Consider the following 70,742-nt stretch of genomic DNA (forward strand, 5'->3'; position numbering starts at 1 on the left):
ATAAAACATAAAAATAGGCAACAGTCCAAATGTGCATTAATAGAGTACTGGCTAAATCAATCAGGGGCTACTTCATCCATTCAATGATATAGTATGTACCTATTAAATAGAATGAAAGTTTCTAAATACTTATGTGCAAAATGTATAAGATTTAAACTTTTTTTTCTTATTTGTTTCAACTTTGTTTTTCTTTTTTTCTCTTTTCTTTTTTTTTTGTCAGTCGGGGGCTTGAATTCTTGTGTGTGTGTGTGTGTGTGTGTGTGTGTGTGTGTGTGTGTGTTGGTTGGTTGTGGGGCCTGGGCACTGTCCCTGAGCTCTTTTGCTGTACGCTAGTGCTCTACCACTGGAGCCACAGTACCAGTTCTGGTTTTCTGGTGATTAATTGGAGACAAGGATCTCATGGACTTTCTTGCCCAGGCTGTCTATGAACTGTAATCCTCAGATCTTTAGCCTTCTGAGTAGCTAGGATTACAGGCGTGACCACCAGTGTCCAGCTTCAGCTTTGGTTTTCTTTCCAGTATCTTTTTTGTTTTTTGGCCGGTTGTGGGGCTTGAACTCTGGGCCTGGGTGTTGTCCATCAGCATTTCAGCTCAAGGCTAGCACTCTGCTACTTGCAGTGCCACTTCTGGTTTTCTGGTGGTTTGCTAGAGATAAGAGTCTCACGGACTTTCCTGCCTGGGCTGGCTTTGAACCACAATCCTCAGATCTCAGCCTCCTGAGTAGCTAGGATTATAGGCATGAACCCCCAGCTCCCAGCTTACAGTATCTTAAAGTGGTAGGTTAGGTTATTGATTGAAATATGTATTCTTTTTAAAATAGTTATATAGTTTTGAAATAGGGTCTCATTATGTTTCCCAAGCTGACCTCTGCCTCAGTCTCCCAAATGTTGCAATTACAGGCATGAGCCATGTGTATTTGTTTGAGGTGAGGGCCTGTTCTTGCACAACAGATGCTCTACCACTTGAGCCATACTCCCAGCATTTTTCACTTTTGAGATAGAGTCTCATGTTTTCATCCGAACTGTCATAGACTATGATACTCCTGGTCTCTACTTCCCAAGTAGCTGTGATTATAGGTATAATCTACCATGGTTGACATTTATTTAAAGTATTGCTCTTTCTTTTTTTCTGGCACCAGGGCCTAAATTAGGGCCTCGAGCTCTGGCTTGGCTCACAGCCAATGTTCTACCACTTGAGTCATTCCTCCAGCTCCAATATTTCTAAATTCTGATATGATTTCTCCTTTAAGTCAGCTAATTTGATATATGCTTTTTAGTTCTCACATTTTTGTGTTTTTTTTATTATTTTTTTCCTGTCATTTGTTTCTACTTTATTCCATTTGGTCAAAGAACACCTACTTGTTATGATTTCAATCCTTTTGAATGTATTGAAACTTGTTTTGTGCTTGGAGAATGTTCCATGTGACTTGAAAAGACTATATACTCTGCTATCAGTGAGTGGAAAAAAAATCCTCTCTTGTCTACAGTTACTGAGGAGCATTGCACCCTCCCAATTTGAAATCCCTTCCTTCTGTGTCTAGTCCAGAAGACATTGCTTTTTTTCCCCTCTTCCTTGTGTGTGTGTGTGTGCGCACACACGCACAGGTGCACGTACACGCACATGAGTGTGTGTACTACTATCCAAACTTGAAGTTAGGGTCTGGGCTTTGTCCATTAGCTTTTGTGTGTGTGTTGATCCTGGGGCTTGAACTCAGGTCCTGGATACTGTCCCTGATCTTCTTTTGTTCAAGCCTAGCACTCTACCACTTGATCCACAGCTCCATGTTCAACATTTTTGGGAGTTTATTGGAAATAAGTGTTGCATAGACTTTCCTGCCTGGTCTGGCTTTGAACCAGGATTCTCAGATCTCAGCCACCTGGTAGCTAAGATTATAGGTATGAGCCTCCAGTACCTGGCTGTCGGTTAGTATTTTTGCTCAAGGGTGGTGCTCTACCATTTGAGCCACACATCCACTTACTCTTTGCTTCCTCTTAACTGGTTATTTAGGTAAACTTAGCTTCTAGCATAGTACCTTCTCCTCTTCCTTCTCTTTTTTCCTCCTTTACCTGCTCTTCATTCTCTATTCCACCCATCTCTCAGATGCTCCCAGAACAACCTAAAACCCAAGAGCTAACACAAAGGGATTCACCCCTTCCCTATGCCTTTGTAGCTCAGGTTCTTCTACTCCTTTTCAGGAATCTGAATTACAAAAAGTAGTCCAGGAACCAGCTGATAGAGAAAACTCTATGTGCTCAGAACACTAAGATTAAAATGCTATGGAGAAGTCAACACCTTCCCTTCTAGTCTCACCTGCCATGGAACATGGGTCCAAGGAGAGATTTCAGTGAACAAAGTGTGTGTGTGTGTGTGTGTGTGTGTGTGTGTGTGTGTGTGCGCACCAGTAGTCGGACTTGAACTCAGGGCCCAGGCTCTGTCTACCTTTTTGCTCAAAGCTGATGCTCTACCACTTGAGCCACACCTCTACTTCCAGTTCTTTTGGTGATTAGTTGGAAGTAAAAATCTTATGGACTTTCCTTCCTAGATTAACTTCAAATCATAATCCTCAGGTATTAATCTCCTGAGTACCTGGGATTACAGGCATGAGCCACCAGCAACCTAGCTGTGGCTGCTGCTCTTTCTTCTCCTCCTTCTTTTTCTTTCTTCTCTTTCTTTCTTCCTTCTCCTCCTCTTCCTCCTCCTCCTTCTCCCCCTTCTCTTCTTTTGGCATACTTTAGTTGTACAAGGAATGTTCCAGTTGTAACATTTCCCACATGCATGCAGTGTATGCAGGGGCTCATATCTATAATCCTAGCTACCTAGAAGGCTGAGATCTGAGATCATAGTTCAAAGTCAGCCTGAGCAGGAAAGTCTGTGAGACTCTTATCTCCAATTAAGCACATACACACATGCGTGCACACGCGCGTGTGTGCGCACACACACACGCACACACACACAGTAAAGGATAGGAGAGTGGAAATGGTGAATGAAGGATGGACTGGTGAGCAGATTGTCTTGTAAACTCCAGGGCCTCACTCCCATTAGTGGTTCTTTTGGAGACTCGTGTAGCCCACACCTCCAGACATCCCACAAGTCCACCCTGTGTTGTCTACTGAGAAGTCATCATAACTTTTCTTTCTTTAATCAGTGATGTTGCTCCAGGAGTTAGATCCCCCTCCCCTCAGCTTCTAGTCTGTTTGGCATGACAGGTGAGCTGGCAGCCCTGGCACTGGGAAGCTCAGGCAGAGTGACTCAGGCACTTGAGGTAGCAAGCCATCTCCCTCGGCCCCTGTCCACCTGCAGCTGCAGGTGACTCCGAGCTGAGCTACAGGCATGGAAATGCCTTGTCTAAGTCCATCTGGGACAGGAATATGAGTGAAGAAAGGGGCAGGACCCCTGCACAACTCCCCCTCCTCAGGTACAGTCCAGAGCCCTGGCAAGACCCACTGTTACCTACCCCACCATGGTGTGGAGACAGAAGTCCCACAGGGGCTTTGGGGTGTAGGTGTGGGGCATCCTACAGTGTTTCCCGGCTCCCCGAGCAGAGTGGCATGAGCTGTACCTGGCCAAAGAGAAAAGCAACAGAGCTTAGCTCTGCACACAGACCCAGGTGATCAAAGCCCGAGAAGCATTTTTAGTTTTGCACCAAGTGAACTCCCCAAGCCACCTTTGTTCTCAGCCAAGGAATCAATCTTGGGAGAATCAATCTTCAGCCTCCATTTCCCATCTCAGCTTCCATCTTCCTCCTCAGCCCTTAGCACTGTCTGACCCACTGTAGATTTAACCAATCATCCGTCTCCTCGGGAAGCAGGGAGGACATACATACAGACCTCTCTTCTCCACTGTATTCCCAATTCCCAGAACCATATTTTTTGTTTTCTTTGTACATAGTAGGAGCTCATTACCTATGTATAGGCTGAATGGACTTAAGACCAAAGGAGCAGGCCACTCCTCCAGAGTGCCTCTGATTGGCTGGCACACAGTAGGAATTCAGGTGCTCTAGTGGGAGCAAGAGGAACAAACAGGAGTATCCCCCAGTCCCTCACTTTCAGAAAAGCCAGAGCAGTGGTCCCCCCCAGGGGGGAGACTTCAAGCTGGCTTGGCAGATCCCTGGAGGGGAGGCAAGGATGGAAATAGCTGGCTCCTGGCATCTGCGTCTTATGTACAACTTGTCTGAATCCGGAGGGAATAGACGATCCTGCTCCTGGGGGTGGGGAAAGGATTTCTCCTGCAAACAAGGTTCAAATCTGAACTCCTGGGATGTTCTTGTTTTGATCTGGTTCTAGCCTGACACCATGGGGTTGTGCAAACGCCCTGGAACAGTGAGGGCATTAGGACCAGGAGCGAGGCGCACACTTGGCTCGGCCTGTGTCTGGCACAGGGCTCTGGGCTGAGCAGAGCTATGTGTGAAAGGAAATCAGGCTCTGCGTGCGACTTCACATCTGTTGATCTGACCTGACTTGAAGCCATCCAAAGAAGGACGGCTGTCAGCGCTGCTTGACTGAAGCTCCACCAGCTGGCCCCCGACATCTCATTACAGCCCAGCCACTTGTGCAAAGGGAGAGAAACACGTGGAACTAAACACCTGAGAGGAATGGATTCCTTACTTTTTTTCTCAAGGAGAAAACCAGGGAGACAGGGAGCAAACAATTCAGTCTGAAGTCCGTGGGAATGGGCTTGCAGAAGGCAATTAAAGAAATCCACTTAGAGAGGACCCAGGGTGATACTCAGGTCCTGTGGCTTTCTCATCATGAGTGGAAGCAGGTCTTAACACAGGTGGTTGGCAAATGTCAGAAGGACGAAAAGGAGCTGGTTAAGCGACTAGCAAGACAAATCTCAGGTGAGCTGAGCAAGCCAGATTGTGCCCCGAGGCACCCAGAGCGGTGTGAGCAAGCAAACCTGAACACAACCTGTTGCATCTGGCAATTGTAGCAGCATGCTCCTAAGGAAGCGCCAGCGACAGGGACCATGCAGACTTCCGTTCCGGCTGCTCCTTGTGATGCTGGGATGTCTCCTGATGATGGTGGTCATGCTGTACCCGCCCCCACCCACCCTGCCCCAGGATGCCACGGCCCGCACCAGCAAGCGCAGCTCTGATGCTGGGTACCGCTTGGATTTTGGAGACTCCCAAGAATGGATCCTGGAGACTGAGGATGAGGGGGAGGATTATAGCTTCATAGACGATCTACCGCCCTTCATTTCACTGCGGGAAGATCAGCTGCTGATGGCTGTGGCTTCACCCCGAGCCAGGAGGAACCAGAGCCAGAGCAGAAGAGGAGGCTATCGGTTCATCAGACAGGCAAGCAGGAGGCAGGAAGAGGAAGCCTCAGAGGAGGAGGATGGGGAGGTAGCAGAAGAAGAGGCACTCACTCTGCACAGCCTGGACCAACAGGGCCTCAAAGAAGGGCACAGAGCCCGCATCCCCCTGCGGAGGACCCTGCCTGAGGCCCGGCATCCACTGTAAGTAAAGCCCCCTTGCTTCTTCCCCTTTGCTGGTCTGCCTCCTCCCCCTCCCCAACGCCAGTCAGGTGGCTGCAAAGTGAAGGTGCAAACTGTGCTAGATCTCCTCCCTCATCCCGTCCCTGTCCAGGACTCCAGTTCTGGCCTGGAGGGCCAGGCAGGAACAGCTGTGTGTATGTAACCGGCTAGGAACTCAGCAGGAATTCCTCAAGACACCTTTTCACACCCACTCCAAGCCAGTGTGGGTATTCTGCTCCCTTCTTAGTGTTTTGTGTGGTTTTGTTTTGTTTTTAATCAACACAGCGATTGCAGTGCACATTTAGGCAGCTCATGCCACGCACCTGGTTTTAATCTGAGCTTTCCATATACAACTCATAAAGTCCTGTGAAGTCTTTGCAACTCTGGAGGATGGGTGTAACTATTAGCTTCATTCTCGTTTTGTAGGAATGAAAAATAAGGCTCAGAGAGGCCAAGTGGCTCACCCCAGTCACACACAGCTAGCCAGTGCCAAAGCAGGAATTTAGATTCAGGCATTTAAGTGCCAGTCTGCCTGAATCACGGCTCTTGAACACCCTCTTTAGCCTGATAGACTAGTTTCAGTGCGTGACTGCTGGAATACTGTCTTCACTAAAGCTTAGCCTGGCAAGATGACCCCAACCGGAGGAGCTTGGCTGGGAAGTATACACAAATGCAGGTCTGTGCCCAGGGAGATGATGGGCTCTCCCTCTTTATCCCCACCCTCCTTTACCATGGTTGGCCATGGGACAGGACCTGAGGCTGCTTACCCACCTCCAGAAGCAGAGGGACTGGCTAGTTTGGATGATCTCAGACCCATCCTCCGAAGTTCTGGTTCCTCAAAGCCCAGCTGTTTCCTGGAAAGCAAATAAATCTTTTATCCCTCCAGGCAAGGGATGTGTAAGAGCTCCTAAAATGCCTGATTTGGGCCCTCCCAGCACCATGCTGGGCCTGGAGTCCTTACCTCTCCACTGACTTCAAAGCCTTGCCTTAGAAAGCTCTTCACAGGAAGCTTCCAGCCCAGGCTAGCTTTGTGCTTTCTCTAGACTCCAGGCACTTATTATAACTAAAGCTAAAAAGGCACTTGATGCATTGACTTGCTCTGTGTTGCTTCTCCTTCTTGCTGAGCCCACAGGTCAGGACTGCATGTGCACTGTGCAGCCAGTGCCCAGCACCTGGTAAAGCAATGCTTGCGGATGCAAGAATACTTTCAGATTCCTTTGATATGATTTTCCCTTGCCCCAGAGCAAGATTGATCGTCATCATTTTGTGACTAAGAAGAATGACTGGAAACAAATCTTTGGATCCCAAAAGGGATGTGTGTGTGTGTGTGTGTCTGTGTGTGTGTGTCCTCAATTTTGTGCCTGTATGTTGTGTGTATTATACATTGTACCATGCATTGCATGATATAAATTGTATATTGCACATTGCACTGTGTATCACACATGCATGTATGATTGAACAAGTGTTGGGGATATGTGTGGTGTACTGTGTAGTGTGTGGCAAGTGGGTGTGTTGTATATGTGGTGTGATGTGTGCAAATATGAGCTATGGGGGGTTGGCATGGTTGCACGTGTGTTCAAGTTGTGGGTGTATCTGTGTGCATGGTACACACATGTATTATATATGTTATGGATTGGGGTGTTATGTATATTCATTGTGCATATTGGTGCACATGTGTCATGATGTTGTATATGTCTTGTATGTATTTATGTGGTTCAAATGTGCCATGTGTGTTGTGATAATGTTGCTTGGGTCTGGTGCGCTTGTTCATTATTGTGCCTGTGTGTATTGGATGTATATTGTGTATAAATTTGTGCATATACAAATGTGTTATGAAGTTCATGATAGCTCACGTGTGTGTGGTACAAAGTGAGTGAATTTTGTAACACGTTTGTTGTACCCATGTATGCATTACTGGGTGAGATGTACATGAGTACAATATGCACGTATATTGTGTATGTTGTACATTTGGTGTGTGTACACATGTATGGTGCGATGCACACATGCACATGTGTGGTGCATAAAGTACATGTATTTGTTGTGGCTGTGTTACATGTGTATTATGGATCATGTAAGTGGGAGTGTGCATGGGTTCAAGCATGTTGCATTTGTTGTGTGTGGTGTACATATATGCAAGTGTGTGGTGCAAGCAGGTAGATTTTGTGCCAGGTGTGTTTAATGTAAAAAATGTGTGCATGCGTATGTGTACCATTCTGCGGCTTTTCTTCCAGCCAGCTTAACCAGCTTGTCTCAGTTTTCCTGGAACTTTACCTATTTTAGCACTAAAAACTCCTGGTACCCAGGAAACCCTTAACCCCAGGCAAAGCCATGCAGTTGGACTCTGTGCTCCAGCTTTCCAGACTTCTCATGGCTGCCAGCTCTATGCAGAGGTGGGAAGCGCCCTCTGCTGGACTCCACCAGTGAGTGCAACCTGTGACCTTGGGCCCCAGACTGTCACCTGTAGGTCAGGCTCTGAACACTGGATATGCGAGAGTTCTGCTGAAGTGTGGCATAACTCCACCCTCCTTCCAAGAGACAGTGCTTTTCTCTTCTTCCTTAAAACTAGGTTGAAGTACAAGACATGAAAGAAACAGCCATGTGTTAAGGACCTACTATATGTGGGCTTGCATTACAGTTTTCCTGCCAAACCTGGAACAACAAGACTTCCAGGGCCATGTACCCCACACTTCCTCCTGCCCCCAAGCTTCCTGAAAGCCCACCCTTAACCTGTAGCTTAGACAAGTCCCAGCCACAAATTCTTCCACCAATCCCATCTCCCCCAGTAGCCCTGGCCTTTGTTTGCTCCTCTTTTTCAGACCCTAGGTCTTATTTGAGCACTATTATTTCCATTTGTTTAATTTACATAACAAAACTAGTAAGTGGGTTTCATTTTTATGGTTGTGAAGCCAAGGTCGAGAAAAGTAGATGGACTTGTGCCATGTCATCTGTCCACATGTCCAACACCCAAATCACCCTGGGGTTTAAATTCAGGGCCTCCTGCTTGCCTGGCAGGTGATCTACCACCTGTGTTACCTCCAGCCACCTTTAATGTTGGTTATTTTCATGATCTCACTTTTTTCCAGGTGGGCCTGGGCTGAGATTTTCCTTCTTATAATTCCCCTGTAACCAAGAAAGCAGGTATGTGCCACTGTGCCTACCCATTGGTTGTGATGGAGTCTTTCTTACAAACTTTTTTACTCAGTTTGGTCTTGAACTGCAATTCCCTAATCTCTGCTTCCAGATGACTTGAGACATCATGCCAACTTAAAGCCATGCTCTTAACCAGACTTTCTAAGTCTGCCACTTCCTAGACCGGACAATGGGCAAGTCACATGGGTTTAGTACATTTCTGGCTTTCCTTTGAGGGGAGGATGGTAGAGTGGGGTATAGTTCATATCCCCAGTCCTTTTTGCTTTAGTAAGTTTCAGGTAGAGTCTTGTAGAATTTTGTTGTTGTTTTGTTTTGTGGTACTGGGATTTGAACTCATAGTCCCATGTGTGCTAGTCAGGTATTCTACTACCTGAGCCACAGGCCCAGATCCCAGACTTTGCACTGATAAGTCAGGTGCAAAAGTCTCAGGGTCTTTACCCCAGGCTGGCTTCAGACATAGATCCTCCTACCTATACCTCCGGTGTGGCTAGGAATGCAGACATAAGCCACCACACCCAGCCTGGTTTTTCCTTCTTAATCAGGAAGCTGACGCTGGTCCGTAGAGAGAGACAATAGAAGATGCTCATCACGGCATCCTCAGGGGTACTTGGAGTGGAGGCCACCTGGTGTCACATCCCAGGCACAGAAGAGCTGGGTGTGTCCCATGAAATACTCAGTGGGAGCTAGGAGCCCAAGACTCAGCATCAGCTCAACAAGGAAGCGAGACCTTGACACTCCTCTGTTGAGACTAAGAAGTGAGATGAGAACCTAAGGCTAGTTCCTTCCTGGCTATGGAATCCAGACCCTCCACCAGTCTTTTCCTCACCAGACAGTTCAAAGGCATTGAGATGGTGGTGCAATGAGCCAGAGAACAGTTCCTGGTCCTGGAAGAGCCAGGAACCAACACATAGGACTAACTCAGCTCTGCAAAGCTGCTGTCGGAAGGAAGGAAGGTGGAGAAAGTCTTTCCCATCCTCCTATCTTTGCACAAACCACTCCCACTCCAGCACTAACAGCCTCAAAGCTTGGCCAGACCCACTCTCCTTGATCTTCCAGGCATGGAGTATAAGGCAGTGCTTCCCTAGCACCTAAGAGGCTCCTGTGAGCTAGTGCTTTGGTTCTCCAGGAGCCTGTATTTCGGAGTGGCATCAGAGCCCCCGGGTGGCTGGTTAAAACAGAATCCTGAACCAGGTGCTGGTGACTCATGCCTATAATCCTAGTTATTCAGGAGGCTGGGATCTGAGGATCCCAGTTTAAAGCTAACCTGGGCAGGAAAATCCATGAGATTCTTATCTCCAATTAACCACCAAAAAACTGGAAGTGAATTGAGGGCTCAAGTGGTAGAGTGTCAACCTTGAACAAAAAAAGCTAAGGGGCAGCACCCAGGCCCTGAATTCAAGCCCCAGTACTGGCTCCAAAGAAAACAGATTCCTGCCTTCTTGCTGCCCTTCTCGGCCTCATCCCACCCCACAGCTTCCCACTCAGCAGGTTCAGTATGGGTCTTCAGCATTTGTAGCTACAATCTGCCAGCCACTGCTACACTGCAGAGACTGGAGGACCCTGCTGAGTCCCGTTGCTGTCTGTGCGCCAGCCAGACTGGCCAGAACAGGGAGCCTCAGACGTAGATATGTGTGCCACCATAGAGGTTAACCTCAAAGCCTTTCAGAAGATCCACGGTGCAGCCCAAGATGCTAAGTCCCCTGTAGACTAGTACTGCTTTTAAGCAGTAAAGGGCTACCCCGCAGGTTCACCAAAGTTTGTGCACATGTAATTCCTTATTGTTTCACACACACACACACACACACACACACACACACACACACACACACACACACACACACACACTACCACACTACAACTGGAGACTCCATACCAAATCAGAGCTCAATCACCTACATTTCAAAAAACAAGAGTAAGGGAGGGAGAAGTAGGAGAACTCAGATTCTTCTTGAAAGGTAATGGAACCAGGTTTTTAGACCCCAGGCTCAAAATCCACAAGTCCCAAGTTCAGTCCAGGCACTCAGTCCCATATGTCAAATACAGAGACATGGTGAAGGCAGAGAAAGGAGTTTTATTACATGGCAGCCATGGGAAGACAGCCCACTCGGGACATCCTCAGCCATCCTCAGAGGTTCCCACATGGCACTGGGGGAGAGGGAGGGAGAAAGGTAGCAGAGTAAGCAGTCCTAGCTCACAGTGGAAGCCTGGGTAACCATTAGCTCAGTCTTTTTCTTGGAGGAGTTCCAGAGAAGTTATTTTACTACAGGAACAAGATGCTGTCCTGTTTGGGGCTGTTTGCTTTAAGGTACTAAGGAGATGTTGCTTGTGGGAGGGGCAGCTTGCCTTTCACACAAGAGGGCTATCTTAATCCCTGCAAACTTCTTAGGAAGAGAGGCAACAGAAAATAGCTCAGATCAAAGGGCACAGATAAAAAGATAGGGGGCTTTTAGTTGATTCATAGAACCCAGCAAGAATATCATTTAAGTTGCTTCTGACATCAGTCCTAGAACTGAGAGATAAAGAAAAGAAGTAGAGCCCACAGTCTCCCTATAACCTGAAGGGCTCATCCTTGAATCTGTGTCAGGTCAGCTCCAAGTAAATAAGCCCTGTTCTTTCCTGACTTAGGTATGCATGAGTGTGACTAATTCATCTGCTCACAGAACTGTAGACATGGAGTCAAATCCAGGCAACACCTCTCACTGTGTGACCTTGGGCAAGCTGCTCAAGGTCTCTGAGCCTTAGTGTCCTCAACTGTAAATTGGGGTGATAGTAACATCTTTATATGGGGCAACAGAAAAAGTAAGTTAAAGCGTGTGATGCTTTCCCCCAGGATTAAAGTCCAAAGAGAAGTTGACATTGTATTCTTCAGCAAAGAGCCTAAAGTGAATCAGACAGGAGGAAAGATGGAGGGAAGATGGAGCTTCCCTGCTCTGATCCCCCAGAGGAGGGGAGAAGGGGAGGGGAGGGGGGCGTCCAAGGGGAGACGGGGCATGGAGAGTTATATGCACCTATATGTGGTTCTAGAACAGGCCCCTAAGCCAGGGCTACAGCAGCCCCCCCCCCCCCCCCCCCCCCCCCCCCGCCCACAGCTAGTGGGGAAGCAGCGCAAGGATCTCTTCTGCTTTTTTTCCTCCCTTCTGCCCTGGGACTACCTAGGGCATGGTGGGGAACATGGTGTGGCAGGGGCAGGGCAGGGTGTGTTATTGGGCTACAGTTGTGTTGTCCAGCAGAACGTGGTATTACAAGCACAGGGTCCGTGCCATTCTTTGCCATCTCTGTCTCGCCAGGCAGTGAGTCACCGGGATGACTCCTGACCCCGCTGCTGCAGGCTCTGACTGCCTGACCTGAGAGAGGGGGTGGACAGGGCTGACTGATGAATGGGGCGGCAGCTCATCTGAGAGGCTTGGCTGGCAGTGTGAGGAGGTGGGGCTCATCTCAGTACCCCCATCCATTCCACTCCACCCCGTCCACCAATGAAAAGTCAGCAGGGTTATTGCAAGTGGTGCTACTGGACCTTACTGGCCATGTCCTGAAGGCAACTCACAAACATCACACTTTCAGCCTCTGAGGATGAAGAGCCCCTGCCCCCCATGGGGCTGTGGCAGGAATGAGAATGAGTATGAGGCACTGACACTAGTTGACTCTGGGCTTCCTGGGTACAACCAGCTGAGCTTGGCCATCAGATTAGAGGTGGCAACGCTGCACTTTGCCTTTTTCTTTCTCTTTTTCTCTCTTCCTCTTTTTTTTTTAATGCTGGTACTAGGACTGGAACTCAGGGCCCTATGCTCTCCTTTGGGTTTTTCACTTAAAGCTGGTGCTCTACCACTCAGATCTCAACCTCTTGACTAGCTAGGATTATAGACGTGAGCCACCATCGCTTGGCTGTAAGTTGTCTTGTCTTTTACAGTCACCACCCCCCCCCCCCCGCCACACACACACACACACTCCAACGGAGGGAAAGGATGTTGGTAGATACTGCTACTCACAGGGAGAGGCAAACTCTTCAGAGGGAGGATTTAGAAGTTTCATCTGGCCACTCTGAAGGGGAGGCTGGCTCTGGCACTATTGCTCCAGGGCACTCTATAGGCCTCTGGTCAGTGTTCACACCTGCAACTCCCAGACAGTGTCCATACCTTGTCGAGGGTTAAAGGACCAGGATAAGAGCAAGCCAGGGATATCCTAGAATCCCTCAGAAGGGAACTGTGGGGCTATCACAAACAGAGGGAGACTGTACACACCTTTTGTTCCCTTTGTCACCTAATAGAGAATGACAGGTTGGCAGAATCAGCCTCCACTGAAGACTCTGATCTTCTCATGCTCTGTCTCATATAGAAGCGAGCACCCTTACTCATTCCTTGAAGGTTTTCTTTTCCCCCAGCTGTGCTCCAACCTCAGGATCCCCATACTAGCAAACATCATTGTCAAGCTGTACTTAACAGTTAAATATCCTCAGGCAAATTCTTTGGCTTACACCTGTAATCCTAGCTATTTGAGAGGTGAAGATTGGGTGGTGCACACACAATTTGAAGCCAGCTAAGCAAAAAGTTAGTGAAAATCCCATCTCAACAAACATGCTAGGCATGGTGGTACACCTGTAATCTCAGCTACCTATGAGGCATAGGTAGGAAGAAGCCAGCCCAGGCAAAACTGAGAGTCTATTCAAAAAAATAACTAAAGCAAAACGGGCTGGTGGTGCGGCTGAAGTGACAAAATGCCTGTCCACTGTGGTCAGGCAAGAGGGCTGGCAGAAGCTTTGGTTCATGTGTGACAGCCAGGCAATCTGGTGCAACACCATGACTCATTCTCTTTGAAATCATCATCCAAATGCATTTTCCAAATTCCTAGGGGATCCTGGGGCAGCAGGCAAGAGGGATGGGTGGGAGAGCAGAGAGGGTGAGCACATGTTTGATTGCTTTTATCCCTTCTGATCCTGGCTGCAACCCTGAGTGAGGGAAGGTAGCCAGTTGTCTAGTTAGGAATGTATATAACAGCCAGAATTCCAGTCTAGGTTCCCTCAGTCCCAAAGCTGTTGGTCTCTCCTTCGTGATCCTCTGCTTGAGCACCTGGTCACTTTGGCTTACAAAATCCCAAAGACTTTGCTATGCACTGCTTCACTGATTTGCTGGACTCTGCTATGACAGGGGCCCAGGATGGTTGACAACCCAGTCAACAAGGAGAATCAGAGGCAGGTGCTCAGAGGTATAATCGCTTGCACAAGGCCCCCTTGCTTGGTCTGCCTACCTGTTGCTTATTTCACTGAAGGATTTAAAGAAAAGTTAGAAAATTGCTATTTGCATTTTTAGACAAGATAAGGGGGAATATATATTTTTAATTAACATTATTTTGAGCTAGTCCTGGGGCTTGAACTCAGGGCCTAAGTGCTATCCCTGAGCTTTCCCCCCACCGTCCCCACAAGGCTAGTGTTCCACCACTTGAGTCATAGCTCCACTTCAAGCTTTTTGATGATTCTTTGGAGATAAGAGTCTCATGGACTTTCCTGCCTGGGCTAGCTTGGAGCCTCGATCTTCAGATCATAGCTAGGTTTACAGGCATGACCCACGGGCACCGGGCTGAAAATGTATTTCAGAATGTCTTTCTGATGTATGAGATATAAGTATGGTGAGTTCTTGTTCTCCAGCAGCATAGATATAAATGTCAGGAGCAAGGACAATTAAGAGTTTATTCAGTAAAGAGAAAGTAACGGCCACTCAGAAGAATGAGCAGTGTGAATGGAAGCTGATTGTCCCTCCATGGTCCTGAGCTGTTGCTTTTACCTTGCCTCTATCTTTTCCCCCCACCTACTTTTCTCCTCCCTTCAGGCAATTTTCCAGATGATGATTGGTATGTTTGAAGTAGGCCAGACCTTTCCCAGGGCAGTGACCACAGGATGGCAAACTGGCCTGGTTCCTGATTGGATTGTTTGAAACAGGCCAGACACTCTCCTGGATCTGGTGGGTTTGGCCTGAGACATGGCAAAACCCAAGGCCCTCCTGTGGGTGGAGGTTTGTAGACGGCTGGCCAGGTTATGGCCAGACCCAAGACCCTCCCTGCACTGGTAGGAGAAGAGGCAACATGTTTGCTGATGTCCTTCATTTCCTTCAGTTCCTGGCACATGGGGAGCCCATTTCCCTCTCTGAGCCTTCACAGAGGCCTGGATATCTGCAGGAAGGACATGGCCTATATATATGCTCTCCTGACTGTCCTGTCTGGCATTCTGGTACTGGTTTTGATGTCACACCCCACATCCTGAATGTCTCACTGTTGAGTAGTGATAACTACCTGTATGATGGGGTGTAAGCTTCATTATGCCACATGCATGTGTTATATCCAAGTCTCACATTCTGTGGATTGATAGAAAGGGACCAGCCCCATGGACACACATGGTGGTATTATGCCCTGAGAACAGAGTGACAGACCTCTGTCCCCATGAATCTGCCCCCACAGGACTCCTAAATCCAGTCTCTGCACCCCCAGTCTCCTTTCCTAGTTTAGGAAACAGTCAGACTCCCAGAAATATGCTTAAGTTGCAGCCAAGGGCTTCTCATATTTCCTCTTACCACCACCACCAAGAATCAGAGGCAGGTGTGAACTGTGGCTCAAATGGAAGGATGCTAGCCTTGGACAGCTATAGCTAAAGGAGAGCATGAGTTCCTGCCTCAGTATTGGCACAACACACACACATACACACACAACACACACACACACACACACACACACACATACCCTAATGCTACCAATAAATGAGCTGACACTTCTCAGGGGCTAGGTGCTATGCTAGGATGCAGGAATACAGCTAGAAAGAAACAGGTGTGCAGCCCTTGAGTGGACGGCACTGTGTTCACAAAATGCTCAAGGAGGGGCGTCAACACACTTTAGCTCACAGCAGTTCCCGGACCTTGGTAACACTGTCATTTGCTTCCATTGTTCCAGATGCTGGCAGTCAGCTGTTGAGAACTGTCCCAGTCCCTGCTGACTGCAATGATGGGGTGTGGACTGACAGAGCAAAGGGGCTCTTGGGATCAGAGCGGGAGCTAATAGAGACACGCCTGTCTCTTTCTATATGGTAGTTTTCAGCAGAGCTGGACAGCACAATGGAGTTGGGAAGGGCATAGAACCAGAGGCCCAGCCAGGCCTCCAGGGACTTAGAGCATGGGTCAAGTGCTTTCTGCAGCTCCAGGCTCTCTTCCCCCCAGGTGTCTGCAGCAGCACCCCGAGGGCAGCCTGCCCACAGCCAGCGTGATCCTGTGTTTCCATAATGAGGCCTGGGCCACCCTCCTGAGAACTGTGCACAGTGTCCTGGACACGGCACCCAGGGCCTTGCTGACAGAGATCATCCTGGTGGACGACTTCAGCCAGCAAGGTAGCTGGGGTTAGCCTTGGGCCCCAGAGGGGAAGGGAACTCCTATGGAAAAGATGGGGGTAGAATCTACTGTAAGCGAAGTTCCCCAGAGGTAGGGCTCTACCTGAAGACTCACCTGTAATTGGAGCATGAAAGAAGGGCCCAGGGGAGACCAGTGGGAGAAGGGAGACAGAAGAGGAAGAAGCCAAGCAAATGGGGACCCCAGTGTCTGATTCCCTGGGCTCTCCACCACGACTCTGCAATCACAGAGGGCAGCCATTAGGGCACACTGTCTGCTAGACCCTGGGCAAAGCCCTTTGCATCTATCACTGTCCCAAAGAGGAAACTGAGGCCAGAGAAGAGAACTTGCCAGAACTGAGTCAGACCAAGAGGGGCAAAATGGGGGCCAGATAGCCCAGCCTATAGAGTCTCCTGAAATGCTTCCTCTGACAAAAAAAAACAACTCAGCTCAGAGAACAGCCTAAAAAGAAGATGGAGAAAGAACCACCCAGCCTGACTTCCTAGTCTGCAGCAATCAAACCTTAGGTGAATGTGAAATGTGGTGGGTTTCATTAAATACCACAGAGGTGGGGGAGCCCAGAGGGGCTCAGGAATTTCCATCTCTAACAAGCTGACAGGTGGTGCTGGGGAACATCCTGACTCAAGTCCTCTGTTTCTGACTTAAATCAGAAATTAAGCCAAAGTCCACTCTGGCTTCATGAGAAGATGAAGCTACATGAAGAAAGCCAAGCAAGGTGGTATGTTACTTAGAGACACAGCAGGCAATGTGACAGAGGAATCAGACATGTTGTCAGCTGTCTAAGGTCCTCTTGTTGGAAGTCTTTCCAACCTGGCCATGGCAGAAACTTGGCCAGATTGGGCTGGATTGGCTAATAAAAATGCCCAGAGATTCTTCAGACCATCAGCTGAGGCAGGGCTTCCTGAGATCATGCCTTGTGGTCCCTGTCAGCCAATGATAAATGTCCTATTGGTGTCCCTAGGGAGTGTGGGAACTGAAGAGTTAATCCTCCCTGGTTTGTCTTAGATACACAGATACACGTGCCCTCGTGTACATGTGGATTGCCTGTGAACACACACACAACACACATACGAGTCAAACTTTTTCTAGCTTAAGCACGAAACTGAAGAAGCCTCTCTCATTCTTCTCCTCAAGGGTCTTTGTCTCCCTTCCATGTAGAACCAGCCTTTCAAAGGCATCGTGCAGGCCCCTAGTGCTCCAAAGAGAGTTGCCAGCAGTGACCTTAATGAGGCCCACTTAGTTCCATTGGCTATGGCGTCTGTGACCCCGTTGACCCCTGTCATTCTAGAACAACTCAAGTCTGCTCTCAGTGAATATGTCACCAGACTGGAAGGCGTGAAGCTGATTAGGAGCAACAAGAGGCTGGGTACCATCAAGGCCCAGATGCTGGGGGCCAACCGGGCCACAGGAGATGTGCTAGTGTTCATGAATGCCCGCTGTGAATGCCACTCCGGCTGGCTGGAACCTCTCCTCAGCAGAATAGCAGGTGACAGGTAACTCACTCCGGCCTCCGGGTTTGCCCAGCAGAACACCTATCCATCCCTCAGAAAGTACTGGGTCTCCACAACTACAGAGAACTCAGTACCTTTGGGGATTCCCAGGTGGTCAAGCTTTGAAGGAAGTTAGAGTTGGAGGTGTGGATCAAGTGGTAGAGCCCTAGCCTTGAGCAAAAAAGCTTAGAGACAGCACCCAGCATCCAGTGCAAGCCCCCAAGACCAGCAAAAAAGAAGGTGTGCATGGGGCGGGGGGGGGGACACGTAGGTATGTACTTTTCATAAAATAGGCCCCAATTCCTTACGGAAAAGCATATTTTCTAGAACAACGCTATTAAATAGAAATATATCATGAGATGCAAATATTTTTTTAATTCAGTACTCATATTCCAAAATAAAAAAGATGAAATTAATTTTTAGCAATATAGATGATTAAACTCAATATATCCAAAATGTCATTCCATCAATTTTTAAATGATCAAAACTTTTTTTTTTTACATCTTCTTTTCCTGGGCATCTTCTAAATCTGTGCATATTTGATAATGACACCACATCTTATTTGGGAAAATCTCATTTGGAATACCGACAGGCACCGTGGCTGGCTCCCTGGCAGCGTGTGTATAGATCTGGTTTCCATTCCCAGAGGGTGAACCGTCTGTCTCCCCCCATCCCATCTCCCCACGCCCCGCCTGCCCCCTCTGATCCCCCAGGAGCCGTGTGGTGTCCCCACTCATAGACGTGATCGACTGGAAGACTTTCCAGTATTACCCAGCCCAGGAGCTGCAGCGCGGGGTGTTGGACTGGAAGTTGGAATTGCACTGGGAACCCTTGTCAGAGCCTGAGAAGAAGGCTCGACCATCCCCCATCAGCCCAGTCAGGTGAGGCCTGTGACCCAGAGATGAAGTCAGCCTAGCTGGGCCCAGCATATTTTCAGGGATGCTCTGAGGTGGGTATGGGAGAAGCTGAGACATCTACCCAGCTCTCTCACATGGGAACTTTGGAGGTTCCTAGGCCTCAAGTCCTGCCAAGCACAAAGGATGGGGTCAGGCAGGTGAATAGGACCACATTCTCCGTGCGCAATTAGTCCTAAAGCCCATCGTCTCTCCCATCTGTGGAGTGGATGATCTAGGGTTCCCCCACTGTGTAACAAGCTGCCTCATAGTAGTGCAAACCAGCCATGTCCCTAAGCTCCTGGTTCTCAGGGTGGGGTTCTGACAGGGCACAATAAGGGATATGCTCTCTGTTCTCACCTTGCCTGGACACACACACAAGAAATAATTTGCCCAACATCATCAAGCTACTGGAAAGCAGGTCCAGAGTTAGGACAGGGCCAGGCACCGGACTGAGACCATCTACTTTGCCTCTGGCTGTGTTGTGCGGCAAATCCAAGTCCACAGTTGCTTGTTTATAATGGTGAAAGCCAAAGACTTCTAAACCCAAGCCTTTATTCATGATGCATTGGGCACAAGAGGCTGCCATGGTTTGATGCAGGTGTCTGCGTAGGCCTGATTTCTGCCACTTACACTGAAGATTCACCTTTCACTGTATTTGACTTAAGAGTGCTGGCCCAGACATACATTCAAGTGCCCATTAAGTCCATGCCACTTGTGAATTTAAAAACACGCTGGCACTGAGGCCCTGGTGGCTCATGCCTGTAATCCTAGCTATTCAGGAGGCTGAGACCTGAAGGACCATGGTTTGAAGCCAACCCTGGCAAGACTACATTTACAATTAACCAGCAGGGTTGGAGACATGGTTCAAATGATACAGCACCAGCCAAACAAGCAAGCAGAGCAAGAATGTGAGCCCCAGATCCCAGAACTGGGATTTAAAAAAAGACAAAAATAAATAAATTACACACATATATTACATGAGTTATTTTTAATCCCCATTAAACACAGTTAGAAAAAATTATTCCAATTTGGAGGTAGGAAAACTAAGCTCAGAAAGCTTACATATCTATAGATCTGGAAATTGTGCCAAGAAATCTCACAATCTTGGTGTCTTAGTATTTTGGCATAACAATATTTTTAATAATCTGAAGCTGGTGGCTTTGTTAATGCAATACTGTCTCCTCTGCAATTAAAAACTCTGAAGTTTTATTTATATCTTGTGACATATCCAGAGTTTGGCTGCACTCAAATTTGTTTCTGAATGAAGGGAGCTCTGTAAGAAGGCTTCTGGCTACATCTTTTGGGGGGAAGCCCAGAGGATATTATTTTCACCTGAATTCCCTTCCTCCAGGTTTCTATGTTGCTGTGTTTATAAGTCATGTGTAATTCTCCCAGAGCACATGGAACTGGCTTTAAACTGCAATCCTTTGATCTCAGCCTCCTGAGCATCTAGGATTACAGGTGTGAGCCACCAGCACCAGGCTCTGGGAGGCATCTTATTTTTAGCCAAGGCTTTGGTCCCAAGCATCTTTCCAGAGTGACTATAGCCAGCAGATCTGGGAGCCTGGAGCTCAGTCCCTGGGGCTCCGATGTAGGAACAGACCTGCAGACAGAACAACTTTAGTCCTATATAAAATACTTGGATTTTTGACATTGTTGCTTTGATCCAATCTTGCCACTAAAACTGTTGATTTCCAGAGCGTGCTTTCTCAGTCCCTGGAGCTCCCTTGGGGAAGCCCTCAGTCCTGCTTTGCCTGTGGAGCTCCGGGCTCTGAACTGCAGTCTCTTACTGCCCATCTTCTCTGCTCAGGAGTCCTGTAGTACTCGGAGAGGTAGTGGCTGTGGATAGATATTACTTCCAAAACACTGGAGCATATGACCCACTCATGGCACTGCAGGGTGGAGAAAACCTCGAACTCTCCCTTAAGGTAAGTCCTATGCCAGTGTAGGACACAGGTGGGATTTCTGGCATGGTAATGGTAGTGGTAACGGTTATAGCTTGGCAGAAGTCATCGAAAATGCCAGGAGTTGAAGATGAGTCTGGGGAAAAAGTATACATTTATTGTGACTAGGTCTGTTAAATCTCCTCCCATTCCTCCCCCATTCCCATCTGTCTTGTGCCCCATCTTGATTTTACTTGGCCTCCCACGTGAACTTGACCTTCAAAACTTGAAACTAGCAATCACTCACACTTTAATGTGAACCTGAAATTCTCTGCTCACGGTACCCTTAGCATCTCAGGGATCTTTATGCACACCACCCACAGGCCCCACAGATACCAAACCAGTCTGTGCATTGAGTAGCTCAGTCTAAATAATATGTAAATTTTTGTCCTAAGAATTCAGCCCACTGCTCAGCTTCTCAAACCTTAGGATCCCGTGCTTCACATTGACTTTAGCCTGATACTTTTAGCATGATGCAAAGATAGGCATCCTTCCACGTGCAGAGAGCTAATATCTAAGTTATCAATAACCTTAGACTTGTAGTTTGCATCATGTACAACAGATGTCGCTGTTTCTGACAAAAATTTAAAATAGCCCCTAGATCCCTTGGAAGCCCCAGGGCACTTGGTTTGGGAACCCCTCTTGGTATATTTAGTCCATGGGTTGGTTACCTATCCCAGAACTGTTGCATTGTAACTTCTATTCTTCCAGGATGGCACTGTCAGATGAACTTCAGACACTTGGGGGAATGGGAGGGTGCAGGAGAACCTTCTGGAAGAAGTGAAGAGTGGGAGGAGGGTTTTCTTTCATCTCTATCACTCAAGGCTCTGGTGCCTGTAAAGGAGACCTCACAAGCTTCTAGAAATTCCCGGGCCACTGGGGGCATCTTTCCCTTTGGAATGTGTTGGCTGGAGAGAGGAGGTACAGCCTCTGGGCTGCATTTATCTCCAAGGGTTGAGTCTGCGCATTGCAGATGGGCAGATGTGCCCTCCACCATCTGGAAACTGCACCAAAGTGCTCTCATCCTCTTGGCCACTTCGTGCTCACAACCTCCTGTGTGGTTTTTGCCAGTCCCTCAGAGACCCCCGTTCCTGGAAGGGGAGGGGGAGAGTTGCTTACCTTCTCCCTTCGTGGCAGGCCTGGCTCTGTGGTGGCTCCGTGGAGGTCATCCCTTGCTCTCGGGTTGGGCACCTGTACCCAAATCAGGATACCCGCACCTCCCTGGACAAGAAGGCCGTCCTGATGAATAAGGTCCGCCTTGCTGAGATCTGGCTGGGCTCCTTCAAAGAAACTTTCTACAGACACAGCCCAGATGCCTTTACTCTGAGCAAGGTGAGGAGAGGGCGGGGTTCTGTGCCCCCATCCCAGCTGGGGGCTGGGACAGGGGGGTCCATCCCTCCTCCCTGGAGGGAGGTGAGGTGGAGGAACGGAAGCCTTCTGAGGCATGGAAGACACTCATGCCCCTGGAGAGCAGGCTGAGTGGAGGAGCTCCAGGCCTCCACTTAGGTCTTTCTCCTGCCCACCCTTGCCCCACTTCCTTTTCCCCTATGGCAGAACAGCCTCTGAGACTGAGGAATTGGGATGCCTTGAACTTCAAGGTTGCTTGAGGTGAAGATCTCACCAACTGTTTGCTGAAGCTGGCCTGGAACCACATGAAATATCAGTCTCATCCCAATGTCTAGGCAGGCTGAACTCTCTCTGGTCCTCAGGAGTTGCCACTATTGTTGCCCAGAGGGGCACAAGATTCATCCCACATCAGCTTCCATAGTTACAAGGGAAAGAGACATTGACCCAAGGCTTCCACTCCACTCAGCTTTCTTCTTTGTTCTTTGGCCTCCTCTTCCCTCTGAAAGAGGCATCCACCTTTGGATAGCATTGTGCAAGTCTACTGGTTAAGCCCATTGGTGGTGAGAAAGACTGGGTGTCAGTGTGGGATTTTCAGTGGTGTGATCCTGAAAGTTCCTTGTGCAGTCAGTATTCCTGCTTCCTCTCTTGTTACACCTTCCTGATGTCTCTGGATGATTTAATAAGCTCATAGATCCAAAAGCACTCAGAAGAGTAGGTGGCATGAGATGAGCCCTGTCTGGGTGTTGGTGGTCATCACTGGGGGAGAGGAGAGCTTGGTGAGTCCGGCAGGTGGTACTAAACTATGCCCAAGGCTGGGAGGTTCCTGGTGAGAGCAAGATCTCCTTAAAGGAGGGACAATGTACACAAAAATGAGCTATCATACCCTAGAGAGGCCCAGAGTGGCTCTTCAGGAGAGGTTGTCGTTGAACTGTGGCTGAGTGGATTCAGTTTTGACATCCAGAAGAAGTGCTTGGTGAATATTCTAGCACCTGAGGGGTGGGATAGAGTTTAGACTCACTACGTGCTGAAGGCTCATGCCTGTAACCCTAGCTACTCAGGAAATTGAAATCTGGGAATCCAGATTCGAAGTCAACCTGGGCAGGGAAGTCCATGAAGCTCTTATCTCCTATCAGCCAGCAAAAAGCTGGAGATATGGCTCAAGTGGTAGAGCACCAGCCTTGAGTAAAAAAGCTAAGGGATAATGAGCAGGCCCTGAGTTTAAGTCCAGTACTGGTACAAAGAAGAAAATAAGAAAATAAAGGGAGTTTAGACTTTACTCCATGAGCAATGGGAGTAGGTGGTTTTCTACAGAGTTCTTTTTTTTTTTTTTTTGCAATAGAAAACAACTTCACTTTCTTTATGTCTTTTTTTCTGTGCCTGCCTCCCAGCTTCCCTCTTACATATACATGTATATGCCATATGCAGGGTCAAGAACATAGTCATCTAAAAACCATGCAACAAACTAAGAAAAGGTCCTTTGTATTTTGACATATCTTGTTGCATTTTGAATTTAACATATGCATATCAGGGAGACCTTATGCCATTTGTCTCTCTCTAATCTTGGTTTATTTCACTCACCATGATTTGTTCTAGTTCCATCCATTTCTCTGAGAATGCCATTATTTTGTCCTTTGTAATGGCTGTATAATATTCCATTGTATATAGGAACCACAATTTTTGGATCCATTCATCTGTAGTGGGGCATCTGGGTTGTTTCCATATCTTGGCTATTGTGAACAGTGCAGCAATGAACATTGGGGTGCGTGTGTCCTTGAATCCTGGTTCCTGTTGCTCAGGGTAGATGCCTAAGGAGTAGTATGGCTGGGTTGTAGGGAATCTGTTTTCTGAGGAACCTCCAGATTGCTCTCAAGAGTGGTTGTGTTAGTTTACATACCCACCAGCAGTGCAGTAGGGTTCCTCTTTCTCCACATCCCTGACAGCATTTGTTGTATAGAACTCTACAGAGTTTTATAGAGGTTCTGTAGAGTTGCAGCTGGCTTTTAATCTTTTGCTTTATTTTGGGGAGAGCATTTGTCTTTCTTGCCTGGGAGGCCAGTTGGTCTTTTCTAGTGCCCAGCTACAAAGTACCCTTAAGGAAATGGCAACATTTTGGATGCACTGGTCTAACCTTCTGCCATAGAGACCCACCAGAGCATGGTCTATTGGCCATTGCCAGACTAATGCAATGGCATGCAAATTACTTACTGACCTTCAGTTTTCTCAACACAATTTTTGGTTCAATTAGAAGTGCTTGTGTTATGCCAGGCACTGGTGGCTCATGGCAATAATCCTAGCTACTCTGGAGGGTGAGATCTGAGGATTGTGGTTCAAAGATAGTCTGGGCAGCAAAGTCCATGAGACTTATCTCCAGTTAGCCAGAAAAATGCTGAACATGGAGTGGTGGATGAAGTTGTATAGTGCTTGAACACTCAGGTTGTGATGATTCAAGCCCCAAGTTCAAGTCTGAGGACTTGGCACTTAGACCCAGGCAATCACAGAAATTGGGACCTGGCATGATGGGAATTCCCTCTGCAGTCTGACAGCTCTGCTTTTGAGGAAAATAAAGGTTATCTAGTTGGTGATTGGGGAGTTTTGAAGTCCTTAATGTATTCATCCAGCCAAACCCTTCATTTTATAAAACAGAAAGCTGAGGTCTCATAGAAGAAGAAAGAAGTTAAATGCTAAAGAAAAGCAAGGAGAGAGGCAGGAGTAGAGGGAGAAGTCTAATGGATATAGAAGTAGACTAGCCCCGCCTCATAATAGTTGGTCTTCTGTCTCCCAGCTCCCTCAAGTATAGTTACACTAAACCTCACATATGGATACCACTCCTCTGGGACTAGCTGGAGTCCTATAAAGTATCTCCTCTGGATCGCACTGAATTTGTGGGGAAGTGGGTGGAATTCATTCTCACTGTTGGGACCTCCAGCCTATAAGCACCATCAGTGTGCCACAAATCTTCATTGATGGAATAAATGGATCATACAGAGATTGTTAAACTGAAGCTAAAGTCTGACTCTGGCCTTTTAGCAGCTAATGAACCTGGGAAAGTCTTTTAACACCAACAATAACTGTGACCGTACAATAGAAAGAAATATGAAGCCAGGTACCAGTGCTCATATATGTAATCCTAGATATCAAGGAGGCTGACATCTGAGGATTGTGGTTCAAAGCCAGCCCAGTCAGATAGTCTGTGAGACTGTTTTTTTTTACTTGTCTAGAAATTTAATCATGAAACAACTGGAAACAAAGAAAGCATTTTAACAACAATACTTGGATATTTTACATAAATTAATCTTCTAAATGTAACAGACTGTGAGACTCTTATAGCTACTAAACCTACCAAAAAAAAAAAAAAACAGAAAGAGAGCTGTTGCTCAGGTGGTAGGGTGCTAGCCTTGAGCAAAAAGAAGCTCAAGAACAGCTTCCAGGTCCTGGGTTTAAGTCTCAGACTGGCACCAAAAACAAAAATTAAAATTAAAAACAGAAAGAAAGACATATAAAAAAGTGATTCGGAGAATTCCAAATACCAACTTAGTCCACAGGCAATCATTCTTCTCTTCTTTTATCTACTCCTGTCTCTGAGGAACACCAATGAAGGACATACATATCCCTCTGTTCATCTGATGACTTTTGCAAAGAGAATGGCACTCTTACTGGTCAGTCAGAAGATACTGAGCAGAGGATTCCTATTTATCTATCTACCTACCTACCCATCTATCCTTCATCTATCTATCTATCTATCTATCTATCTATCTATCTATCTATCTATCTATCTATCTATCTATTTATCTATCTATCATCTATCCATCCATTCATCCTCCATCTTCTATCTTTTGTCCATCCTTCATCATCTATCATCCATCCATCTACCCATCATCATCTATTATCTATCAAAATTGATCTTGTATACACATGTATACACACAGTCCCATTAATGCATGTTTTAGAACTGTCCTATCACTCAGTTGATTTCAGTGATGTCCCTGAAAGTATTTAATAGCATGCACTTATTTTACATGTAAAAAGCTTTTGTTCTGAAGATTTCTGGTCCTTTTAAGCCCTCACATGGATTTTGAGATACAGAAAGATCTCACCACCAGGGGATTCCACATTGCCTTGTTTCTTCCTTTCTTAGGTGGTGTTGTGCAGAAGGGGAAGTTCAAAGTCCACATGCCCCTTTGTTTGAGGTCACACAAAGGTTGAATAGATTTGTCAGTTTGTGTTATCACTATCTTAGTGATAGAATACCACTAAAGAAATGTCTCTGCTTTGGTAACAAAATCTACCCTGGGGAGAGATTGGGGAGATCTCAAATAAAGATTACTGATGTAAATAAACCATCAAAAATTATACCAATTTCCTTAGAGGAAAAGCAATAGATTTCCTTGGTTTAATGGTGTGTAAAGCTGTGCAATAAGCAAGAAATTCCTGAGTTAGGAAAGTTAATTTCATTGGGCATGGTGGGGTTCTTCTCCCCAAAGCCCCAAACTTTAATTTATATCAACATTAAAATTTTGTCTTGCTATCCATCCAGATACAATTATATAATGAAGGAGAACCACAAGAAGGAAGGATTGTTTCACCTAATTGATTAACTCATTAACAAAAAGACTTGGCAGCCTCACCTGGTCCCTTACCCTACAGTTTCCCAACTGACGCCCCTCTCAGCTGCTTCTACGCCTGTTCCTGTCTAAGCACACAGCCCTCTATAGGTGGCCACCAATGCCCACCAGTAAGTCTCAAAGCCTGAACACCAAGGTCTTATTCCATGGTCTTTGTAAAGATTTGGTAGGTGACTGGAGTGGGTGCTGTCATTTCCAGTCTTGTTGCTTCCATGTCCTAGGGGAGATCCACTCTGTGCCATCCCTTCCAAACTCTCTTCTGCCAGCACAAGATTTTCTCCACTGACCACAGTGCTGGGAGCTGGGACCTTGGGCCCCTCTCTGCCCAAGCCCTTCAACTTCTTCCAGCCACCCTATCTCCTCCCCTCCTAAGTCACCTCTGGCATAACACAAACTCTCCTCATGTGGATGCTGGTGTTTTTCTTCTTCCCCAGGCTGTGAGCCTAGACTTCAGGGAGCGAATAAAGCTGCAAAGGACGCTGGGTTGTCGGACCTTCCACTGGTTTCTGGCCAACATCTACCCTGAGTTGTATCCAACAGAGCGCAGACCCAGATTCACTGGAAAGGCAAGGCATGGCCCAAGGGTGATGGGTCGGGAGGAAAGGAGAGGGTAGTTTCCCTCCCAGGACAAGAGCTACTATTCGAATGTTCTTCCATTGTCTTGGTCAACCAATGGTGAGCTCAGCAAGGCCTCGGGGGTCTTCATTCCAACCCCTGCTCATATGCCAGCCTGAGGAAAGTGGCTAGCTTGCCATTTCCTCTACCCCTAGACCTCCTGGCCTGCCTCCTTCCAGAGTATGTCCATCAGGATCAGTGATTTCCACTTGACCCCATTCCTTATGAGTGAAGTTGAGGAATGGAGCCTGGCTGAGTGTGTATCATGGAAGTTGGGGTTTACTTGTCTGTGGGTGTCCACTTGCAGCTCCGCAACAAGGGTCTTGGATTCTGCGCAGACTGCCAGGCAGAAGGAGATACCTTGGGCTGTCCTGTGGTGCTTGCTTCTTGTAGTAACAGGCGACAACAGCAGGTAGGTGGTCAGCCTTCTCAGGACAGGGAGCAGCTCGCAGAAGTTTTATGCTTCACTTCCTTTTCTATAATCCCCTATCCCCTGATGGCCCCTTTCCCTGATGTGACAATTTGTCATAGTGCTGCCCGCTTCAATCCCAGTTTATGGGTGGAGCTGAATCAAAGAATGGAGCAGTTGAGACAGAGGGCAATGGAGAGGCTGTTTATCCAACCCTCCTCAGTCAGATGAAAAACTAAAGCCATAGAATCACAGCCCTGGGGATTGCAGGCACTGGTGTTGGCAGGTTGAAGCAAGGTCATAGTGTCAGGAGAAAAGATGGCAATCAAGTCAGGGGAAAAACCTCGACGCAGTGATGCAATATTCAAATAGGCCCCTTGGTCTTTAGGAAACTCACCTAGAATCTTAGGTCAAGTTTTTGTTGTTGTTGTTGTTATTGTTGTTTTGTTTTTGTTTTGTGTTAGCCCTGTGGCTTGAACTCAAGGCCTGGGCACTGTCCCTTTGTTTTTGTTTTTGTTTTTTTTTTTGCTCAAGCCTGGTCCTTTACCACTTGAGCCACAGCTCTGCTTTAGGCTTTTTTTTTTTTTTTTTTTTTTTGGTCGGTCGTGGGCTTGAAATCTGGGCTTGGGCGCTGTCCCTGCACTCTTCAGCTCAAGGCAAACACTCTACCACTTGAGCTACAGTGCCACTTCTGGTTTTCTGGTGGTTTATTGGAGATAAGAGTTTCACGGACTTTCCTGCCCGGGTTGGCTTTGAATCTCCATCCTCAGATCTCAGCCTCCTGAGCAACTAGGATTACAGGCATCAGGCATGAGCCACCAGCGCCCGGCTTTAGGCTTTTTTTTTTTTTTGCTGGTTAATTGGAGGTAAGAGTTTCACAGACTTTCCTTCCTATGCTTGCTTCAAATTACTATCTTTAGATCACAGCCTATTGAGTAGCTAGGATTACAGGCATGAGCCACTAGAGCCTGGCTTAGGGTGTGCTTTACTCTCTTCAAAACTTTCTTTCATGGGAATAATTGCTCAGATGGTAGAAGCCTCCTTTGAACCTATCTGGGGCCTTGGTGGACTCAGTTCTTTTTCACAACCTAGATGACAATGGAGCAAGTCTCACCTGTTCCCAGATCTCTCCACACTCCTGCTGTGATAAAGGACTTTGCATTAAGCTGTCATACATATTCCAAAGGTACCTCAATTCCCAGAGGTATTTTTTGGATGATCTGAAGATACCAAGAGAGCCTGGGGGTGAGGGGAGTAGAAAAGAGCATCCCTCAGAAGGCCTGGGGCCCAGCCCTGCCTGGAAGAGAGCCAGCCAAGAACACATAGAAAAGGGAGGCTCAGGATCCACTTCACCTCTCCTGGCTCTAGAACTATCTAGAACCTACTGAGAAGCAGTCATGCCTGGTTCAAGGGCTGAAAACTAAAGAAATAAAGTTTATGAAGAAGTTCTGTAGTAGGGTAAAATGGCTGTATGATCTCAGCAGACTTGTTTAACCTCTCTGAGCCTTTTCTTCATCTGCAATTGGGATTCAAGTAAACAGAATGTTTGCTCTTTTCTGTGTGTGTGTGTGTGTGTGTGTGTGTGCGCGCACACACATACACACACACACACATATATGTTGAGGAAATTAGTGAGGACTCTTGGATCCAGCAATAGTGTAATATATAAGCTCAACGCCCTTCCTTAATACACATAGATAGGCTATGCTGGATTAAATATATATATATATATATATATATATATATATATATATATATATATGTATAAAATGCTCCTTTTGTGCACAAGTCATTGATTTGACAAGAAGCAAGCAAAATCTCCTTAACAACAACAACAAGCAACTGGGATATTATGGGATATGGGCTGAACTGCCAAAGTCAGGGGCAGGCAGTATCCACCTCAGAGAGCTGAGCATGCTGACTCCAGACAGGAAAAGCAGTGAGAGCCAAACTTCAGTCCATGAAGATCAGCTTTGATCTTCAAGAGCAATCCCTGCTCCCAAAGTTAAATTCCATCTATCCATCGCCACAGGGAAATGTTTCCCAAGGAAGTTTGTCCATCACCTCAGGGGTTTAAGTAGGAAAAACACCCTTCCCTGAGTAAGGTGCCCAGCCTTGCCTCTAACATGGGGTTAGGATTCACGTATAAACAGCGTATGTGGTTTGGCATCCTCAAGCAAGGCAGGGTATTTCATTTGCAGAGTACCGTGCAAAACAAAAGTATGGCATCTCCAATTCAACAAGTGTTAAGGATTTTTCAATGCTGATAGCAATGTGTGTGCCACAAGAGCATGTGTGCCAGTTATATTGCTCAAATCCAACCAGTCCTGTCTTAGAACCACTAATATAAAAATTGGTTTGGGCTGTGACTGTCAGGAACAAACAAAAATAGGTTTCTCAGGATGTGCCTTCAATTAGTGTGCACAGGCTTCTCCACTAAAGTCCTCCCCAAGAGTATTTGCGATCCCAGTGCTGCGGGTAAATACGATAACCATGAGCGAGAGTCAGCAGCAGATCCCACAAACAGCAGGACAGTTCATTTGAAGGGCAGGAAAGATCTCTCCAGAAAGAGATCAGCATAGGCCTCAGAGAGAGGTTCCTCATCTGTTCCTCCACCATTTCACTCTCAGAACACACAGACTTCTTTCTAAATTAATCTATTGGACAGTCAATAGGACAATGGAGGAACGTGACAGAATCACGTAAGGCAGCTGCAATGTGAGAACTTCAGGGCCCAGGGCTGGTGTCACAGTATATTTATGGACTTAACCATGAGATGCAGCCTTGCTGTCCTGCAGAACAATCCCTGACACACTGTTCCTTCTGCCCAGCGCCTGGAACACATTGGCAGGAAGGAAATCCGTTTTGGAAGCCCGCCACATCTGTGCTTTGATGTCAGGCAAGAGCAGGTAATTCTGCAAGACTGCATCCAGGAAAGCTCAGCCATCCATTCACAGCTCTGGGACTTCCAGAAGGTGAGAACTCATTTCCGGATGTTCAGTAGGGCTGCAGGTCAGATGGGATTTATGGGCAGCACTGCAGTCCGGGTTGTTCTAAGAGGTCAGGTGTTACCAGAGGCCTGTGTTTCTAGGGTTGAACTTAGTTACTGCATGTCGACCTCAGAGAGAAGGAAAGCAACCCCATGGGGAGGCTGGTCCACTAGCATCAGGACATGTACTAATCCTTCTTCAACTAGTTAGTGTATAGCACTGACTGACTGGGAAAAGGATTGCTGCCCCTCCTCCCACTTTGATGTTTGTCAGTTCATCTTGTGGGGAAGAGGGTGGAACATGTCACAGAAACAGCTGACCAGTGTGTTAGTATGCTTTTTAGGAGTAACACAAAGCCCCCCTTACTACTGAAATAAAACATGAATATGAGTAGATGCATAGATGAATAGATATATAGATATTACCTTCCTTCTAATGCAGATTCCATTCTGATCATTTCAGCATTTTTGTAAAGTTTGGACCTATGAAACCTTAGGGAAGAGGAGCTTTAGATCCTTCCCAGAGGTTTTGTGTCTATGGAGAGGAATTCTAGTACTGTAAGCACTTAGGAGAATGAGCAGCTTGCAGACGCAGGATTGGAAGAGGAAGGTGATAGTATCTATGATGAATTTTCTCCTTATATCTTCCAAATTGAGTTAGATTATTACCATAAAAAACAAATACACACTTTTTCTTTCTTCTTTTTTTTTTTTTTTTTTGCCAGTCATGGAGCTTCAACTCAGGAACTGGGCACTATTCTTGAGCTTTTTTTTTTTTTTTTGGTCCATCATGGGTCCTGAACTCTTCAGCTCAAGGCTAGTGCTCTACCACTTAATCCATAGCTCCACTTCCGGCTTTTTCTGCTTATGTGGTGCTGAGGAATCGAACCCAGGGCCTCATGCATGCAAGGCAAGCACGCTACCATTGAGCCACCTTCTCAGCCGTCTTGAGCTTTTTGCTCAAGGCTAGCACTCTACCACTTTGAGCCATAGTGTCACGTCTGGTTTCTTGGTGTTTAATTGGAGATAAGAGTTTCATGGACTTTCCTTCCTTGGTCTGGCTTCAAACCATGATCCTCAGCTCTTAGTTTCATGAGTAGCTAGGATTACAGGCATGAGCCACCAACACGCAGTTCATAGTTTTCTTTTCTCAACAGTATGGGGATTTGAACTCAGGTCCTTACCCTTGCTAGGCTGGTGCTGTACCACAGAGCCATACCTCCAGTCCTGTTTTTCCATGGTTATTGTTTGCGATAGGGTCTCACTTCCTGACTGGGCCTGCAACCTGAGTCACTATCCACCTGCTTTACACTTTCCATCATCTCTGGGCTCAGGTACAACACTGCATCCAGCTTCCTTTCATGGAGATAGAGTCATAGTCTCTTGGACTTGGACTTTTCTGTTCAAGTTGGTCTGGAAACTTGATCCTCTAATCCTAAATTGCCCAAGCAGCTAGAATGAAAGATCTGATCACTAACACCCAGCTTAAATATACACATTCAAAAAAGTCTTTTCATTGGCTGCTGGTGGCTCACGCCTATAATCTTAGCTACTCAGGGAGGATGAGATATGAGGATCACGGTTCAAAGCCAACCTGGGCAGGAAAGTCTGTGAGAGTCTTATGTTCAATAAACCAACAGAAAAACAGAAGTGGCACTGTGGCTTAAGTGTACAGAGCTTGCCTTGAGCTGAAGAGCTGAGGGATAGTGCCCAGGCCCAGAGTTCAAGCCCCATGACTGACAAAATAAAACAAAAAAAAGTCTTTTCTTCAACTTCTGCTTGGGAGTAAAGATGGCAAAATAACTAAGAAGAACTCTATCCCTGGTGTTCTTAAAGCTGGCTCTGGGAGGAAAATTTGTATTTAGAAATCTTCAGGAAAATTCAAAATAAGCAGCTGGGACAAAGACCTTGAGGCTTTGATGACAAGTAGACCCAGAACTCCGGGGACCCACACATGCAAGAAGTCTTAGCAATCACGTTAAGATCTTTCATGGATGCTCATGAAAGATCACTCTAAGAAAGTACTGTGAATAAGATATATTTTAGAGACAGCATTTTAAGACAAATAAAAAATTAGAATTACCCAGCATATTTGAGATATTAGGAAATGAAACTAGACACAGTGGCAAACACTTGTAATCCCTGCTTCTTGGTAGAGAGATTGGGAAGATTGTGGTTTGAATCCAGCCTAGGTCAAAAGTTACTAAGACCCCAATCTTAACAAATAAGCCAAGCAGTGATGGCATATGACTGACTGATATTAGCTATGCTGGAGCCCATACATAGGAGATTCAGGTCTGAGGTTGTTCCTGTTCAAAAGATGCAAGACCATATCAGAAAAAAATAACTAAATCCTAAAAGGACTGAGGATATAACTAGTGGTAGACTGCATACCAGCAAATTTAAGGCCTTGAGTTCAAACACAGTACTACCAGAGAGGCGGGGTAAGGGTGGTGATGGAGGAGAGAATTTAAAAAGCTATTATCATCAGCCAGAAAAGAATGCTGTTCATAGTGGCACTACTTAATAACAGCCAAGTGCTGAAGACAACCCAAATGTCCATCCATGGATGGATAGATACAATGTGGATACACATTTATCTTAAATGTATATTATTCAGATAGGGATTAATTGCCTCCTAAAATAATTTCTTATAATAACTGGTATTCACCTTTAAAATGGAAGAGAATCCTGTTCTCTGCTACAACATGCATGGGCCTTAAAGACACTATGCTAGATGAAATAAACCAGTTACAAAAAGTCAAAAGAAGTCGAGCACTGGTGGCTCACTCCTATAATCCTAGCTATTCCAGAGGCTGAGATCTGAGAATTGAGGTTCAAAACCAGCTGAGCGGGAAAGTCTGTGAGGTTCTTATCATTCGTTTACCACTGAAAAGCCAGAGGTGGACCTATGGCTCAAGTGGTAGAGCACCAGTCTTGAATGAAAAAATGAAGGAACAGTGCCCAGGCCTTGAGTTCAAGCCCCAATACCAGCACCTATAAAAATAAGAGGAAGTAAGAGTTTGAAAAGAGGATGTTAGATTTAATAATAAATCTGCTAGTTTTTGAGCAGAGCACTCATAGTTCATTGAATGTGGCTTGTTCAGGATGTAGGTAATCGTGGAGGCTTTGCTCTCTACTGTAACCTTCTGGCCACAGCACAAAATTGTAAGATAAACAGAAGGCGGAGCTCATGAAATCCTTTTGAAAGTGGACATTTGTGAACAGAGTGCTAACAGTGAGTGTCCAAAACACAGCAGAAAACTTGGACAGGTTCTATTTCCGGAAATCATCCTCACCACATGTGCTTAAGAAAGAACATAATAGGGCTGGGAAGGTGGCTCAGTGGTAGAGTGCTTGCCTTGCATGCATGAGGCCTTGGGTTCGATTCTTCAGCACCACATAAGCAGAAAAAGCTGCAAAGGGCACTGTGGTTCAAGTGGTAGGGCACTAGCCTTGAGTTGAAGAGCTGAGGGACAGCACCCAGGCCCAGAGTTCAGGCCTCACAACCTACCAAAAAGAAAAAAAAAAGAACATAATTGTAACAAAGATAAGGGCATTAGTGACCCCAAGGCTTTGAATAACAACTATATTTTAGGACTATCGTAGCTAACATTTTGTATTAACCAAAAAAAACACTACCATTCCTCTGCAGGCTGGTTCAAATTATATTAGTTGCTTACTAATCAGTCCAAATGTTAAAAGTATCTTTCAGGGAACTGCCTTTGTGGGGAACTGGCTTTCTTTATCTTTTCTATTTGCAGAATGGGATGCTTGTCCACATTGTTTCCGGGAAGTGCGTGGAGGCTGTGGATGAGCAAAGCAGCATGGATTTGTTTCTGAGTCCATGCCAGGATAAAGCCAGCCAGCTGTGGCGGTTTGACCAGGTCCACCCTGTGGATGAGCGGTGAACACAAGGGCAGAGAGGAAAAGACTTTTGACCATTGCAGTTCTGCCCTAAGGGAGCTGAAAGAGCATGTAGATGTCATGAATCAGTCCCTTCGGTGCCTGTGCTTCTGGTAGTAGACAGAAGAAAGTTCTGTGAAAGAATGTAGAGTCTCTCCTTCTCATACCTTATCTTATTGACTGCTGACTGTGTAAAACAGAGCCGGGCACCAGTGGCTCATACCTATAATCCTAGCTACTTAGGAAGCTGAGATCTAGAGGATCATGGTTCAAGGCCAGTTCAGGCAGAAAAAAAATCTATATGATTCTATATCTAAAATAATCAGCAAAACTCAGTGCTGGAGGCATGGTTTAAGAGGTAGAATACCAAGTAAGAGGTCCTGAGTTCAAACCTAGTACCTACCAAAAATTTGATTCATTTTCTCATTGCCTTTATTAATAGAGATGATCAACATATGGTACAGAAGAGTCTTCATTTCTTTTCTCACTGAGCAAGTGCTCTTGATTCTGCCTAGGGAAAGAAGCCTGGGCATTGTCTGGCAGCCTCTCTAGGATGCTGGACCTAGACCACTGGATCAGGTTCTCTGTCTTCAAGTAGCCTTAACTTGGATTGCTGGTTGGCCATGAAAATTCAGCGGTGAAGAGAGTTTAGTGACCTGACAATTTGACAACTTTAGGTCCACTAGACAAGCTTTCGTGTTCATTGGTTGAGCCCAAGCTCAGGGAGGCACTGAGAGGATCAGAGTAGGAATGGAGAGAAGATAGAAGAGAGCTTTGGCCCAACTCTGCAGCTCATCCCAGCCTGCTGAAACACCAACAGAGCTGGGTAAGATGTTTTCATCTAAATGAGAATTTTCTTGGTCTTGTCTACCTCCGTTCACCTGCCCCAGCCCTTGTATAGCTCAGCTAACTCTAGCCAAAATTGCCTGCAATGTATTTCTCTAGTCACTGGTATTGCAAAGATCAGCACAGAGCAGGTGTTTACAGTTGAGAAACTCTCCTGATGCCCCATATTTGGTTGGCATAGGCCTGACAAGAAATAACCATTGTAAAGGCCCATACTTCTTGGAAGAGAGAGATGCCAGCATCTGAACCAGTTTCTTTCTTTAGAAAGCAGAGTTGAATGTTAATGTGTGTGAGATGTGAGCCCTGAGTAAGTGTCTGAGACCCATATATGTGGCTGCAGGTTTAATGCTCACATGTTTGGAAGAACAGATCTCAGCTGGAGTAGAGCCAGGACTGACAGGAGTGGGAAAGCTCTCCTTGCTGAGCCTGGCCTACCTAGTTCAGACAAGAGTTGCTGAATGGGTTGGTTCTGCCATTGGGAAAACATCATTCACACCCAATTCTCTCCCAGATGGTGTCTGCTCGCTAATCGGCAAGTTTAGTACCCTTCTACCCCCTTAAAGATGCTGTCTCCTTTGGGCTGTCTTTGAGTGCAGTTTTTTCTCTTTTCTTTTGTCAGTTGTAAGGCTTGAACTCAGGGCCTGGGTGCTGTCCCTGAGCCTCTTTGTATACAAGGCTAACACTCTACCAATTGAGCCACAGCGCCACTTCCGGTTTTTGAGTGGTTAATTGGAGATAAGAGTGTCACGAGGACTTTTCTTCTCTGGGCTGGCTTGATCCTCAGATCTCAGCCTCTCAAGTATATAGGATTATAGGCGTGAGCAGCCAGCACCGAGTTGAGTGCAGTGATTCTGATAGGAAAAACTAGGTAGGAAGTATGTTTCTAAATACCTATCATCCTTACATAGGCATTCTCCACCCATTTCATTTACAGCTCACTGCATCTCTCTATCCTTAGATTGTATGCTAGATCTGAGCTGTCTATATGGCAACCACTAACCATTGGGGGCTATTTTAATGGATACTCATTATAATGGAGGAATGTGACATCATTCCCTCATACAAGTCTGAGCTCTATGGCCACATGTGGTTAATGGTTACTGTATCAAAGATGCAGATAGCTACTACCAAGAGTAGTTCTATTGGACTTTAGATGACGTTGGCCTCCTATCTAGAGAAGATATTTTAGCCACTGGCTTATTGCTTCAGACCTGTGTGTTTGTATCAAAAACAAATTCCCCCCTCATGTCAGGAGGCTGAGATGGAGTTAAAAATTCTGCCTGGCAGTGGTGGCTTATCCCTATAATCCTAACTACTCAGGAGGCTGAGATCTGATGATTGTAATTCAAAGCCATCTCAGGCAAGAAAGTCCAGGAGACGCTTATATCCAATTAACTAGCAAAATGCCAGAACTGAAGGTGTGGCTTCAAGTGGTAGAGTGCCAGCCTTGAGTGAAAAGCCAACCAAGAGCTGGAGACTCTTCGTTCAAGCCCTGTACTGGCACAAAAGATGGGGTATTAATGGTTGAAGAATGAAAACTAAACAAGGCTTCTATTTTTAATGGAGTTTATTATTTGCGTTGTGGGTATTTGAAGATTAATATAAATAAAAGGCTGAATTTATTCATGTAAGTTGTATTGGGGGGGAATTAACAGAAGGGCTCATGTGACTGATGGCTTAATTTGTTGAACAAGTAGAACCTGGTGTTTCCTATTTCCTTACTCATCCCCACAAGCTATTACTTTATTACCAAGATGTCTGTCAATGCTGACTGGTTCTTACAGATTCTTAAAGAACACATGCTTCCATTTAGATTTAAAGGAACCCTCTCCTTCCAGTTTAACCAGTCTTTGATTTCTCCTCTTATCTATTGACTCCACATGCATTTTACCTCCACAAAGGATTCAAAAGTAGAGGAGCTTGTCTGACTTGATTCCTGTTTGAGTTCATCCCAGAAAGGGCTCAGATTCATTTCTTCTTTTCCTCAATGTCACAGATCCCACAGGCAAACTCAGTCCCGTTCCACCATTCACATCAGAAGATCCCCAGGTCTTTGACAATGATGTTGTCACTCCACAGAATTTGACATTTTAGAGGTCATATATCCTGCATACATTCAGGAAGTTTCCATTTTCTGCTGACACATCATAGGAAAGCCAGTTGGACGCCAAGTAAACTGCAGCCAGTCACCAAATCAGAACATACAGGTGTAAACTAGTTACAGTCCCCAAAAAAGTTCTGAAAGAAGCATAGTTTGCACAATATGTACAGTTGTGCTAACGTGTTTGTGTGTGTGTGTGTGTGCGCGCGCGCACGTGCATGTGTGTATATGTATACTGATCCTGGGACTTAAACTCAGGGCCTGGGCACTGTCCCTGAGCTTTTATGATCAAGATTAGGACTCTACCATTTGACCACAGCTCCACTTCCAGCTCCATAGTTTTTTTTCCTAGGCTGGCTTTGAACCATGATCCTTAGATCTCAGCCTCTCAGCTAGGACTAGAGGCGTGAGCCACCAGCACTCAGACAGTTGTGCTAACATTTATGCAAAACATCAACATGCATTTCCTTGCAGGGCCCAGCTCTACTTTTTTCTGCATGTTTGTGGTTGCTCTTTAAAAATATCTTCTAAAAGTATAACTTGTCAAACTTTTTTTCCCCAATGCCTAGAGGAATAGGCTTCTTTTAGCAAAGAGCCATAGACTACACTTCTTCAATTCCACTTAGTACTTAAAACTAAGTGGATGCTTGACTTCACAAGTTCTGAAGGAGAAAACAGGATACAGAAGAACAACATTTCAAGTCAGATGCCAGTGGCTTATGCCTGTAATACTAGCTACTCAGGAGGCTGAGAGCTGAGGATTGCAAATCAAAGCCATATAGGTCAAGAAAGTCTGAAAGACTCTTATCTCCAATTAATCACCCAAAAGCCAGAAGTGGAGCTGTAGCTCAAGTGGTAGATCACTAGCCTTGAGCTAAAAAGCTCAGGAACAGTACACAGGCCCCCTGAGTTCAAGCCTCAGAACAGGGAAAGGAAGGAAGGCAGGAAGGGAGGGACAGAGGGAGGGGAAAGATCTCTTTAATAATCTCTTGTGCTCAATCTAAGCTAGGTAATCTCATATTTGATGCATTGGCTCACACTCAACTGTGGTACTTTTTTTTTAACCTCGCCCCTGTTGGCTTTTGTTCCTGATATCTATCTCTTCATAAGAGATGCACAAGTTGGACACCAGAGTACCATATGTTGAAATACTTGCCCAGGACAAAGGACAGGAAAAAAAACAGAGTTCTCTTCTGACATCCTTTTCTGTTGAAAAAGCAATGTTTTCCCAGAAGCCTTCTTTCTCATTAGTTACTCCATGTCATTTGGCCATTCCCAGCAAGCAGCCAGGGAAGTTGGTAAATTTACTCTAAAAATTTAGCCACCAGAAAGGGAGAAAGGGCTGGGCACGCTGACACCCAGAGCATACCTGAAGCTCTTGAGCTGAGAAGATGGGAAGATGGTTGTCAGTAACTGGCTACATTTTGAAGGTAGCACCTCTCCCAGGTAAGACTGTCTCTGCTTCTGGTTTACTATGTTGAGGCCCAAATTGCTGGACACAAAGCCAGAGAATTACAAAATTCTTTGTTTAAACTTCCTGGATACTATCTACTTAGCTACTGTCTCTGAAAATGTAGGAATCTTCAACTGTTCCAGTCTAGCTCAGTTTGGATCACAGAGAATACAAGAATACACTTAGCATGAGGATCTCGGCCTTTTCTACCATAGGTGATCAAACATTACAGGAGGCAAAACTGAGTTGATCTCTTTTACTGCTCATCTTGCAGCAAAACTTGTGGTCCAGGCATGAAAACCAATAAAACTCAAGAAACTGTCTCTGAGAAATAAGTTTCTACCTCATTTCTAAATAAATAGCAACTCATCAAGGCATACACAAGCGAGAAGGGATCCAAGTACGGTGGCCCCTAGCTAGGGTGATAATCCTAGCTACTTGGGGGGTAGTGATTAGGAGGATTATGGTTTGAGGTCAACCTGAGCAAAACCATATCCCAATCAGTAAAAAGCCAGAAAAAGAGTCCTTCGGTCCCATTTCCTGTGAGGGAAGCAAGAAATATTTCTCATACCCCACCCCACTTCTCCCTATGATACCCTGATATACTAAATTAAACCCTTGCCAGAACAAAAATAAAAAATACAGAGCTGGATGCAGTAGCATATAGCTGTCATCCCAGTTTTTGGAAAAGCATAAATAGAAAGATCAAAGTTCAGGTTAGCCTGGTCAAAAACCCAAGACCCTGTTTCAAAAGTAACCAAAACTGAAAGGGGTAGGAATATGGTTCAAGTGGTAGAGCATCTGCCTAGCAAGTACAAAGCTCTGAGTTCAAACTCCAATACTACCAAAAGAAAAATAAGGAAGGAAAAGAAAGGAAGGAAGAGAGGGGAGGAATGGAGGGAGGAGAGAAGGGGCTTCACATGGGATTTATAATTTCTTCCTTTCTTGCATACCATATGAGAATATATGATAGCAGTTGTTTGAGAATCTTGCGTAAAACAAGAACATCCTGTTAATCCCATTCGCTTTCCATCTGTGGGAAAAGTCATTAAATGATGTGTCAAGGGGCCTCTGGATTTTCTCAAGACTTCCCCAAAAGACAGGGGCTTAAGACAAAAATCCTCTGACTCTGGTTCTAATCCTCCCCGTGGAGGATTAGAGACACAACATCCGGCCCATATCCAGGGAGCTATAAACTGTGCTGCAGCTGATTTTATTGCCTGAGTTTTAGTTTCTAAATGACATATTTGCCATTAGTAACCCAGATTGTGATGGCTTTCCCCAAGTAATTTTGGCTCTTAGAATCCCTTTCCAGATTGAAAAAAAAGCAACCAAAATATTTGTTGAAAATATTTGTTGAATGTCTATTGTCTACCAAAGATATTTCTATAACCTTGTCTTATGCATTTTCTGAATCATTGGTTTGGACATCTGAATGAGTCACCCATGAATCAGAAAATTAGAAAATTGTAAAGTAGCATCTCTGCATGTATGTCACCCAGTACCAGGCTCTCTGGTTTCTGGGAAGGCAGTAATATTTTAAAAACAATTCCAGGAAAGTAACTGAATGTGCTTTGTGATACAGTTGCCAAATGGGACACAAAAAAGACCTAGGCCCAGCTCATGCCTGTAATCTTAGCTAGTCAGCAAGCTAAGGTCTGAGATCTAAGGGATGTATTGTCCCTCTTCACAGTTTCTGAAGCCCTGTGCGTGGACTCTGTCTTTACCTGGACCACTTCATTCATTCATTATTTATTTATTTATTTTTGTGGGTACTAGGATTTGAAGCCAGAGAAAGGGAGAAAGAGACGGGGGGGGGGGGGGGGAGAGAGAGAGAGAGAGAGAGAGAGAGAGAAGGGAGGTTGGGAGGGAGGGAGGGAGGGAGGGAGGGAGGAAGGAAGGAAGGAAGGAAGGAAGGAAGGAAGGAAGGAAGGAAGGAAGGAAGGAAGGAAGGAAGGAAAAAGGGCAAGAAAGAATGTTAATTGGGGCTGGGAAGGTGGTTCAGTGGTAGAGCACTTGCCTTGCATGCATGAGGCCCTGGGTTTGATTCCCCAGCACCACATAAGCAAAAAGAAAAAAGCCAGAAGTGGCACTGTGGCTCAAGTGGTAGAGCACTAGCCTTGAGCTGAAGAGCTAAAGGACAGCCCCCAGGCCCAGAGTTCAGGCCCCACGACCGAACGCCCCCCCCCAAAAAAGAATGTTAATTGTGTGTTTGGGCATCTTGATTTTCATCTAGGAAGTTGTAGGGGGAATAGAATAAGGCTAGAGACTTAACTGGAAACCCTCAGCCATGTTTACCAAGAGAGGGACTATCTGGTGATTTGTGGTTTCCTTGTGGTCTTGCTGTAGGGTTCTCACAGACATAGTGACAATGTGGACTTATTTTGTGCCACAGAACTACCTGTCTGTGTTCTGGGCAATAACATATGTTAAGTAGGGAGGGGACTCTGAAGCTAGGCCTCGTGGTTGGTGCCTTCTCCTTTCTCAGGTCTTCTGTGACACAGGTACTAGTGTCTGTGCCCTAGGAGAGTAGCAAGTGTCACATGAGCCTTGCTATGTGCCTATAATCAGTCAACCAAGGAGTACCCAGGGCATAAGAGGAGGCACAGATAACTAGAACTCATCTGTCTTGTGACAAGCTCTTGGAAAATCTGGCTGCAGTATTCAAGTAGCTTCTTTCTCCCTCCTCAGTGACTCACAATGGTAATGCTCATGGCTGGACCTCAAATGGATACCAGCAACATGGTAGTGGGAAGGACTCACCCTCCTGCCACTTATTTGAGAGTGACAAAATCTGATGGTGACAGCACATATAAGATTCCTGGCAATCAAATCCTCAAATCATCAGGAAGCTGAGGACCAGTACGGGTAGGAAAGTCCCATGAGACTCTTATCTCCAATGAACCACTGAAAAGAGCTCAAGGATGGTGTTGCACCACTTGAGCCAGTAGAGCTGTGACTCAAGTGATAGAACAAAAGCCTTGAGCCAAAAAGTTAAGGGACAGCACCCAGACCCTGAGTTCAAGCCCCCGTACTGGCACCAAAAAATTAAATAGAATAAATAAAGACAGTTTTTACTGGCTCATACCTGTAATCCTAGCTACTCAGTAGGATGAGATCTGAATATCATGGTTCAAAGCCAGCCCAGGCAAGAAAGTCTTGAGACTGTTATCTTCACGGAACAATAAAAAAAAGCTGGAAGTGGAGCTGTGGTTCAAGTGGTAGAGCACTAGCTTTGAGCACAAAAGCTCAAAGATAGTACCAGGCCTGAAGTTCAAGCTCTAGTACTGGCACACACCACATACCATACACACACACACACACACACACACACACACACACACACACACACACACACACACACACACACACACACACACACACACGTCCTGAAGCTAATTGAGCCAGGCATTCATACTCCAGGCATTCCATGTACTTCAGATTCTGGCAGCAACTTTCACAGGAAAAGGATTTGGAGCCTGCAAGCTGTCTTGGTTGACAGGATTAATTCACCACTATGCTGACCAAGGGAGGACAGGCCATGTATCCAATGCTACTGGGAAGGTCAAAGGTTTAAGGCAGCTCAGTTGGGGTACAAGCAGAGGTGCAGACTCTCTGAGCCCAGCTTCACCATTAGCACCAGACTGGACAAAAGCAAAAGAGACTTCTGGAAACTTACCATCTTCTCACTAGAATCTTGATTCCCACTGAGTCCCATGCAGAGGCTGGTACTCTGGATATGAACCAGAGATCCCTTCTTTTGGCCCAGCGGCATGCCATCCACTGGGCCATGTCCATATTACAAGACTACAGAGGTCAACAAGGGACTGCAGAGATGTTGCATCGAGTCCCACATCCCTGGAAGCCTCGGCACAGAGCCACCACCTGTGAGCAGTTCCATGCTGGCTCCCATTCCCTTAGTCCTGGGTCTTTGGCTTCCTGCTTTCAGTGTCTTCTCTGAATACAGGGCTGTTTACGCAGCTGGCACAATGACTGTGCTTTTTATTATTTATTCATTTTGGTTCAAAGCCTGCGCATTGTCCCTGAGCTTTTTTATTTTTTATTTTTTTGCTCAAGGTTTAATGCTCTACTATTTGAGCCAAAGCTCCACTTTCAGCTTTTTTTTCCTGGTTAATTGGAGATAGATCCTCAAAGACTTTCCTTTCCAGGATGGAAACCACAATCCTTAGATCTCAGCCTCCTGAGTAGCTAGGATTACAGGCATCAGCCACCAGAATCCAGCTTTACTATGCTTTTTGTTGTTGTTACTGTGATTAATTACCTGAGAAAAGCCACTTAAATGAGGAAAGAGGTATTTTGGCTCATGATTTCGGTGGTCCACAGTCCATGGTCAGCTGGCTCCATGGTTACTGGGCTTGTGGTGAGGTCCAGTGGACGAATATGGAAAAGCAGAGATGCCTACCTGGTGCAGCCAAGGAGGAAAAAGAGCAGGAGGAAGGTGAGAGAGCAAGGGTCCAGAGTCAACATAGCTTCCAAGGACACACCCTCAATGATCCACTCCCTTCAACCAGGTTTTACAGTTCTAAAAATACACTGGCTTGGGCTGGGAAGTTGGCTCAGTGGTAGAGCGCTTGCCTCTTGCCTCGCATGCATGAGGCCATGAGTTTGATTCCTCAGCACCACATAAGCAGAAAAAAAGCCAGAAGTGGCGCTGTGGTTCAAGTGGTAGGGCGCTAGCCTTGAGCTGAAGAGCTGCCAGTGTCCAGGCCCAGAGTTCAGCCTTCACCACCGACAAAAAAATCCACTGGCTCCCAATAACCCATCAATTACGAAACTATCAATGGATGAATGCATCGATGAAGTCAGATGGTCCAGTCACTTCCCACGGCTTTCCTCTGCACACAGCTGCTCAGGGGCCTTCAGCAGCAGATGCTTTAGGGAATAATTCAGATCTCAATAACAGCAAGGAAGCAATCAGCCTGAGGGAATGGGGCTAAGTTACCATGCCTAGGGCTAACCTCAGTCCCTGAGTCCACTGGAGACTGTGGGCCGATTCCCTAGCCTTTCCTTCCCTCCCTCCCCTCTTTCCCTTCCCTCCTTTCCTTTTCAGGTAATTTTTGCTGTATTCTGAATTCTTTTCAGGATGGCTCAGCATAACCAAGCAGCCACTTCAATAACACTCCTGTTGTCTGTTCTTTCTGTTCTGTCTCTCCTCCTGCTCTCATCTTCCTGCTCCCCAAGTTCCCCTCCCACAGAAGCCACTTACCCCCAAGACTTCTCAGGCTCTAGTTTCATTGACTCAAACCAGAACACACTGGTTTGCCTGATTCACTGACTCCCCAGGCTGACTTGGGGATGCCCAGAGCACGCCTCAGAGCTATGGAGCTGAAGCAGGGGCCAGCCACCCAGGTGCTCCTGGGAGTCCTGCCAGAGGGCATCTGGCCACTGTAGGGGTGGGCCCTGCAGCTTAACATCAAGAAGTTCAGATGATAGTTAAGACTTACAGAGAGAAAGGGGAATTTTGTAGAACAACACTGAAGCTTCTCATGACATTGAAGTACAACCAGACCATGAGAGTGCAGTAGAGTGGCTGGGCTTCAGGGACAAATCACACCATTGGCTTCTTACACATGGAGAGAAATGTGGTCTGGAGCAGCTCAGGAGGCCCACAGTAAGGAAGCTGATGTGTGTCTCAATAACGTAAGAGTTTCTGAGAGCCACAGGATACATTGTGGCTATGTTCCAGTGACTAATCCAGATGTCTAAATCATATATGGTTAGTAGATATTGGATGAATGAATGGACATAATAGAGGAGGAGAAGAAAGGAATGAGTCTTGGCTCTTGATATTGCTGTCATTCCTCAGCTCAGATGGTGGCTGTGGTTCTCCACTGTCCCCAGAGGACAAAAACTGACCTCCTTAGTACCCTGTAATTCCCTCCAAACCTGGCTCAATGCCTTCTTCGTCACCTCCCCTTGGACTGAAGTATGGAAGATATACTTCAATGTGCATGGGGTGGAGCCCCAGAGGAAGGACTCGGGCAGAGGGAAGGAGGCCAGAAGATCAAGGATGTGCCAGGATCCTGGACCTTGTGTCCTGTTCATGCTGGGCCTGGAGCGCATAGGGCAGAGAAGGAGATCATAGTTGGCAAAGGCAAGTGGGCCTGAGCCAGGAAACAGCCTCTGTGGCCCAAAGATCCAATCTTTCAGGATTTCACAATGCTTTATTTTTCCTTCTTCTGATTTTTCATTCAAATCCATTTCTGTCCATCGTTTCTGTTTATAATTACAAAATATTTGGATAATCCAATTTACAATAACAAGGGAATAGCTAGGAGAAGTACAATAATTCAAGTATTTATATGAATGTAGCAAATTAAGTTAGAAACATACATGTATAGAATATTACTTTTTGTGGGGAGAGGACAGTACTGGGGTTTGAACTTTGGTCCTCACTACTTGCTTCTGAGCCACACCCTCAGCCCTGACTTTTGGTGGTTATTTTTGAGATTGAGTCTTGTTTCTGCCTAGGTGCATACTAGGGCATGATACACATGTTTAGGCTTCCTGTCTTAGCTCAGATAACAAATATATGCCATCTTGTCCAGCTTTTCATTGAGAGCCTCTTGAATTTTTTCTGCCTAGATGGCCTTTAACCTCAGTCTTCCCAGTGAGTCTCGTAAGTAGCTAGGATTACAGGCATGAGCCACTGGCAAGAATTTTACAGTTATACGGAAAAGGCATATACATGTAAACTGTGTGTGAACACGTGATGTGTGTGGAGAGAGGGAGAAAGATGGAAGGGTCACATACCAAGGTGTCGTCAGGTATTAACAGCTCTCAGGGAAGCTGAGATTATGGGAGCTTCTGTTCATTTTCTTCTCTTGCTTGATTGTATTTTGCTATTTTTCAATAGTGCAGATATACTACTTCCAGAATTACATTAAATAAAATAAACAACAAAAGCTATCATGGGCTGTTTAGTTTGTATCAGTCCATTTCCTGTTTGTCAACATTTATGTCCTCACATTCTGTAATCATCAGCAATATAGTGGGACATCAGGAATATTGGCAGGAAACAAGATACAAAACAGTAATGGTAAATTGTGAAAGCTAGCCACAAATGCACATATGTGTAAAGCAGTTGTGAGATGTCCCACAATGTAACAAACTTATTAATATTTCAAGGGATATTCACTAGGACACATCTTTTTTTGGTATTTTTGGCTTTGATCAAATTCTTTTTTTTTTTTTTTGCCAGTCCTGGGGTTTGAACTCAGGGTGGGGCACTGTCCCTGAGCTTCTTTTTGCTCAAGGCTCAACCATTTGAGCCACAGAGACACTTCCGGCTTTTTCTGCTTATGTGGTACTGAGAAATCGAACCGAGGGCTTCATGCATGCAAGGCAAGCACTCCACCACTAAGCCACCTTCCCAGCTCCGGCTTTGACCAAATTCTTGTTTGGGGATTCTTGACTCCTGGTTGGAAGACCTGGACCGCTCACTAGGAGGTGATGTGCCTTCTTCCTCTGGTTCCCTTGGGAGGATAAAGGAAACTATTCTGCCAATGAAAAGATCCCTTTGTATCAATATAGGGGAGAGAGAGAGAGAGAGAGAGAGAGAGAGAGAGAGAGAGAGAGAGAGAGAGAGAGAGAGAGAGAGAGCATGAGCATGAGAGCGACCACAGAGGAGAGAGATCTCTGTGGCTGGGTAAGCATGGACAGATCTACATGCAAAGATGGTGACACAAACTACTAGAGTCTAGAGAGAATATGATAGATAGGGCTTGAACTCAGGGTCTGGGCACTGTCGCTGAGCTTCTTTTTGCACAGGGCTAGCACCCTACCACTTAAGCCACAGTTCCACTTCTGGCCTTTTCTGTTTATATGACACTGAGGAATCGAATTCAGGGCTTCATGCATGCTAGGCAAGCACGCTACCACTAAACTACATTCCCAGCCCTAGAAATTTATTCAGTAAAGCAGAAAGAACAATGAAAACAGCTCTTTGAGTGACAGATGGCTGGGCCTCAGGATTATTTTCTGTGTATTTCCAGTGTTTCCTGAGTTAATTTCTAGTTCCAAGGGCCAGAAGGCCCTAAGCTATGAAGTAAAACAAAAATCAGAAAGTAGGGAGATGGGAGAGAATTATAAAAGGGGTGACGTTGACCAAGATGCAGTATATAGGCACAAACTGACATGTTAAAGACCCCCTAAGACATGCCTCCTTTCTCAAAGGACTTTTTTTTTTTTTTTAGCGTTTTACTCTGATGTTTCTTTTAAGCAACCTCTTAACATAACTGTGACAACTGTCCCATCTTTCTTGTTATATGTCACTTGGTGGGGTTTATACAGAGTTAATCAAAAACTTTTCAAGTTTTTATCCCATTTGATTTCCACAACTCTGAGAAATGGGTTTACTATTCTTAATTGATTGCTGCAGAGCAAACGCTGTGTAAGACTATTAAGCTTTATGTGGAAGAGCTGAGACTGGAACCTAGGTCTTTCACCCTCTTAGAATACATTGTCAGGACATTCTAATGCAACCAAAGAAAGGCAATGTAAGACTAGGTGTGGTGGTACATACCTGTAATCCCTGCTATTCTGGGGGAGGTGGGAGGATTGTGGTCCAAGTTGCCCTGGGTAAAAACAAGATACTAGCTGAAAATCACTAATGTAAAAAGAGTTAGAAATGTACCTCATGTGGTAGGGTGCCTGTGAGGCCCTGGGCCCAAACACCATGTATATGTACATATGTACGTATATGTGTGTGTATATTACATGCAGACTTTAAGAAAGGAAAAAGGCAATATAAGATCTTAGGAGAGGCATTACATATTTCTGCAGCTTGTGAGTACCACAGACTGTTTCAGAACAGACCTGCTGATAAAAAACTTCCTGTAGTTTGCGGGGTGCCGATGGCTCACATCTGTAATCCTAGCTACTCAGGAGGCTGAGAACTGAAGATCATAGTTCAAAGCCAGCTGGGGTAGGAAAGTCCATGAGACTCTTATCTCCAATTAACCATGAAAAACCGGAAGTGGTGCTGTGGCTTAAGTGGTAGAGTGCTCACCTTGAGCTGAAGAGCTCAGGGACAGTGCCCAGACCCAGAGTTCAAGCCTCACAACCAACAAAAAACAAAACAAACAAACAAACAAAAACTTCCTGTGGTGACAGAGATGCTCTTTCCTGGAGCCATCCACTGACAACTACAAGCCATGATGCACGTGTGAAATCTGATGGTATTGTCTGTTGAAGGAATGCCTTGTTCTTTTAATTTTAACCAACTTCATATTTAAAAAGCCGTAAGTTGGACAAAATTGCCTTGTTGGACAATGGGAACCCAGAGCACAAAAGCCCATTCAGTACATTTTGAGATGTCACTGAGGCCCATAACTACTCAGGGTGAAGTTCTGGTAAATTCTCAGCTGCCTCAGACACGCACATTAAACAGGCTTCTGCTTGGGAAAGTTTGTGATTGCTGGTGACTGCACATGGCTGTTTGCTGGTCTGGGTTGGAGTCTGGTGAGACTTTGGCTCCTCCTACAGGCCATGGCAAGCATTGCTATTCACTTCACTCCCCCACCTCCCTTATTCCTTCTAGAAAGAAGCTCTAAGGGGCTTATCCTTTACCAGGTCATGTGCCTGCTCAAAGTCACACAGGAACTAAGTGAAGAGGGGCCTTAGATATTGTTTCTTCAACATCCTCACTCATGGATTACAGGTGAGAGAAATGCCAAGAGAGGTGACCACTATGTCTTTGGCCTCTTAGCTCAGGGCACCAACCACAGAGTCCACAGATGGGGCAGGAACACGTGAGCAAGCAAGAACAGGAACCATCTGCTCAAGGTCAGGCCCTCCTTTTGCCTCTTATGTCCACATAGTAATTCCTTGTTGACATAGAGAATGAAGCTTCCAGTCATTTAAGGACAACTCATATATGCATTTGAGCAACTGAATGATGATAACTATCTCCATCATTTCCTTCGTTTCTGTAACATATTTTTATTTGAAAAAATTCTCCCATATGTGATTAATAGGCTTAGCTTTCATAAACAAAAAAAATACTTGGAGCATATTTGTTGAATGAACGCACATTTATCCAATTTAGAGTGAGGAACTATTAACAAATCTTTTTTTTTTTTTCCAAACACAAAGTTCTGCTTCATCATTTCACTAATTTCCCTCTTTCGCCATACCTCTGAACTCAGCATGGTGTGGACGATGCTTGGGCCAAGCCAGATGGGCTAGTCAGTAGTAGGCCAGAATCTTCTAGGAATTTATAAGCTATGTGCAGCAGATTTTGTTCAAGGTCTAAGTTCGAGATGTTAGCTATGTCTATACTTTTGTATCAGACTTGAAGTGGGAGATGCTCTCCTGATTTGAAAGAGTCTACATAACAAATGGTTGAGCCCCTCTGAAATATACAGGGGCATTAGTTGCAGCAAAAACACTCAAAGTAATTCATCTTAAAGTGCCAGCAGCCAGGAAACAGAGTAGGTAAGCAGTCCTCCTTCTGGCTATTGTATTTCATTTTGTAATGATACTACATGCATCAACAGTCTCATTCATAATTAGAGCTATAATCTTCCAGTGGATGCTTATGGTAGACCTTGGGGATATTAACCTGTTGTTGACAGAGTTCCATTGAAATGGCTTGAGTTTTAATATGTAAGATACAGCCAAAGTGTCACTCACCTCAAAATATAAATAACACAAAATTAATTAATGGGACTGTTGCCTGGCATGTGGCCAAGGAGATGAAATTGACTAGGTTCTTAAAATGTTTTACACGGCCACCATTTGTGGTGTTCTTTTGTTTTTTTTTTTTTCACTTCAAAAGTTATTCAAGTATAACTGCCACAGAAGAAAATAGTATTTGGAGTTAAAAGCTTGGGTTGAAATACCAAGTCTGATGAACAATAATTATGGTAGATGGCATTTCTTTTCAAAAATAGTCCTTCCCTGATGGGCACCGGTGGCTCACACCTGTAATCCTACTCATTGGGCTGAGATCTGGTAATCGTGATTCAAAGCCAGTGTAGGCAGAAAAGTCCATGAGACTATCTCCATTAAACCACCAAAAAGCTGGAAGTGGAGCTGTGACTAACGTGGTAGAATGCCAGCCTAAAAAAGCTGAGGGACAGCGCCCAGGCCCTGAGCTCAAGCCCAGTACCAGCACACATACAAATAAAATTCCTTCATTTCCTTCAATCCATCACCTCTATAAGATCATTTTATTTCCTTGCTTCTAGACTTAGGGCTTGGCTATATGACTTGTTTTGGTCAATGGAATGTTGGCAGCCATGATGCAAGCAGATTTGAAGTTTGCATGTGTGGTGTGAATGGGCACTGTACTTTTGACCCAATAGTCCACAGGCCAAGAAGAGGAACATGGGACCAGTTCCAGCCTGACCTGTACCTTTAAATCACCCTGCAATACACTTAATCAACAATAAGTGGGACTGGGAATGTGGCTTAGCAGTAGAGTGCTTGCCTAGCATACATGAAGCTCTGGATTTGATTCCTCAGTACCACATAAACAGAAAAAGCTGGAAATGGCCCTGTGGCTCAGTGGAAGAGTGCTAGACTCGAGCACAGAGAGGCTCAAGGACAGTGTCCAGGCCTGAGTTCAAACTCCAGGACTGGCCAAAAAAAAGAAAGAAAGAAAAAAGAAAATGACTTAAGTCTGCAGTGGTTGATAATGTAAGAATTCTTGATTGACACATTGGAAAAGACTTGTGTATTATTTCTGGGGCACCAATGTCTCAACCAGTAAGGAGATATCTCATCACATCAAGAATATGCCATATCCTTGCCCATGTAATTGTAACCCCTCTGTACAGTATTTTCACACACAAAAAAAAAGAATATGCCATATAATGTTCTAAGCACTTCTGGCACACAAATTTTTTTTTTTTTGGGTCCGGTCGTGGGGCCTGAACTCTGGGCCTGGGCGCTGTCCCTCAGCTCTTCAGCTCAAGGCTAGTACTCTACCACTTGAGCCACAGCGCCACTTCCGGCTTTTTTTCTTTTTGTTTATGTGGTGCTGAGGAATCGAACCCAGGGCCTCATGCATGAAAGGCAAGCACTCTACCACTGAGCCACCTTCCCAGCCCCACTGGCACACAAATTTTAACTTAGAAGTTCTTAGCCTCAAGTTGCATGCAACTGATCTGCTGCCAAGATAACCTACTTACAACAAAGTATGGTAGTACCTGCCCATAATTCCAGCATTTAATGCATAAAGGTGAGAGTTGAGGCCAGACTTGGCTATACCATGGGTTCCAGGCTACTTTGGGCTACACCATTAGACCCTGTCTCAAAGAAACCCCAAACAAACCCCCAAACAAAAAAAAATCTAAACAAATAAAGAGACCACTCCCTGCAAAAAGAAAAAAAAAAACGCAAACCACCAAAAAGTCCACTTGTATGTTTTAATTTAAACCTCCAACAAGTCAGTAAAACACATTTATCAAAATCAGGAAAATGAACACCCACATTCTAGCACACTATTTTCTAATAGTAGGAGCCATACCCCAAAACAACCTGCCAGATTAGTGAATTTTCACAAATCAAAGTTGTTTATAAAGGGAGCTTTCAATTTTCCATGTAAATGATTTTGATTTTTTCCTAATTTCAGCACTGCAGCCAAGGAAGATTGAGAGCCTAGCTTCATATATTTCTCTTTCTGCAGGTAGCATTTCTTGGCAGCTATGCACATCTGCTTTGGTTGCATGCTATGGAGCATATTGGATATGTCCTCACGGGTACATTTATTTAGAGCTCTCTCCCACTGTCAAAGTTATTCTCTGTTGTAGATGCTTAGTCTTTTAGTGATAACAACATAAGGCCATGAGATTTGGCATGCACTGCCACCAGCTGCAAAGATCTGCCATTAACCTCTACCGAAAGACTATTTCATCATTCTTATCAGTGTACAAAGAGCGAGGCATGGTGATGATCCATGTCTGAAATCCCAGGCTGAGGCAGGAGGATGACATATTTGAGACCAGACTCAGCTACATAGACCCGGGCTTCAAAAAAAATCAAATAAATAGAGATTCAGAAGTATTTCTCCTGATCTGGAAAAATCATTCAAGCATTTAATTTACTAAGTTTTCATGTTTCACTCCTCTGATCCATCTCTCTCCTTTGGCAGTTTTCCTTTTTATCTTGTCCTGACTTTCAAGGAACATGGAGTATTACAGACTCCATTTCTCTGATCATTTCACCTTAGATCTTTCTACTTTCATCACTAACTTGCCACTATGGAGAAATTGGGCCTACATTTTCTCTTTAACAGGACACTTGAACTATATGCATTAAGTGTTAGGAGACTGGCTTGGCAATGGAAATGGAGCAGCAGCCCCGATTAACATAGGATTTTCTTAGGGTTAGAATGACAGAGCTGATGTCAACTGTCAGACAAAGGGCTAATTTTAATAATCTTAATAGTTAAATAAAAAAATATAACTTCCTTTTAACTTTGGAGCTCTAATGACTGAGGTAGATAATGCTGTTATAATTAATGAATTAGGATGAAAATACAAAAGTGATAAAACTGAGAGGAAGCATTGATTTTTTTTTTTGAAATCCAAATGGATCAAGTATATTTCCAACTTACACTTCAAAGTTCTAAGCATGAAATCCAAGTCTAACATGTCATGAGCAGATCACTTTTCTAGTTGAAGATGAAACTGGCAGTTGTTAAAAGATCTACATTCCTGACAAGCCATAAAGCAGATGTCCCTGTAAAGAAGCCAGTAACTTTGTACTTGATATTTCCATCCTGGCTCATCACCAACTCTTTAGGACTTGGATTCTGAAGGTTTCTTCAGCATTTAACTAATTCTTTGTTGGCTGAAGGAGCTGGGATTGTTTCTCCACACATAAACTGATCCTAAGACCGAATGAGAAAAGACATTAACCACTCAGTTTCTTTGCCACAAAAGCATTAACATTATTTTCATTTTGTTGCAGAATCGTTCCATCTGTTATTTTTCAACTCCTATGTCACTTCATTCTTGTTGAAACAGTTAATATTAGCTCCAGAGTTGGAAGTGAATTTTAGTACTAAATTCATTACTTAAGTGTCTTAAAACATAGCCATCTTCTCTAGAGCAATCAGTAATAACCCAAGTTCCCCCCCTCTCCTCTCCCCTCCGGCTTTTCAATGTATCACTTACTTTGTCATAAATTACTTTTATAATAAGAGAACAGCTGGGACAGGTTGCCACTTCTTCCCCATTCTCCAAATCTTCCTATAATGAAATCAAACCACGTGGTCAGTATCACCTTCCCTTCACCTCTCCCATCCCTCGGTGGTGGCCTGCCTCTTCCAAGGATAGGTGGGAGCCCAAAGGATCTTGCCCGTTTGTTTTCCTCTCTAAGTGTTAGTGGGGGAAACACTAGGAACATTGGGCGACGCCCCTTCTCCTAAGAGATATCCCAGGAAGCAGCTTGGAGGCAGGACAAACATACAGAAGGTCAGAAAGAAGACCCCACTGCTTTCCTTTGCGGGGGGAGTGGCTCAGCATCAGGAAAACTGACAGGAGCGCCCCAGAGCCGCGAGGACGGCGGCAGGGCCAGGGATAACAACAGCGCGGCGAAACCCCGCGTGTTCCGGGGAGCTGCCGGGTGGGACCCCAAAGTTACTTTGGTGATGGAGAAGTTATCGCCACACGGGCAGGGGTAGAAATAGGTTTCCGAGTCCTCGTCATACTGGAAGTCTTCGATCTCCACCTCGTCGTGAAACACCGCCATGGTCACCAGGGTTGACCGGGAGTTGACGCTCCGTCCGTCGGTCTGCGCAGCACCGTCCCGGTAGGTCTACTGCGGTGGGCGCCGGCCCGGACCCGGCATCTTCGCCACGCCCACACCCTGGAACTACCGCTTCCGGCGCACAGGCGATGACGCGACGCCAGCCTCGCGGCCAAATGGGTGACCGGGGTACGGTCACGGTAGAGATGACGGAAGAGGGGCCGGAGACCTTGGAAAGATGGCACCGCTCCTTCCATTGGACGGCAGTGACCAATAGCACGGGAGGTTTGCGGCAGCTGCCTACGTCATCACATCGGGACCGCCGAAGCTTCCTTGCGCGGTGACGGAATTTGGCCGGCGTCCCTAACCGTGGTGTCTCCGGCGGCCTGATGGCTGCGCCAGGCAGCTGACCTTAGGGAGCCCAGAACCCGCGTTCGCCGGCCTCAGAGCGGGAGGGCGCCGCTTTTGCCCGTGGCGGGCGGCGACCGGAACGACCGTGCTGCTGCCTCTGCAGCCTTCCCTGTGCCGGAGGAGCTTCGCCTCGAGCTCAGGACGCGGTTCCTGGCTGCAGGTACCTCCGCGCCAAGGTTACCCCAGACACATTCAGGTTCCCTAAACCGTGCTGCTGAGAGGACCAAGACTAGAACGAGGGCGCGAGGCCTAGTCCTTCAAGTGGTCGGGCAGATGGCGTTGTTCGCCACCGTGATAGGCAGTAACTTTTTATCGTTGGACATTTGTTACGTTACCCGTAAGCCTCAAGTACAAGTCTGTGGCAGACCCTGGGGATTTAAGTTTCCGTTTTACTAGTATTTGACACTGAGTTGCAGAGAGTGACATCTTGACCAACATCACGTGTCTGGGAAAAATGAAGTGCCTGACGGTCTCCAAAAGTCCACCAAAACCAGCTTACCTATCCGAACCTAAGTTTCTCATGGGAGGAAGGGAGTCATAGGCAATGTTAGCTGCGTGAGGCCTCTTACTGCAGTTACAAAGTGGTTTGGCTAGAAAGTAGGGTTAGGTACCAAGGGTGTCGCTGTTTCTAGGCAGTCACTCATTCTCAGTAGAGAAGCAATGCCACGTAAATGATAAAACCCTGGGAAACAGTCTTGGTTCAGATCTGACTTGATTACAGTTGATCTCTGGGAATCAGACTCCCTCCTTTGGACTTTTCCCCTTCTTAACCATCTTTAGGGCCTCTACCGCTTAAATCATACTCCAGCCCTTTGGGCTTCAGCAAAAAAATTTTTTTTTGCTGGAGGGGTGGCGGTGATACTGGGGTTTGAACTCAAGGCTTCACACTTGCTAGGCAGGTGCTCTACCACTAGAGCCATGTCCCAAGACTTTTTGCCCTAGTTATTTTTGAGATAGGATCTCATCTTTTGCCCAGGGGGGCTTACAATGGGGTATGTTTCTTGTTTTATCTGGGATGACAGGATAGGCCACCATGCCCAGGAACTTTTTCATTTGGCTGACCTCGAATTGCAGTCCTCCCAAGTACTTAGGATTACGGGGGTGTGAGCCATTAGTGCTTTGCTGCTTTAGTAAGTTTTCGTATCTCGTCTTGTGTTTTTGCCTGGAGCCAGCCTCAGACTACAACTATGGCCTCCTAGATAGCTGGGGATCACAGGTGTGAAGCATCACTTTGCATACTGATAAAGATGGGGGTGTTGGTAACTTTTTGCCCCAGCTGTCCTCAAATTTTGATTCTCTTGTCGCGTCCCCATATCCCAACAGGTATCTGGGATTTCATAAGTGAGCTACCGTGTCTAGTCAATCTTTGTTTTGTTTTTTGTTTTGTAAGTCATGGGGCTTGAACTTGGGGCCTGGGCACTGTCCCTGAGCTCTTTTGCTCAAGGCTAGCACTTTACCACTTTGAGCCACAGTACCACTTCCAGTTCTCTGGTGGTTAATTTGAGATAAGAGTCTCATGGCCTTTTCTGTCTGGGGATGGGGTCTATTAGACTCTCATGTTTCCATCTTGTCTTCTTGCCCATCCCCCTTGTCTAGGTACATGCAGTTCCTCTAATAGTTCTCCTAAGTTTGACTTGTGTGGTGGTGAAGAAAATAGAACCATAGCGAAGCATGTGATGTAGGTTATTTGGCAAGGAGGAGAAGGTACATGTACTAGGAAATTACACTCTTGCTTGCTGGGTACTTCTACAGACATTGTTTTATTTAATCCTCTCAGCAATCCAGTGAGGTAAATGGGTATTGTGGAAATGGTAAAAGATGATTTATCTGAGATGTAACAGCAAAAATCAAGAAAGAGTCACACCTTACTTAGTTCAGTACTGCTGTTTCTGGACCAGACACTCTGCATACCAGTAAAGCTGTATCTCTCTTAGAAAGTAACATCTAGGAATTGAAACTGAAAGGTACCATGATTTCTCTGTACATGTACAATCTTTCAGGGCATTCTTGTATTCAAGTGCCTCTAGTGAGGCATTTTGGGTTTTTGTTTTTCTGACACCCCTTCTATCAGCAAGTTGTAGAGTTCTAATTCTGAAATATAGTCAATTGTCATCTACTTCTGCCATCCCTGGAGATGTTGTCCTAGCACAGTCTTAACACTGGCTCTCCTCACTAGATATTCTGCTTTCACTCTTGCCCCAGCTTAACCCATTCTTCATACATCAACTTGAGCAATGTTTAACAAATAACGGAGATCACATCCTTTGCCCATTGACTTCCCAGTGCCTTTAGGGTAAAGTCCTTAGCCTTCCCAAGGCTGTGAACTGTGTGATCCTGGACATGTCCTGATTGTTCAGCTTTATTTCATGTCTTGTCACCCACTCACACTTGCTTTGGCTCAGATAATGCTCCAGGCTTGTTTGTGTTTTTTTCTCCTCGAATATCTCTGCCTTTCCCCCCCTTTTTTTCTTTATTTTGCCTTCTACTAGCTAAGCAGGTGCTCTATCACCTAAGCCTAGCTTTTATTGGTTGAGATTATTCCTCTGCCACACCTTGAACCCAGATCCTCCTGTTCCCAAGTAGCTAGGAATCCCAGAATGAGCTATCCACACCTAGCTTCTACCACTGTACCTTTAATAGCTACTTCATGTCCTGGTCCCAGCCTAAGTGTCATCACTTCACAGGCCTTTCCTGATACTTCCTTCCCCCCTCTCCCACTTCGCTTCTGCTTGTTTTAAGTCACTCATCACAGGCTGTGATCATCCCCTGATTCAAGGGAATGCCAAGGGAATGTATCTCCAAGACCTCAAATAATACCTGGCACCCTGGAATTGTTGTGGGAACTCTACTTGTGGAGCTTCAATCAGTGTAATTAATCTTAAATTTGTTGCTTGCGTCAATTTGTTTTGCTACTTAGTTTTATTTAGAATTATAATTTTTTTCAGAAATTGAGTTTTGGTGAGATAGAGCTTGTGAGACAGCAGACATGATGGAATGTTTCTGTGGCTTTAGAGATTATTTAGTATATGTTGATCCGCTTTGGCTGATTAAATATTTTCACTGAAAAGAATAAACCTTGGTCATACAAAAGTGGATACTTCTTTTTTTTTTTCCTGGTCCTGGGGCTTGAACTCAGAGCCTGCACACTATCCTTGGGCTTCTTTTGCTCAAGGCTAGCACTCTGCCACTTGAGCTACAGTGCCACTTCCAGCCTTTTCTGTTTATGTGGTACTGAGGAATCGAACTCAGGGCTTCTTGCATGCTAGGCAAGCACTCTTCCACTAAGCCACATTCTTAGCCCCCCTTCCTTCCTTCCTTCCTTCCTTCCTTCCTTCCTTCCTTCCTTCCTTCCTTCCTTCCTTCCTTCCTTCCTTCCTTCCTTCCTTCCTTCCTTCCTTCCTCCTTTCCTTTTTTCTTCTTTCTCCTCCTCCTCTTTCTCCTCCTCCTCCTCCTTCTTTTTTAAAAGAAAAAACTACCAGGTGCTAGTGGCTCATACCTGTAATCCTAGCTACTCAGGAGGCTGAGATCTGAGGATCATGGTTCAAAGCCAGCCGCCTTGAGACTCTTATCTCCAGTTATCCAGCCAAAAGCCAGAAATGAAGCTGCGGCTCAAGTAGTAGAGCGCTATCTTTGGGCACAGAAAGCTCAGGGATTGCACCCAGGCCCTAGTTCAAGCCCCAAACCCGGTGTACGTGCGCGCATGTCCATGTACACTCACTAAAAAACAGAAAACAAACCTAATTCTAATTGGCACTTCAGTTTTGTAAACATGTGCTTTATTTGTCAGTAGGTGGCACTCTTGGTCATGATTACTGTTACAGAACAAGGGCTCAGTGTTTGAAAGAGAAGGGTATTTTTTGTTTTGTTGTTTGATTTTATTTTTTGGTACAGCTCCTGGAACTTGAACTAAGGGCCTGGGCTCTGTCCCTGAGCTTTCTGTGCTTAAGACTAGTGCTCTATCATTTGAGCCACAGCTTTTTTGGTAGTTGAGTAGAGATAAGAGTCTCGTGGACTTTCCTGCTGTGGCTGGCTTCAAGCCACCATCTTTAGATCTCAGCCTCCTGAGTAGCTAGGATTAAAGGCATGAGCCACTAGTGGCTGGTGAGAATGGCTTTTAATGTGAAGATGTCTTTTGTTTTTCAGTTGGGTTGCAAAGTAGAAGTACACAACAGCCACCCAAATACCCTATCACTAAGACTATTTTAGAAGTAATTATTGAAGTATTAATCAGCACAGTATTTCTGTGTTTAATTTTAACAGTTAGATTTGGCCTTACATGTCATACAGCCATGTTACTCTGGTCTTTGGCTATGTATGGTATTGCTTTCTTCAATGAATACAAGGTCAGAATGGGCAGAAACTAAACACAACCTTGGTGGCAGGTCTCAGGGATGGCCACCAGAGGGCAGGATGCAAATGCTATGGAAGGATGGACATCCTGAGTAGCGGGAGTTAAGATGAGCTAAAGAAGATGGACAAGGGAAGCAGGAAGAGAAATAGTGAAACCAGGAATGACAACATCAGGCCTAAGAATGATGGGAACCTCAAAGACAGCCTGGTACTGGCACAAAAACAGACCCGAAGACCAATGGAACAGAATAGAAGATCCAGAAATAAAACCACACCCCTACAGTCAGCTGATATTTAACAAAGGAACCAAAGACATACAGTGGAAGAAACACAGTCTCTTCAACTACTGGTGCTGGGAAAACTGGGCGGCCACATGCAGAAAACTAAAAGTGGACCCCAGCTTATCACCATGCACTAACATCAACTCAAAATGGATTAAAGACTTTAAGATCAAACCTGAATCTCTGAAACTCCTGCAGGACAGAGTAGGAGAGACACTTGAACTTATAGGCATAGGCAGGAACTTCCTGAACAGAGTCCCAGGGTCACAACAAATTGGAGAGAGACTCGACAAATAGGACTACCTTGAAACAAAAAGTTTCTGCACAGCTAAAGTCATAGCAACCAAGCTAGAAAGACAACCAACTAACTGGGAAAAAATATTTAGCAGCAATATATCAGACAAGGGGTTAGTATCTAGCATATACAGAGAACTCAAGAAACTAATCCCTCCCAAACCTAACAAACCAATTACTAAATGGGCAAGGGAACTAAAGAGAGACATCTTAGAAGAAGAGATAAAAATGACAAAGAAACACATGAGGAAATGTTCACTATCCCTGGTTGTGAAAGAAATGCAAATAAAGACAACCCTGAGATAACACTTTACCCCAGTCAGAACGGCCCACATCCTCAAGTCAGTCAACGACAAATGCTGGAGGGGATGCAGAGAAAGAGGAACCCTATTACACTGCTGGTGGGAATGTACATTTATACAACCACTTTGGAAAGCAGTCTGGAGGGTCCTCAAAAAGCTAAATATTGACCTCCTCTATGATCCAGCAATACCACTTCTAGGCATCTATCCTGAACAACAGGAACCAGGATAGAAGGACACATGCACCTCCATGTTTATTGCAGCACTGTTCACAATAGCCAGGATGTGGAAACAACCACAGATGAATGGATCCAAAAACTGGTATCTATATACACAATGGAATATTATGCAGCCATTAGTAAGGACAAAATAATGGCATTTGCAGGGAAATGGAGGGAACTAGAAGAACTCATGTTGAGTGAGGTAAGCCAAGAGCAAAGAGACAAATGGCACATGGTCTCCCTGATAAGTGAATTTTAAATTCAAAACATAAGGTGATATGACAAAGTTAACAAGACTTAAGAAACTTCCACTCATCAGGTCGAATCACCACTAAATAACACCATGCTGCTAATCACATATATGGTATATATGTGCACACTGGAGGGAAACCAGGAGGAGGACACAGAACTAGAGGGAATCAGGGAAAAACATATAACAGTGGGACCCATCAGCTGCACTTGGACATTGACCAAAATGAACTAAGCAACTCAATGGCAGCAATGGGAGGGAGGGAACAAGTGGGAAAGTGGGAACAGCTGACGCTATGCAAATGTACATATCACCTGATGTGGAAGAAATAACTGTATTGTCAAAGCTCATAGAACTCATAAATGTTATAGACCACGATAGAAAAAAAAAAGTAGTGTTTCTAATCAATGTTTTATAAATGGAAAGAATTTTAAATACCCAAAGAAATTCTCTAATAAATGCTTGCCTGCCTAAAAAGAAAAAAAAAAAAAAATGATGGGAACCAGGTAATTAAGAGAGTACTTGTGACGAGGACTGCTACTTGTAATCAGTCTTTTCATCTGCAGCTTAAACCTAGGAAGACTTTTCCAACTTCCAAAAACATCGTTCTTAACCTATTATCTCTAACATTGCAGGAACTTTATGAGAATTTCAGTATATGAAAAATGCTTCATTTCCTAAGTGGAATATATCCAGAGGTCTCAGCATAATACCAGGACCTACATATTTTCTGCCTGCTCCTTAGCCTTACACTTAATGACTTCTAAGGTAAGCTTTACCTTTTTTTCTTTCAGTGATATTAACATACCTTTTTTTTTTTGTTAAGCATATTCACAAAAGAAAAACTAGTTCTCTCTGAGGTGAAAGAGGCCATATGCCTTTTTTATTTACTAGAGAGAAAATAGCCAGTAGCATGATTATTCACAGTGCTGCCTCATACTCTGACAAGAAGAAAGACCTTTTGCTGGAGAGACTAGTTATGAAGGAGTGAGCTTCATTGCATTTGGTTTTGATAGAATGCATTTTGTCTAATTTACGTTACCACTATCTTTTTTTTTTTTCCATTTTCTTTCATTGCCTGCTAGAACTGATAGTCTTAGAGAGTGTCTGTTTTCTTCATGCCTGTATCACTAGAATGTAGGCCACTGCCTATTCATACTGGTTCTTAGTGACTATTTGTTAAGTGAAAAATTAAATTCATGATCCATGTGCTGGTGGCTCATGCCTATAATCCTAGCTAGTCAGGAGGCTGAGATCTGAGGATTGTGGTTTGAAGTTAGCCCCAGAAGGAAAGTTTGAGACTGTTGTCTCCTACTAACTACCAAAAAAGCCAGAGGTGGAGCTGTGGCTCAAGGGGTAGAGCACTAGCTTTGAGCAGAAAAGCTGAGACAGTACCCAGGCCCTGTGGTTAGGCTCCAGGACTGGCACCAAAGAAGAAAAAAATGTCATGAAGCTGGAAGCTGGTGGCTCATGCTAGTAATCCTAGCTACTTGGGGATGAAGATTGTAGTTCAACACTAGTCCTGCAAGAAAGCATGTGATACTCTCATCTGTAGTTAACTACCAAAAAGCCAGATGTTGAGCTGTTGCCCAGGTGGTAGAGCACCAGCTTTGAACAAAAAGACTAAGGGATGGTGCCCAGGGGCTTAATAAAATTAATAAATACTTCATTGTCTTGTCTATTTTCCTAACGTTAAAATTTATTACAGTTTATATAGTAAATTCCAAAGTGCTCAGGAAAAAAATGCTCATATACATGTTTACTTATTCTCGAGATCAGAGATCAGATGAGATCAGGGACGTCCAGGGTAGTAGGGCTGTCATTTTTACTTGTTCTCAAGGTCACTTATATTAGTGACCTTTCCTATCTTGGAAATGGCAGATATGACAATAAAGCTTATGTGGCTGTTTTAGGCAAAGAAGTACTTAAAGTTAGCATAACATAGGAGAAGCCAAAATTATTGTTGACTTCTAACCAGTGCTTTTCAGATAGTCCAATAATTTTAAGAAGTGAAGTGTCAGGGAACCTTTCTGTGTGTATTTTATTTTAACAAAGCCTCACCTCTTTTTTCCAGCCATATTGAGAATTGAACTGAGGTCCTTATGCTTGCCAGGCAGATGCTCTACTACTTACATCATTCCCTCAGTCCTTTTGTGTTAGTTATTTTTCAAATAGGGCTCTTGTTTATGCCCAGGGCAGCCTTGAACTGCTGTCTTCCTATTTAACCTTCCTGCATAGCTGATGACAGGTACACACTACCATTCTTATTACCCAAGTTTTATTAGGGTAGAGGTCTCAAGAACATTTTGCCTTGAACCATGATCCTCCATGGCTCCTGAGTAGCTGGGATTACAGGTGTGAGCCCCACTCCCAGCTTACTTTTTTTTTTTTTGTCGGTCTTGGGGCTTGAACTCTGGGCCTGGGCGCTGTCCCTCAGCTCTTCAGCTCAAGGCGAGCGCTCTACCACTTGAGCTACAGCGCCACTCCCGGTTTTCTGGTGGTTTATTGGAGATAGGAGTCTTACGGTCTCTCCTGCCCGGGCTGGCTTTGAACCGCGATCCTCAGATCTCAGCCTCCTGAGTAGCTAGGATTACAGGCGTGAGCCACCAGCGCCCGGCCCAGCTTATTTTTAACTTTTGGTTAAAGTATGCAGACAGAAAAGCACTTAGCTGCTAAAAGGACAGCTTGATAAATCTATTCAAAGTGAAAATAGGCATTCAGCACCAAGATTAGTGCTTTCACCAGCCACCTCTCAAGCATAACTGCTAACTGGATTTCTAACATCAGATATTTGTTTATCCTGTTTTGCACTTAAAAAAAAAAATCTTTTATCAGGCTGGGTGCTACTTAGAAAGCTGAGATCTGAAGATTGTGGTTTGAAGCCAGCCCAGGCAGGAAAGTCTGTGAGACTCTTATCTCCAATAAACTACTCAGAAAAAGCCAGAAGTGGCCCTGTGACTCAAGTGGTAGAGCGCTAGCCTTGAGCACAAAGAGGGTCAGGGACAGTGTGCAGATGAAAAAGAAAAAAGAAAAGATTTGTCAAAGAAAATGAATATTCTTTTGAGTCTGGCTTTTTTTTATTCAGTGTGATATTTGTGATATTCAGTTATTGCCTCTAATTGCAGTTTATTCATTCTCATTATTGGGTGGTAGGTATAACTTTGTGGTTATAACCTGTTTACTCTTTGAGTGGCCTTTTTGATAGTCATTATTTTGGGCTGTTGTGACTAGTATTACCATCTGTACTGGCTTTTAGTGTCTGGGAATTTTAAGCTTTTTATGTTTGGAAACCTGACTAAGTTTGTCTCTTGCATTTTATCTAACAAATACTAACAACTTACATGAAACTCTTAAAGTGGAATACAATTACCTTTTGACATAAAATCCTACTCTGTTAATAGTGTGAAATTTGTCATATCAATTTGGTTGGAGGTTTTGGGAACCACTAGAGAACATGAATATATGTCAGATGTCACATATGATGTTTAGTCCACAAGGGACCAAATATACGTCCCATAAAATTATAATGGAGATGAAAACTTCCTATTGCCTAATGACATTGGCCATAACAGCATAACTGGTGTTTGTGGTGATGCCAATATGAACAAACCTGTACTGCTAGTCATGTAAAGTATAGTACAGGTGGACACAGTATTTCAGTACTCTCAGCTACTCAGGAAGTTGGGTAATGAGGGAGGATTTTGGTTTCATGCCAGCCCAGGCAAAAAGTTCTCAAGACTCCATCTCAGCCAATAAAATTGGGAGTTATGGGGTATGTATCCCAGTGCTCTGGAAGCATGAATGGAAGATTGTGATCTACATCAGCCCAGGTGTAAACAAACATAAGACTGTATTCAAACAATGACTAAAGCATAAAGGGCTGAGGCTGTGGCTCAAGTTGTATAGAATCTGCTTGCATGAGACCCTTAGTTCATGCCTCATCTCTACCCCCCCAAAAAAGGCATAATAATACATGGCACATAATACTTGATGAATAATTGTGTACTGTTTTTCATTATTTTAGGACATACTTCTTTTGCTGATAGTCTACTGTAAAGCAGTTTTCCATATCATACCAGCAGCATCTCACACATGCTTTTTTTTTTTTTTTTCTTTTTTTGGGTCCGGTCGTGGGCCTTAGCTCTGGGCCTAGACAGCTCTTGAGCTGTCCCTCAGCTCAAGGCTAGCGCTCTACCACTTGAGCCACAGCACCACTTCTGGCTTTTTTTTTCTGCTTATGTGGTGCTGAGGAATCGAACCCAGGGCCTCATGCATGCAAGGCAAGCGCTCTACCATTGAGCCACCTTCCCAGCCCCTCACACATGCTTATTGTGTTTTTTGATCACCTCAAAAGGCCATGTTGAATAATTAACCTATACCATCTAGGTTTGTATAAGTACACTGGATGGAATTTGCCCAGTGATGAGTTTGCCTAATGAAGCAGTTCTCTAAATCCATCTCTGTTGATTGTTAGTAATGCATGACTGTATTTGATAGTGGCCACTATGTATTTAAGTCCTGTGCGTGTGTGTCAATCACCTCTGAACACTGCCAGCAATCTTGCCAGGTAAAGGCAGGCCCTGCTTGCTTTGTAACAGCACAGAAATTCACACTCTTTTCACTAATTGCTAAAATGGTCTTATTTCTCTACTTCTTCTGAAAATGATGTTAAATTTCAGTTTTATGTTTGCCAGGAAGCACCATGGCCTGTGCTGCCATGTTGATTCCCAGGTTATTGCGAGGCTCTGTTGGTGCCATTTGCACTCAGTCTGCTTTGTGGAAGTTGACATCCAGCACTTTGCGTCACCTTGCTCAAACCAGGTGAGTGATAAGCCTGAAGTGTCATGTTAGGTTGATTTTCAGAGGTCTGACCAGCAGATAGTTCTGGGAGGCTTGCCAAACACTCAAAAGAAGCAATAGACTGGCTTCAGTATGCATACCACCACAGCTTGTTAAATTTTAGTTAGTTGTACTAATTTTCCCTGGCTGTTTTGCATAATATTATACCTTTGAATAACCCATGACATTACAGGGAAAACTAATCTTATGTTTTTAGAGGGTAATACTTAACCTAATTTTACTTTTTATTAAAGCGTAATGAAATCCAAAAGGAAAACTGATCACTTGGAGAGAACTGCGAGTGTCATTCGGCAGGAGGTTTGTAACTTTGGGGCCGGGCAGGGTTGCGTGGTTGGACAGTTTGCACACTGGCTTAAGGGAGAGGCATTGGTTGAGGCTGGTCCCTTTGAAGGACAGAGACAGTAAATTTATTTTTTTGTTCTGAGATTTTCTAACAGAAGACAATTTAAGATGATAGAGAAGTACTGAATCTTTTTCCTTTAAGCATGGTGAATGAATTAATTTTTGGTGAGGGAATGTAGCAGCAGTCAAGAGAATTGTCCTTACAGGTATGATGCTTAGGGTTATATTTTAGAGCTGACATTTTCTTTTTCTCCCTTCCCCCCCCTTTTTTTTTTTGGCATGTCTTACTCATCTTTAGTCATCCTCAGAACCACTTCCTATTTCATGAAGGGAACACTAACATCTGAGGAGAAAAGTGGATGAGCTCTTGTTGCCCTTCCCAAGCACAGATTTTTCTCATCATACTCAGATTGTAGAAACTTGACACCTGCAGGGGTGTCAAGGGCTGGGCAGTAAAGGATCCTCACCCTTACTTCAGTGAGTAATGCCATTTTCACTTAAAGATATAATCTGAATATTTAACTTTGCTTTTTTGACTTGTTTCACACTTACTCAGATATAGTTAGATTCATGAGCTTAGTCTATTTAAGCTAATCGTTTAAAAATATGTTTTTTATATATACATAAAATGATTAGAAATTGTATTGTTCTGGTATTTTAACTTAATGGATTAATAGGAAGAGACAATAGGAGATGTATTGTTTAAGTCCTACTTTTAAAACTAATTCTATTTTCAGAAAATTGCTCTGGAACTGATTTGGCTTTAAGTTGACTTTTTTTAAAGTCTATGAAATTAGCTCATCAGAGAAAGTATATAGTTGTATAGGAAATTACATTTTCCTCATTGATTATAAATCTGAAAATACTTTGATTTGCTTAGCATACAAAAATACCGTGTAAGGATTATTAGGATTTCCTCTTGAAAAGTTAAAAGCTTGTACTGTACTATTGCCTGTATTATTTTGAGGCAGGAAAATACAACAGGTTTTGGCAAATTTTGTGTAAGGGGCCAGCTAGTAAATATTTTCAGCTCTGTGGGTCATGTCTCATTTATAGCTTCTAGATTCTGGTGTGAAAACAGCTGTAACAGTATATAAACAAATGAGTGTGGTTGTCCCAGTAAAATTTGTTTTTACCTAGACACTCGGATCTGGCCTAGAGGTAACAGTTGCCAGTCTGTCTATTAGGATAGTCATCTCAGGATTTAGGACAAAAATATTGGGACTTTTAGGGGGTTATTTTGATCTAAGTTTAGGACAAAGCAAGTTAATGTAAAATTGACAGCATGTAGAGGTAAGAATCTTAGCTTCTTAGTAATCAGAAAATTACAGGGTTAAATTTCTGTTCCTGTAGGAAGAATTTCCTAATTTAATTTCTTTTCCTCTGGTTTCTAATTTTTACTCTCCCAAGTAGAGTGAGCACTGAGAGATAGTAGGAATTGGATGTTTTCTGGGAACACTGTCTTAGTGTATGGCATTAAGATCTCTCCAGAGGGCACTATTATCCACAGACTAGGAGCTTGTCCTTACTGAACAGACCTGCAGGCTGGACCAGGACAGAACTAGACCAGTTCCTCTCAGTGTTAGCCAGTACAAAGCTCCTATGTATCATTTGCTCTTCAGGTCAAGTCCAGCAGGTAGCCTAACAATAGGATACCTTCTACATTGTACAAAAGATGGAATGAATGTGGTCTAGGATATGTCTTAGGGACTTTCCTAGAGTCAAGCAAGCTGCAGCTTAAAATTCTCTCCAGGCTCAAGACCTTGTGGTCTCCTCCCAAGTGGATAGAGAATGGAACAATCACTTACCAAGAAGCAACCTTTCAGTATCAGGCATTGTATCTCCTCTGGCAGACTTAAGAATGCCCATTTTATGATCTTAGTGCTTTTTTCATGAACTATAAATATAAGCAGTCTGAGGTCATGCTGATGAGGAAACTGGGCTGTGAAGAGAATGACATTTAATGTGCTCAAGTTCGGATTTTTTTCCTAAAGGATTGAAGAATAAGTCGGGGTAACCTTAGAAATGTCAAGAAGATAAGAGTAGATATATTTTAAAGCAGTAAGCATTGTTCAAGCAAGAGTGATATTTTATTGGATGGGTCATTTTGTACTTGTCCTCAGCAGGATTGGTCCACTGAGCAAGATACACTATGTCCATCAGTTTTGTGGGACCATTTGGCAATGAATGATTCTAATTAGATCATTCCTATGCATTCATTTATTTGGAAATATGCCAGCCACCATGCTAGGTACTGGGCATTGAAAGTGCTAGACAAGCCATAGTCCTCAGGTTTTTAGTGGAGCTCTAGTCCATAGAAACTGATTTTGTGCACTTAATTGATTTTGGAAAAGCTAATTCTGTTTCACTGGTACTGTTACTTTTATCCTACAGTGTCTTATGTGTATTGTTGCCTTTCTGTTTACAAAGCTTCTAATTCCACAGTAGATTGGTATGTGATTCTTATAGCCATGTTGGGAATGAGGTATAGCATTCCTATTCTCGCTTCACTGATGGGGGAATTAAGATGCAGAGATTTTGACAGGACCATCCTGCATCCTGATGTGACTGAGGTAGTACTAGTGTGTGCCTTTCGTTCCTAGTGTGATCATCAAGAGCGCTTTTACTTTGAAATTGTCCTTTTAAAAAAATTTTTTTTATCCTAACTCATAGCTTTGACTGAAGTTTAAAGGACCTGTTCAATAAGGGAAGGACTCAGCCCATCACCTCGGGTCTCTGATAATCAAATCAGTTTTTATTACAACAAAAGACTATCACTTGGTTTAATTGAGCATTGTGGAGAATTACTGATGACACAGTGGTTAGTTAGTAAAGCCAAAGGGCTGGTCTCCTGGGCCAGAGACCTTCAGAGACACTGGTTCTCAGCATTGATCTTTCAGTACTCAACGGTGTGCTTGACCAGGGTTTTGTTGAGGTGTGGGTTTGAGTGGGACGGGCTGCATAGTTGGAGAGTAGACTATGTCCACATTTAACTGCACAATTTTCTGCCTTTTGAGGGGATTTTGTGCTTCCGTGTGAGGAAGGGATGTGTCTTTTTTTCTCAGGAGTTGTAATCTTCACCATATTGTCCCCAGTGACAAAACAGGCTGGGGCACCCGTTATTTAGTGGTAGTTATAGGAACTCGAGAGAGATTAGGTCACTGCCTCTGGGAGAAACACCCAGGGAGGGACAGTCTGATGGCCTGGCAGCTAGACTGGCTCATTGGAGCGTACAACTCACTTCAGAGAGTGAGAGCCTGCAAAGAAAAGGAGGCTCCTTGGAGGAAGGGGCTGCCATACTGCAGGCACACAATACTTGCTTTTGGATAGAATGTGCATGCACTAATCCTAGCTTGGTAGCAGATTTACTTAAATGAATTGCTTTGTGCAGAGGAGTGGTAGTGATAGCCATCTTAAAGGTGAGGTGATGGGATGTTGTTCATACAGACAGAAACTATGTAAAATGAGAATGTTGCCTGCACTGCTGCTACTTGCTTATACCTGGGGCAGACCTGTGGAGTTGCAGTCACTATAATGCAGTATGTGGCAGAGTGTGACCTCACAGAAGTGAAGCTCTTTTCCTTCTTTCTCCAAAGCGACCCAGTCAAGTGCAGTGAATCCTCATTCATTATACATGGTACAATGAATATACTAGCCCAGTTTAGGTACTGGTACTAAAGCATTATGCTGAATGTTTAGTTATACTGCGATATGTCTTGCGGGCAAGCCAGATGAGGTCAGATGTAAAAGAACTGTGAAGGAAATAAAACAAGGTTATGGGAGGAAAGACTGGCTGGGGGCAACAGTGCCATCTAAATCTGTACTTAATACTTGAGCTGAGACTTGGATAAAGAAAAGAGCTAGCCATGCATCTAGAATTCTGGCAGCCTGACTAGGATGCCAGGGTTTTGAGGCAGGAAGAAGGCTGGTGTATTTAGGGGAGACTGATGTAAGAGAGGATGATAGATGACCAGGCTGTATACACGGTTGTTCTTGAATAAGGAGTTGGAATTTATTCTGGGGATAATGGAAGGCTTAGTCAGGGAAGTGAATGATATTTTCATTTTAAGTGAGATATGTTTGTTTGGCATAAACTGAGCTTTTGTTGTGCTTTGGCCTTAAGTTGGAAGCTGTTACCATAGTCATAGGAGAGGTGCTGGTGGTGAGGATGGAGAGTGGTAGTTGGGGTTCATGCATGGAGAGAAGAAAGCAACATGCTTTCTAGGTTTCACAGCTGAAGAATCTGATAGGTAAAGATGCAGTGGTGGTGGCAAATACTTGCTGAAATGGAGAAGGGTGGGGAAGTGGCTAGCTTTGGAATAATCTGGAGTGGGGTTGGGGCTTGCTGGTGGAATAACAGATGAAACAAGGTTAGCCATGTGTTTTAGCAGCTCATATCTACTGTTGAACTTGAGTCATAAGAGAAGATGGGTGTATTTAGCAATTTTAACTAATTTTATGTATGTTTAAATTTTTCTTTTTTTAAATTTTTTATTTTATTGTAGAGGTGGGGTACCGAGGGGCTACAGTTACATCAGTCAGGTGATGAGTACATTTTTTTTTTTTTTGGGGTCCATTGGTGGGGCCTGAACTCTGGGCCTGGGCGCTGTCCCTCAGCTCTTCAGCTCAAGGCTAGCGCTCTACCACTTGAGCCACAGTGCCAAGTTTTCCGGCTTTTTTTTTCTTTTTGCTTATGTGGTGCTGAGGAATCGAACCCAGGGCCTCATGCATGCAAGGGAAGCGCTCTACCACTGAGCCACCTTCCTAGCCTGTATGTTTAAATTTTTCTATAATAAAAGGAAAGATATTTTAGGAAAAATAGCTTTGGGATAGTTTGAGGTGGTTGAAGGGAGTCTATGCTTTGTCATTTATTTTTCCCTGGGACAAATAAGGAATATATTTTGAGGTGGAAATTCAGATCAGCGGCTGTGTGTGTGAATTTGACATTCACTGGTGAAAATGAGGCCTAAGACTGAGAGGGGGTGGAGAGGAGGGCCCAGGTCTCAGCCCTGCTTGGGTCAACAATTAGAAGACAAAGAGACAGAAGAGAGAGGAGTGGCAGTAGGCTGGAGGAAAGTCAGCCTCTGGTTGAGCCCAGGAGAAAGTAGTGGGAGAAGGTGAGGGTGGCTAGCTCTGTTGGATTGTGCTAAGGGATCCTGTCTGGATTTACCACAGAAGCTGCCTGGAGTACATTGCTAGACACTGGAGGCCTGACTGGGGTGAGTTGGAAAGAGAATAAGAGATTAGAAAGTGGAGGTAGAGGTAAAAGGATCTTGAGTTTGAGGCTAGCCTGGAAAAACAACAACAAAATGGAGTCAGAATCCTACCTAGCTCTTGACATGCTTTGATAGGAATAGGAGCAGAGAAATGAGGTGACAGCTGAATGAGAGACCTGTTTGTTGCATTTTAAGAAACACCAAAACACCCAAGTTCTGGATTCAGATCTGTTTTGGTACTTACTAGATCTGGGATCTCAAATTACCTTGTGTAAAAAAAAAAGGATAAATAACAGTCGGCTTTTGGGCCATTGTGGAGAGTGAATGAATGAATGAATACATACATGTGAAGTGCCTGGCATGCAGTTGATAAGTGCTGTCAGTAAGCATCTGAGATGGGAAATCCTATAGCTTACCCACATTCTTTTATTTTTCAAATGTCATACTGGGGTTTGAACTCAGACCCTGGATACTGTCCTTCAGCAATTTTGCTCAAGGATAACACTCTGCCACTTGAGACCAATTTGAACGTCTGGCTTTTTGGTGGTTAATTGGAGATAGAGTCTCATGGACTTTGCAGTCTGGGCTATATTTGAACATAGATCTCAGATCTTAACCTCCTGACTAGCTAGCATTACAGGCTTGAGTGTACCAAGCATCACTCAGGTTCTGATGAGAGGACAGGGCAGGGGTAATTCAGGAGAGGACAGTTGCTGGAGTGAAGCCCAAGAAGGATAGCCCAGGTGAACAGGTAGCCTTTAGTAGGAGTAAGATGTCAACTATCATGCTAGGACATAGTGTTGATGAACATCATCCACTGAAGTAAAATTGATTGTTAACAATTTGTCCTTTTCCCTCCCTCATTCCCTTCCTC

General features: G+C 44.7%; 3 protein-coding genes across 3 annotated transcripts in view; 2 read left to right on the forward strand and 1 right to left on the reverse strand.

Annotated features, from left to right (window-relative positions):
• The first annotated feature begins 4,483 nt into the window (after window positions 1-4,483).
• On the forward strand, window positions 4,484-34,449 carry Galnt15 (polypeptide N-acetylgalactosaminyltransferase 15). The gene is made up of 10 exons (XM_042679976.1): window positions 4,484-5,456; window positions 15,818-15,984; window positions 17,292-17,496; window positions 18,207-18,374; window positions 20,200-20,317; window positions 21,470-21,664; window positions 26,736-26,867; window positions 27,224-27,328; window positions 30,157-30,300; window positions 34,079-34,449. Exons 1-10 carry the CDS (start codon window positions 4,933-4,935, stop codon window positions 34,223-34,225), a joined length of 1,905 nt encoding a protein of 634 aa, XP_042535910.1. The 5' UTR covers window positions 4,484-4,932; the 3' UTR covers window positions 34,226-34,449.
• Window positions 34,450-51,001: 16,552 nt separating this feature from the next.
• Window positions 51,002-53,449, reverse strand: Dph3 (diphthamide biosynthesis 3). The gene is made up of 3 exons (XM_042679937.1): window positions 53,237-53,449; window positions 52,768-52,842; window positions 51,002-52,481 (listed from the first exon to the last, which is right to left on the reverse strand). Exons 1-3 carry the CDS (start codon window positions 53,342-53,344, stop codon window positions 52,416-52,418), a joined length of 249 nt encoding a protein of 82 aa, XP_042535871.1. The 5' UTR covers window positions 53,345-53,449; the 3' UTR covers window positions 51,002-52,415.
• Window positions 53,450-53,660: 211 nt separating this feature from the next.
• Oxnad1 (oxidoreductase NAD binding domain containing 1) overlaps window positions 53,661-70,742 on the forward strand; it is a 39,030-nt gene continuing 21,948 nt past the window's right edge. Inside the window, exons 1-4 of the mRNA XM_042680135.1 lie at window positions 53,661-53,912; window positions 60,086-60,218; window positions 64,145-64,271; window positions 64,544-64,607. Coding sequence (XP_042536069.1) covers window positions 64,153-64,271; window positions 64,544-64,607 — 183 coding nt within the window. The 5' untranslated portion in view covers window positions 53,661-53,912; window positions 60,086-60,218; window positions 64,145-64,152. The remainder of the gene's footprint in view (window positions 53,913-60,085; window positions 60,219-64,144; window positions 64,272-64,543; window positions 64,608-70,742) is intronic.

Source organism: Dipodomys spectabilis, unplaced genomic scaffold (genome assembly GCF_019054845.1).
Source record: "Dipodomys spectabilis isolate Male_0828 unplaced genomic scaffold, ASM1905484v1 ptg000054l, whole genome shotgun sequence".
Lineage (NCBI taxonomy): Eukaryota > Metazoa > Chordata > Mammalia > Rodentia > Heteromyidae > Dipodomys > Dipodomys spectabilis.

What these genes read in the sequence shown, in the direction of transcription:
- Galnt15 (XM_042679976.1), top strand. Translation starts at nt 4,933, where the DNA reads ATGCTCCTAAGGAAGCGCCAGCGACAGGGACCATGCAGACTTCCGTTC. An exon ending in CCTGAGGCCCGGCATCCACT is followed by an intron (nt 5,457 to 15,817) that starts GTAAGTAAAGCC and finishes TCTTCCCCCCAG; the next exon opens with GTGTCTGCAGCAGCACCCCG. An exon ending in GACCCAGATTCACTGGAAAG is followed by an intron (nt 26,868 to 27,223) that starts GCAAGGCATGGC and finishes GTCCACTTGCAG; the next exon opens with CTCCGCAACAAGGGTCTTGG.
- Dph3 (XM_042679937.1), bottom strand. Translation starts at nt 53,344, where the DNA reads ATGGCGGTGTTTCACGACGAGGTGGAGATCGAAGACTTCCAGTATGAC. An exon ending in ATAACTTCTCCATCACCAAA is followed by an intron (nt 52,843 to 53,236) that starts GTAACTTTGGGG and finishes ATTTCATTATAG; the next exon opens with GAAGATTTGGAGAATGGGGA. An exon ending in TAAAAGTAATTTATGACAAA is followed by an intron (nt 52,482 to 52,767) that starts GTAAGTGATACA and finishes ATTCGGTCTTAG; the next exon opens with GATCAGTTTATGTGTGGAGA.